The sequence below is a fragment of the Triticum urartu genome, chromosome 4A (genome assembly GCF_056163025.1).
Source record: "Triticum urartu cultivar PI428250 chromosome 4A, HENAU_Tu73, whole genome shotgun sequence".
Lineage (NCBI taxonomy): Eukaryota > Viridiplantae > Streptophyta > Magnoliopsida > Poales > Poaceae > Triticum > Triticum urartu.
This window is the reverse complement of record NC_141876.1, coordinates 28,579,480-28,651,568: the sequence shown is the minus strand read 5'-3', so window position 1 is coordinate 28,651,568 and position 72,089 is coordinate 28,579,480.

Here is a 72,089-nt window from a genome sequence, read left to right as displayed (position 1 = left end):
GCTGGCAACCGGCGCAGCGTTGGACCAAGTCCTGTGCATCTGCCCGGGCCGTTGGCCAATAGAATCCTGTACGAAAGGCCTTGCTTACAAGAGCCCGGGCTGCGGCGTGATGACCACCGAGTCAGGCATGAATTCCTGCCGAAAGATTCCGCCCTTCCTCTTCGGAGATGCACCTTTGAAGGACTCCGGTAGTGCTTTTTTTGTACAATTTCTCCCTCATGGACCCTGTAGGCCTTGGATCGCCGCACTATGCAGCGTGCCTCATTTTGGTCCTCCGGAAGTTCCTGTCTAGTTAGGTAGGCCAGGAATGGTTCTGTCCACGGGGCAATAATGGTCATTATCTCGTGGGCTGAAGGTGTTATTTCGGTGGCGGAGCCTCCGATTGTGTCTGAGAGTTCGGTATCGGGTATTGAAAGTGCGTTATATCGACTAGAGGGGGGTGAATAGGCGATTTTTATGAAAGTCTTCAAAACGTGAGAGTTATGAAGACAAACAGCGAAGATTATGCCTATTACTATGCAGCGGAAGTTAGATTACACTAGGCCAGCCATGGTCATGTATTCAATAGAGTGAAAGCACAATGACAAACAACTGCAGTGTAATAAGGATCAGGTAGGAAGAAGTTATGAAGCCAAACAGATCATACATTCACGTTGTGAAGACAAAAGATAAAGCAAGCATGCAATGGCTTCGCAATGTGTAACAGTAAGAAAAGGAAGTGAATATGAAACCAGTGACTCGTTGAAGACAATGATATGTTGGACCAGTTCCAGTTGCTGTGACAACTGTACGTCTGGTTGTAGCGGCTAGGTATTTAAACCTTAGGACACACAGTCCCGGACACCCAGTCCTGAACACACAGTTCAGGACACCAAGTCCTCACCGTATTCTCCTTGAGCTAAGGTCACTTAGTCCTCGCCCAATCACTCTGGTAAGTCTTCAAGGTAGACTCCCAAACCTTCACAGACTTCGTTCACTAGCAATCCACAATGTCTCTTGGATGCTCTGAACGCGACGCCTAACCGCCTGGAGGATTCACAGTCCTCAAGTGTAATAAGTCTTCAGATCACATAGACACGAAGACTTAAGTGATGCCCAATTTACTCTGGCTTTGGGTGGTTAGGGCTTTTCTCCTCACTAGGAATTTTTCTCTCAAAGGCTTCAAGGTGGGTTGCTCTCAAACGACAAAAGCCGTGCACTGAAATCTGAGCAGCCAACAGTTTATGGTTGTGGGGGTGGGCTATTTATAGCCACTTGGCAACCCGACCTGATTTGTCCGAAATGACCCTGGGTCACTAAGGAACTGACACGTGTCTCAACGGTCAGATTTCAAACTCTCATGGCAACTTTGCTTGGGCTACAAGCAAAGCTGACTTGTCCGGCTCTGGACAAGATTCGCTCTCAATGTTTTCGCTTGAAGACATAGGTTTTTGATTTAGGCATCACTTCAGTCATTCTGACTGGTTCTCCTGGACCCCACTTAACAGTACGGTGGTTCCTATGACTCAACACAAAATAAAAAGAACTACGAAAGATCTAAGTCTTCGAGCTCCATAGGCTTCATAACGTGTCTTCTTTTGTCATAGTCTTCAATGTGAATATCTTCATATACCACCTTTGTCTTCAATGTCTTCATACATTTTTAGGGGTCATCTCTGGTAGTAAAACCGAATCAATGAGGGACTTCTACCTGTGTTTTCCTGCAATTCTCACAAACACATTAGTCCCTCAACTAGGTTTGTCGTCAATACTCCAAAACCAACTAGGGGTGGCACTAGATGCACTTACAATCTCCCCCTTTTTGGTGATTGATGACAAACTAGTTGAAGTTTTCAACGGGGAATATAATGTGTGAAGTTTGTAAAGGATAGGGAATTGTCTTCATAAGTTGCAAGGGCTCCCCCTGAAGATGTGCATATAAGTTAATTTGCTTTTGGGATGCAAATGCACATGGCAGGTTGTACTTGTGGAGATCCACTTCAGCTTATGATGACAATCCACTATGCATGTGAAAGTATATGAAGACAATGACATGCATAATGGAAAATGGACGTCTGCAGAATGAGATAAGTGCGGAATTTATCGTCGCACATGCGGAATTTATCTTCGCAAACAGAGTGGCAAACAAGTAGCAGACGACCATCGAGTTTTAGTGTTTACAACTCAAAGAACCAAATGAAGCAAAAACAAGAGTTGTAAACACGAAGCAAAATATAACAAAACATAAGGCACCCGCCCATATTGACCCGCTTGAAGACTATAAACATCATATGCTTCTCCCCCTTTTGTCAGTAATGACCAAAAAGGTTTGAAGACATAGAGTTTTCTACGCGTTCCCAGGCGCAGCAGGGTCGGTGGAGTTGTTTGGCGGTGCAGAAGAGCTTGGAGGTGCTGAAGCAGGTGGCGGTGATGTAGCATCGTCTTCTTCATCAATGATTCTGGCAGTGACTGTGGCAGCAGATGAAGAAAACTCAGAGTCTTCAAGTGATGGTGTGTTGCGCATCACAGCCCTTCTAGGAGGTGTGGTATCAAACTTGAAGCGCTCTGTGAAGCCATCCTCTTCAAGTTCAGCTTCAGTGCATATCATTGAGAGCCCTTTCCATGTACGACGGCACGTTTCATGTGTAACGAAAGCATTCTTGGTGGCTAGGTTTCGAAGACGATTGACATCCACCAAGAGGCTCTTCATCTGACGCTTTAGCCAGTCGTGATGCCTATCTTGCTTTTGGTGAAGGGCCACAAGAAGCTCTCGGTCAGTGAGGACACGAGCACGCTTCTTGGGTCTTGGAGCATTTGTGCTGTCTGTGGCTTCAGTAGATGCTGGTGCACGTGTAGTGCCAGCCAACGGATATACCCTGGATATGGCTTCAACACCCTCAACATTCTGCGTGAAGCTTTGGTGTTCTGCATTCTGAAGACTTATCGGTTGCTTGGCAGGTTCAGGATATATGACTTCAGCAGAGGTATCCACATCTGGCAAGAAGATTCGATGGTTTCGGGCTGAGGGCTGATACAAGATCGCAGAGTGCAGTTTGATCAGCCTCATCACCCAAGGAGCATAGAACTTCAAACCAAATAATTTTGAGCCTGACGCTGCAAGTTGGCGTATGAAGAAATCCTGTGCGTTGAACCATTTGCCATGAAGGATACAGAATATCATAGTCTTCATTGCACCCTCGATCTTGGCATGTGGTGAGTGTCCCTTAATGGGCCAGAGAGTCCGCCGGATAATGTGATATATGGTCCTGGGCAGGTACTCTAGGTCTTCAACGAAGAACTCAGTTGGATAGGGTGCATCCTGAGGCAATGGCTTCATCATTGAGAGCATCTGACTCATATTTGGTTCAGGCCTCTGGAATATGCTCTCAATAGCTTCAGCATGTAGTTGATAGCCTTCCTCGTAGTATTCGCCAGGAGTGGGCAGGCCGGTGAGCTCAATGATATCAAATGCATTGGCTTCATGATGGACATTTCCGGTCATCCACTCCAGTACCCAAGTCTTCGGATCTCTGTTGTATCCTTTAATGTGGAGGGTGGCATAGAACTGAAGCAGAAGCTCTTCATTCCAGTGCTCTTCATCTGTGACAAACGGCAGCAGACCCACTTGCTTGAAGCAATCCAAGGCTTCCTCAAGACATGGCAGACCAGCAATGGCTTCAACCTCAAGGCGCTTGTGCGGGAAGATGCGACCTTGGTTGTATAGTATGCTTGAGTAGTAGCTGCGCTGAGGATAGCTCCAGAACCTATCTGATACAATCCTTTCCCGTGAATAGGGGTTCTTGGAGCTATTGAAAAATGTATTGTCTGCCTTGAAGCTATTTATGTCGAAGGAGCCAGGTGCTGATGCAGGACCTGGGAACCTTGGAAGCCTTGGGACTAGCTTTTGGACATGAGGCCTGTGCTCAATATGATAATCGAATTGAGGACCTGCAGCAGACTCAGGAACAGAAGTGTCTGGCTCAGTAGCTTCGCTGTCCGCTGAAGCATTTGGTGGGGCGGGCTCCACATTGGCTTCAGTGTTTGTGGTGGCAGCCGCAACATTTTCTTTCTCCGCTTGTGTAGTTGGAGGGACAACCTCAGGCACGTTCTCCTGGAGAACTACATCTTGATGGAGCGGGGGAGTGGGTTCTGGTGGTGCTTCTTCATTGTCTTCGGCTGATGCAGCCGGAATTTCTGCAGTATGGACTTGAGGCCGTGGACCTTTGCGAAGCCTACGGAATGCAGACGACGCTTGTGGGGTCGGAGTGGGCTGGACCTCAAAGTCTTCTTCCTCCTGAGGGCGATCCGCCCATGACTCATCTTGTGCCATTGGCGTGAGAGGACGGCCAATACTGATGAGTTTGCTTGTTTCAAGCTGAGGAAGGGCTACATCATCTTGTACATTGTCTTGATGATCAATGTCTTCAGCAGCTATGGGGTCGGCCGCTGGAATATCTTCAGCTTCAGGAGCCTCTGTGGGAGCAGGCTCATGAACTGTCAGTCTTCTTTCTACATTGGGGTGAATGACAGAGAGGGGTTCAACCATCAAGGGCTCTATGGGAGCAGCCCGAGATTTCTTGATCTTGCGCTTCTTTTTGCTGGGGGCAGTAGGAGAGGCTTCAGAGCTCTTCCTTTTTCTGGCTTCAGCCTCTGCAGTTCTTGTCTTCTTAAGCTCTGAAGCTGTTAACCGGCTCTTTGGCTTCGAGCCAGTCGTTGCAGTGGGGAAGACAATTTGAACCGCTTCTTGTCTAGGTGCCTCTGGTTCAGCCACAGCAGGCTTCTTCTTCTTCTTCGCGGCCATCTTGGGGTCGATGCCTGGACGCCCAAGTGCCTTGCGCTTTTCACCCTCGTTGTAGGCTTGTACACATATTTCTGCCAAAGACTTCATCCGCTCTCGTGAGCCCTGAGCTTCAGCACGCTTCTTCAGAAAATTTTCCTTTAGCTCATGCAGCATTGTTTTGAAGCTCTTCACTTCCTGCACGCTGAGCCTGGCCATGTGCTTCTTGAACTGAGCCTTTTCATGATCAATTTTCTGCTTCAGCTCAACAATGCGCTGAGCAATGGCCAGTTCTGAAGCAATTGCGCCTTGGAAGGCGACGCTGAGGCCAACGGGCAGCTGCAGATCTTCGAAGCTTATGTCTGGTGAGGCAAACCATTCATCAATGAAGTTGTGGATGATGGCAACATCAAAGAGAGGTAGGTTGTTGAAGATTTCTGCTTCTTCCTTGCTTTTGATGAGCTGCTCAAGAGCGTCATCTCCAAGATCTTCATCGCTTGATAGATCAATGGCTTCGTTGCACAGAATAGCAGCAACAGTGAGCTCTTTGCCGGTGTGTTGCTGGGGCTCCTTTTCCTTCTGGGGCTTGGAGACGCGGGATACGTCTTCAGACTGCACACTGACTTCAGGAGGTGCAGTTTTCAATGGCTTCGCCCTTGAGATTTTTGAGGCAGGGGCCGGCTTCGAAGCTTTTGGTTTCTTTGTCTGCTTTGGCTTCGGCACAGCAGGAGCTTCATCAGACTCAGAGTCAGCTGGAGGGTCATTCACGGCAGTCCCTTGGACTAAGATGTGGGTGATCAGGCCCTCAAGATTTGCAAACGGACCGATGATATTGGGTTCTGCGTAACGTGTGCCATCTGCCCTTGGTGCGGAGGGGCCAGGGTTGAAGTCTAACCCGAATTTCTTCTTGTTCAGCTTCGCAGATTGTTGAGCAAACTGGTAGTTGCGCTGGAACAGATTGTCGTCACGACACCAGAGGAGTGACGACGGATGCGCATCATCAGGCTATGGTCCTCGGACCATGCATGGGTAGAAGCCTTGAGCAATGGCTTCATCTCTGGTCCTGGGTAGGAGATTTTTGAAACGGATGTCCCCCCATGGTCTCCTGATGGCACTCTTTTCAGCCTACTCCTGAGTGACGAAGCGGTATTTGAACCACTGTTCTGCCCAATAGCGTCGAATCCATAGGATTCAGGTCTTGCGCTGCCCATAGCTTTCTTCTGGATCTGTTTTGTTCATTTCTGCCAAGTCTTCAGGCAGATCTTTGGAAGTTCCCTCACGTCTCTGTCTGCCCCCCTTCCTTGCTGCTGCTTCTGAAGCCATAAACTTTAACTTGAAAGGCTTCAAAACTTTCAAAGGCTTCAAAGGCTTTCTTTTTCTGGACCAACAGGAACTGGCTTCAGGAGAGTTTATGTGATGCTGTAGGAATTCTGCAAATGAATGCAGACTATGAGAACCGAAGGATTCTCCCACGGACATGTACCTGTGACAGCATTAAGGTGCGAGGGAAGGGGAAGAGGTCATATGCATTCTCAGAAGGTTTTGAAAATTAATCAGTTTAGAAGACATTGACCTCATCGTGCGAAGACATTCACTCATAGATAAGCAGTTGGTTCCAGATTTGTACGAACCCACAGATCAGTACAAGTGAGGAATCTAACTACTTTATGAAGCACAAGTGAATGTACTAGGCATGTTATGAGATGCAGATTGAGAGATCTAACTTGTGAAGATGAACTTCTTATGGTAGAAAGTGACAGAACCATGAGATCAAAAGAGGCTGTAAAAAGAAGTTTTATTTACCACACTGGAACTGCTAGACGGAAGGGAGTTGATGCCGAGCAGTTCAGTCCTCCGTGCCCTAACTTGGTGATCGAAAACACCTACGGCGATGGCGGAGAGGACGATGTCCGCGGTCGGCGTGAGGATGGCGTTGGAGAGGTTGCGGCAGCGAAGCGCTTCGTCTCCGGCGTCGTCGAGTGCTAGCGGTGGCGCTAGGGTTCGTGCGAGGGTGGAAGAAGGAGATAATGACCGCGGTAAGTGTGAATTTATAGGCTCAGGGGCGGCACTGTGCTATTACACAGGTGCCCCTGGTGGTTCGCATTTGAGGAACGCGTGGCCAGTTAGCGAAAGTTTGGGGTTTGTTCCACGTCCCACGCACGACTAAATTGTCGGGCGGTCGTTCCTGCTTCTCCGGATTTTATGTGGAGGAATGAGCATTAAAAACGGACTTTATGGTTGTCTCTATATCTTCAGCTGACAAAGACGCAGTGAAGACATTCGACAGTTTCAACAGAATGCATATGACTTAGAGAGATAGAGTTTGAGATAGAAAGCATGGAGAAGTTTGGGGTCCGATCACATTCACTTAGTCCAAAAGATTCAACACGAAGCCATAGCTATAAGTGAATGCTGTAGAGGACAGGGCACTAGTATATATATATGTCTATACAAGCAACGTAGTGAAGATAATCATGAAGACATGTTCGATGCCAAACCAAATGTGAAGACAATCAAATGTGAAGATATTGCAAGGTAACGCCATGAGTGAAACACTTCAAAATAGAACGTTTGGTGGTGGCGTTACCCACCGTATAGGAAGTATTAGACCCAGACACGGCGCACAATTATCGTGGCGCTCCGAAGTCAAATTCCACATTAATGTATTCACACTTAGAATGTATGTCTTCATTGATTGAAGATATACTTTACTTTGTGTGTTGCACATATAAGTCATCAATATGCATAAGTGTTAGGATGTGTGCCTGATCACAGGACATTTAAGGATTCCAAGATATTTAGCTCACACCGTAACTTGCAAAATCTCTTCTCATCCAAGGGCTTGGTGAAGATATCCGCCAATTGCTCTTCAGTGTTGACGTGTATGATATCAATGTCTTCCTTCACAACATGATCTCTGAGAAAGTGATGACGAATTTCAATGTGCTTTGTCTTCGAGTGCTGAACTAGGTTGTTGGCAATCTTGATGGCGCTTTCGTTGTCGCAGTAAAGTGGCACTTGCTTTAGATGAATGCCATAGTCCTTGAGTGTTTGCTTCATCCACATAAGCTGAGCGTAGCAAGATCCAGCAGCAATGTATTCAGATTCAGCAGTGGAGAGAGATACACAGTTCTGCTTCTTTGAAGACCAACATACAAGTGATCGTCCCAGAAAGTGACATGTGCCTGATGTAGACTTGCGATCAACCTTGTCACCAGCATAATCAGCATCCGAAAATCCAACCAAATCAAACTCTGAGCCCTTTGGATACCATAATCCTAGAGTTGGGGTGTGAGCCAAATATCGAAGAATTCGCTTCACAGCTAAGTGATGCGACTCCTTTGGTGCCGCTTGAAATCGAGCACACATGCAAACACTAAGCATGATATCTGGCCTAGATGCACATAAATAAAGCAAAGACCCAATCATGGAGCGGTATACCTTTTGATCGAACTCTTTACCATTGTCGTCAGGACCTAGATGATGTTTGGCTGGCATTGGTGTTGTGAAGCCTTTGCAGTCTTGCATACCGAACTTCTTCAGGCAATCTTTGAGATACTTCTCTTGAGATATGAAGATGCCATTGCGTTGCTGTCGTATTTGAAGACCAAGGAAGAACTTCAGCTCCCCCATCATGGACATCTGATATTGCTCTTGCATCATATATCCAAACTCTTCACTGTACTTCTGATTGCTGCAGCCGAAGATAATGTCATCCACATATGTTTGGCACACAAACAGTTCACCATCATATGTCTTCGTGAAGAGAGTGGGATCCAGGGAACCAGGTATGAAGCCTTTGCTCTTCAGGAAGTATTTGAGTGTGTCATACCAGGCCCTAGGGGCTTGTTTGAGGCCATACAATGCCTTGTTGAGCTTGTATACCATGTCAGGATGTTTTGGATTTTCAAAGCCAGGGGGTTGTGCAACATACACTTATTCTTCAATATTTCCATTGAGAAAGGCACTTTTCACATCCATTTGATATAGAAGTATGTTATGATGATTTGCATAGGCCAGCAGTATGCGTATGGCTTCAAGCCTAGCCACAGGAGCAAATGTTTCATCGAAGTCAATGCCCTCCACTTGAGTATATCCTTGAGCAACGAGACCAGCTTTGTTTATGACAACTTGACCATGCTCATCTTGCTTGTTGCGGTATATCCATTTGGTGCCTATTATGTTGTGCTTCCGTGGATCAGGACGCTTAACCAGTTCCCATACATTATTCAGCTCAAACTGTTGAAGCTCTTCTTGCATAGCTTGAATCCATTCAGGTTCCATGAAGGCTTCTCCAACTTTCTTGGGTTCTGATATTGAGACGAATGCGAAGTGCCCACAGAAGTTTGCTAGCTGAGTTGCCCTTGAACGAGTGAGTGGACCAGGTGCATTGATGCTATCAATTATTCTGTCAATCTGCACTTCATTGGCAACACGAGGATGTACAGGGCGAAGACTTTGCTCTTGCTGATCTGCGTTGTTGTTGGGAGGAATGTCTTCAGGCTGAGCATTGTCTTCATGTTGATCCGGTGCTGAGATGATAAGTTCTTCTTCAGGATGAGCTTCAGAAGGTATAATCTCTCCAGTTCCCATAAGCTTGATTGATTCACTAGCTGGAACTTCATCTAGCACATTTGGCAGTTGCTCTCTTTGTGAACCATTTGTCTCATCAAACCGCACATCCACTGTTTCAACCACTTTGTAATGGAAGAGATTGAAGACTCTGTAGGAGTGTGAATCCTTTCCATATCCTAGCATAAACCCCTCATGTGCTTTTGGTGCAAACTTTGAGGTGTGGTGTGGGTCCTTGATCCAGCACCTTGCTTCAAATACTCTGAAGTAACTGACATTTGGCTTCTTGCCAGTTAGGAGTTCATAAGATGTCTTGTTCAGAAGCTTGTGAAGATAAACACGATTAATTGTATGGCATGCAGTGTCAATGGCTTCAGTCCAGAATTTTCTTGGAGTCTTGTATTCATCTAGCATTGTTCTGGCCATTTCAATGAGTGTTCTGTTCTTGCGTTCAACGACGCCATTTTGCTGTGGTGTGTACGGAGCTGAGAATTCATGTGTGATGCCCAAGGTATCAAGATATGTATCAAGGCCAGTGTTCTTGAATTCAGTGCCATTGTCACTTCTGATGTGCTTTATCTTGGCGCCAAAATTGTTCATGGTTCGATTGGCGAAGCGTCTGAAGACATCCTGCACTTCAGTCTTGTAAAGGATTATATGCACCCACGTATATCTAGAGTAATCATCAACAATCACGAAGCCATAGAGGCAAGGAGTGGTAGTAAAAGTTGAGTAGTGAGTGGGACCGAAAAGATCCATGTGGAGCAGTTCGAAAGGTTGAGTAGTAGTCATGATTGTCTTCGAAGGATGTTTGCCCTTGTCATTTTCCCTGCTTCACAGGCACCGCATAAGTGATCTTTCTTGAACTTGACGCCCTTGATGCCTATGACATGCTTCTTCTTCGCAAGGGTGTGGAGGTTCCTCATGCCAGCATGCCCAAGCCTCCGATGCCAAAGCCAGCATTCTGAAGCTTTTGCAAGAAGACATACTGCCAGTTGTGGCCCTGCTGAGAAATCTACCACGTACAGATCATCTTTCCGATACCCTTCAAACACTAGAGACTTGTCAGATTCCATTAGTACCAGGCAACGATATTTTCCAAACATTACGATCATGTTCAAATCACAAAGCATTGAGACAGACATGAAGTTGAAGCCAAGGGATTCAACAAGCATGACTTTATCCATGTGTTGATCCTTTGAGATTGCAACTCTACCTAGACCCAATACCTTACTTTTACCAGTGTCAGCAAATGTGATGTGACTCTTGTCGGATGGACGTAAGGTTGAGTCCATAAGAAGGCTTCTTTTGCCAGTCATGTGATTTGTACACCCACTGTCAATAATCCATTCTGAAGACTTTGAAGTCGCTGGTGTCGTACCCTACAGTGCAGTTAGGGGGATAGGCTTCACGAAGAGAATTGTGAAGCAAAAACATTTGACGAACCAGTGGGTTATGAAAACTTAGATCCAGATTAGGACTAATAGGGAAAGTAGCATGCGATTCAGGAACGAAGTACATAATGATGCCATTTGGGCATTTTATCTTGCGCCCCACAAGATTTTTAAGGTCCCCAGCAATAGCATCAGAAGATTTTGTTTTTGTGCTGGAGACCTTTCCCTTGGCACCGCGTGCCATGAAGCAGTAGGTAGGGGTGGAGTCGTTCTTGTCATTTGCATCGGCGTCGGTGATGCAGTCATTGTCTTCAATGTTGAAGATGGACTTGGCGACGTATGCTGTAGCCAGACTCGCAATGCCAGAATCAGACTCCTCCTCAGACTCCACCTCCACCTCCTCAGAAGCGGACTCCTCCTCTGAATCCATTTCCTTGCCAACAAATGCACGTGCCTTGCCAGATGTGCTCTTCTTGTGTGATGAAGACTTTGAGGAAGACTTGGAAGAAGACTTTGAGTATTTCTTCTTCTTCTTGTCGTCAGAATCATATTCCTTGCTCTTCTTCTTCCTTCTGTTCTCATTGTCCCATTGTGGACACTCAGAGATGAAGTGTCCAGTTTTCTTGCACTTGTGACATGTTTTCTTCTTGTAGTCATGAGCAGAAGCTTCATCATTCCTTGAGCTTGATCGTGAAGATTTTCTGAAGCCTTTCTTCTTGGTGAATTTTTGGAACTTCTTCACTAGCATTGCAAGTTCTCTTCCAATGTCTTCAGGATCATCAGAACAGCTGTCAGATTCTTCTTCAGATGAGGAAACAGCTTTTGCCTTCAAGGCACGAGTTCGCCCATAGTTTGGACCGTAGATATCTCTTTTCTCAGAAAGCTGAAACTCATGTGTGTTGAGCCTCTCAAGTATGTCAGATGGATCGAGTGTCTTGAAATCAGGACGTTCTTGAATCATCAGGGCTAGGATGTCAAACGAACTATCAAGTGATCTCAGCAGCGTCTTGACGATTTCATGTTTGGTGATCTCAGTGGCGCCGAGGGCTTGAAGCTCATTTGTGATGTCAGTGAGCCGATCAAATGTGTGCTGGACATTCTCATTGTCATTTCGCTTGAAGCGGTTGAAGAGGTTGCGAAGAACACTGATTCTTTGATCTCTCTGGGTTGAGACGCCTTCATTGACCTTGGAGAGCCAGTCCCAGACCAGCTTGGATATCTTCAAAGCACTCACACGGCCATACTATCCTTTTGTCAGATGACCACAGATGATATTTTTGGCAGTAGAGTCCAGTTGAGTGAACTTCTTGACATCAGCAGCAGTGACACCTTCTCCAGCCTTGGGAATGCCGTTCTCGACGACATACCATAGGTCGACGTCAATGGCTTCAAGATGCATGCGCATCTTATTCTTCTAGTAGGGATATTCAGTTCCATCGAAGACGGGGCACGCAGCGGAGACTTTGATTATCCCTGCAGTCGACATAGCTAAAACTCCAGGTGGTTAAACCGAATCACACAGAACAAGGGAGCACCTTGCTCTGATACCAATTAAAAGTGCGTTATATCGACTAGAGGGGGGGTGAATAGGCGATTTTTATGAAAGTCTTCAAAACGTGAGAGTTATGAAGACAAACAGCGAAGATTATGCCTATTACTATGCAGCGGAAGTTAGATTACACTAGGCCAGCCATGGTCATGTATCCAATAGAGTGAAAGCACAATGACAAACAACTGCAATGTAATAAGGATCAGGTAGGAAGAAGTTATGAAGCCAAACAAATCATACATTCACGTTGTGAAGACAAAAGATAAAGCAAGCATGCAATGGCTTCGCAATGTGTAACCGTAAGAAAAGGAAGTGAAGATGAAACCAGTGACTCGTTGAAGACAATGATATGTTGGACCAGTTCCAGTTGCTGTGACAACTGTACGTCTGGTTGGAGCGGCTAGGTATTTAAACCTTAGGACACACAGTCCCGGACACCCAGTCCTGAACACATAGTTCAGGACACCAAGTCCTCACCGTATTCTCCTTGAGCTAAGGTCACTTAGTCCTTGCCCAATCACTCTGGTAAGTCTTCAAGGTAGACTCCCAAACCTTCACAGACTTCGTTCACTGGCAATCCACAATGTCTCTTGGATGCTCTGAACGCGACGCCTAACCGTCTGGAGGATTCACAGTCCTCAAGTGTAATAAGTCTTCAGATCACATAGACACGAAGACTTAAGTGATGCCCAATTTACTCTGGCTTTGGGTGGTTAGGGCTTTTCTCCTCACTAGGAATTTTTCTCTCAAAGGCTTCGAGGTGGGTTGCTCTCAAACGACAAAAGCCGTGCACTGAAATCTGAGCAGCCAACAGTTTATGGTTGTGGGGGTGGGCTATTTATAGCCACTTGGCAACCCGACCTGATTTGTCCGAAATGACCCTGGGTCACTAAGGAACTGAGACGTGTCTCAACGGTCAGATTTCAAACTCTCATGGCAACTTTGCTTGGGCTACAAGCAAAGCTGACTTGTCCGGCTCTGGACAAGATTCGCTCTCAATGTCTTCGCTCGAAGACATAGTTTTTGATTTAGGCATCACTTCAATCATTCTGACTGGTTCTCCTGGACCCCACTTAACAGTACGGTGGTTCCTATGACTCAACACAAAAGAAAAAGAACTACGAAAGATCTAAGTCTTCGAGCTCCATAGGCTTCATAACGTGTCTTCTTTTGTCATAGTCTTCAATGTGAATATCTTCATATACCACCTTTGTCTTCAATGTCTTCATACATTTTTAGGGGTCATCTCTGGTAGTAAAACCGAATCAATGAGGGACTTCTACCTGTGTTTTCCTGCAATTCTCACAAACACATTAGTCCCTCAACTAGGTTTGTCGTCAATACTCCAAAACCAACTAGGGGTGGCACTAGATGCACTTACAGGTATTTTGGCCGGGTCCGGACTGTTGTTACCGGTGTCCCCTTCCCATACTACGGATGGCTTGAACAGCCTTTCCAAAAATATGTTGGGGGGACCGCATCGCGTTTTGCACCGATGCAGGCGAGGATATCCGCCGCCTGATTGTTTTCCCGAGCCACATGGTGAAATTCGAGCCCCTCGAACCGAGCTGACATTTTTAGGACGGTGTTTCGATAGGCCGCCATTTTCGGATCCTTGGCATCAAAGTCTCCATTTATTTGGGATATTGCGAGGTTTGAATCCCCACGCACCTCCAGGCATTGAATGCCTATGGAGACTGCCATCCGAAGACCATGCAATAGAGCTTTGTATTCAGCTGCATTGTTGGAGTCTGTATACAATATTTGCAATACGTACTGAATGGTATCTCCGGTTGGGGACGTCAGGACAACGCCAGCCCCTAGACCAGCCAGCATTTTAGAACCGTCGAAGTGCATGATCCAATTGGAGTATGCGCCGTACTCTTTAGGGAGTCCGGCCTCCATCCATTCGGCGACAAAGTCGGCCAATACCTGTGACTTAATGGCTCGTCGAGGTTTGTATGTTATGTCGAACCGGAGGAGCTCAATGGCCCATTTGGCAATCCGGCCCGTAGCGTCACGGTTGTTTATAATATCATTAAGTGGCACTTCCGAGGCTACTGTAATCGAACACTCTTGAAAGTAGTGTCACAACTTCCGCGATGCCATGAATACCGCATATGCTATCTTTTGGTAGTGCGGGTACCGTGATTTGCATGGAGTGAGGACAGTGGATACATAGTATACCGACTTTTGAAGAGGGAATTTATGTCCGTCCGCTTCGCGTTCGACAACGAGCACCGCGCTTACAACTTGATTTGTTGCCGCGATGTACAACAACATTGGTTCGCCGATGTTTGGCGCGGCCAAGATTGGGTTGGTTGCCAAGACGGCCTTTATTTCTTCCAATCCGGCTGTGGCCGCGTCCGTCCACTCGAAGTGTTTGGTGCGCCGAAGGAGGCGATAAAGGGGTAAAGCCTTTTCTCCTAAGCGGGAGATAAAGCGGCTTAGAGCCACCACACATCCAGTTAACTTCTGGATTTGTTTGAGGTCTGTTGGGGTAGCCAACTGTGACAAAGCTCGGATTTTGGCCGGATTAGCTTCAATACCTCTACTGGAGACAATGAAACCCAGGAGCTTCCCGGCTAGTACACCAAAAATGCATTTTTCCGGATTGAGCTTGATGTCGTATGTTCGGAGGTTGTCGAATGTGAGCCTCAAGTCGTCTATCAAAGAGTCGACGTGTTTGGTTTTGACGACCACATCGTCTACGTATGCCTCTATTGTTTTGCCGATTTGTTTCTCCAGACATGTCTGAATCATGCGCTGATATGTTGCGCCGGCATTTTTGAGCCCAAAAGGCATTGTGTTAAAATAGAAGGGACCGTATGGTGTGATGAATGCCGTTGCGGCTTGGTCAGACTCCGCCATCTTGATTTGGTGGTAACCGGAGTATGCGTCGAGGAAACACAATGACTCGTGTCCTGCGGTAGCATCAACAATTTGATCGATGCGTAGGAGGGGGAAGGGATCCTTTGGGCAAGCTTTATTGAGGTCTTTGAAATCAACACAAAGACGCCAGGATTTGTCCTTATTTCGTGTTGGGGAACGTAGTAATTTCAAAAAATTTCCTATGCACACGCAAGATCATGGTGATGCATATCAACGAGAGGGGAGAGTGTGATCTACGTACCCTTGTAGACCGACAGCGGAAGCGTTAGCACAACGCGGTTGATGTAGTCGTACGTCTTCATGGCCCGACCGATCAAGCACCGAAACTACGGCACCTCCGAGTTTTAGCACACGTTCAGTTCGATGACGATCCCCAGACTCCGATCCAGCAAAGTGTTGGGGAAGAGTTCCGTCAACACGACGGCATGGTGACGATCTTGATGTTCTACCGTCGCAGGGCTTCGCCTAAGCACCGCTACAATATTATCGAGGATTATGGTGGAAGAGGGCACCGCACACGGCTAGGAATATGATCACGTGGATCAACTTGTGTCTCTAGGGGTGCCCCCTGACCCCGTATATAAAGGATCAAGGGGAGGAGGCCGGCCCTAGGAGGGGCGCGCCAGGGAGTAGGATTCCTACTCCTAGTTGGAGTAGGTTTCCTCCTTTCCTAGTCCAACTAGGAGAAGGGGGGAAAGGGGGGAAGAGGGGAAGGAAGGGAGAGAGGGGCCGCGCCCCAAACCCCTTGTCCAATTCGGACTGGGCTTGGGAGGGGCGCGCGCCACCTCCTGGTCCTTTCCACTAAGGCCCATTAAGGCCCATTGCTTCTTCCTCGTATTCCCGTAACTCCCCGGTACCTCCGAAAATACCCAAATCACTCGGAACCTTTCCGATGTCCGAATATAGTCGTCCAATATATCGATTTTTACGTCTCGACCATTTCGAGACTCCTTGTCATGTCCCCGGTCTCATCCGGGACTCCGAACTCCTTCGGTACATCAAAACTCATAAACTCATAATATAACTGTCATCCAAACCTTAAGCGTGCGGACCCTACGGGTTCGAGAATAATGTAGACATGACCGAGACACGTCTCCGGTCAATAACCAATAGCAGAACCTGGATGCTCATATTGGCTCCCACATATTCTACGAAGATCTTTATCGGTCAGACCGCATAACAACATATGTTGTTCCCTTTGTCATCGGTATGTTACTTGCCCGAGATTCGATCGTCGGTATCTTAATACCTAGTTCAATCTCGTTATCGGCAAGTCTCTTTACTCGTTTCATAATACATCATCTTGCAACTAACTTATTAGTTGTAATGCTTGCAAGGCTTATGTGATGTGCATTACCGAGAGGGCCCAGAGATACCTCTCCGACAACCGGAGTGACAAATCCTAATCTCGAAATACGCCAACCCAACATTCACCTTTGGAGACACCTATAGAGCTCCTTTATAATCACCCAGTTACGTTGTGACGTTTGGTAGCACACAAAGTGTTCCTCCGGTAAACGGGAGTTGCATAATCTCATAGTCATAGGAACATGTATAAGTCATGAAGAAAGCAATAGCAACATACTAAACGATCGAGTGCTAAGCTAACGGAATGGGTCAAGTCAATCACATCATTCTTCTAATGATGTGATCCTGTTAATCAAATAACAACTCTTTTGTTCATGGTTAGGAAACATAACCATCTTCGATTAACGAGCTAGTCTAGTAGAGGCATACTAGTGACACTCTGTTTGTCTATGTATTCACACATGTATTATGTTTCCGGTTAATACAATTCTAGCATGAATAATAAACATTTATCATGATATAAGGAAATAAATAATAACTTTATTATTGCCTCTAGGGCATATTTCCTTCAGTCTCCCACTTGCACTAGAGTCAATAATCTAGTTCACATCGCCATGTGATTCAACACTAATACTTCACATCACCATGTGATTAACACCCATAGTTCACATTGTCATGTGACCTATACCCAAAGGGTTTACTAGAGTCAGTAATCTAGTTCACATCGTTTATGTGATTAACACCCAAAGAGTACTAAGGTGTGATCATGTTTTGCTTGTGAGATAATTTTAGTCAATGGGTCTGTCACATACAGATCCGTAAGTATTTTGCGAATTCTATGTCTACAATGCTCTGCACGGAGCTACTCTAGCTAATTGCTCCCACTTTCAATATGTATCTAGATCGAGACTTAGAGTCATCCAGATCTGTGTCAAAACTTGCATCGACGTAACTTTTTACGACGAACCTTTTTGTCACCTCCATAATTGAGAAATATTTCCTTATTCCACTAAGGATAATTTTGACCGATGTCCAGTGATCTACTCTTAGATCACTATTGTACTCCCTTGCTTAACACAGTGTAGGGTATACAATAGATCTGGTACACAACATGGCATACTTTATAGAACCTCTGGTTGAGGCATAGGGAATGACTTTCATTCTCTTTCTATCTTCTGCTATGGTCGGGCTTTGAGTCTTACTCAATTTCACACCTTGTAACACAGCCAAGAACTCTTTCTTTGACTGTTCCAATTTTTGAACTACTTCAAAATATTGTCAAGGTATGTACTCATTGAAAAAAAACTTATCAAGCATTTTGATCTATCTCTATAGATCTTGATGCTTAATATGTAAGCAGCTTCACCGAGGTCTTTCTTTGAAAAACTTCTTTCAAAACACTCCTTTATGCTTTGCAGAATAATTCTACATTATTTCCGATCAACAATATGTCATTCACATATACTTATCAAAAATGTTGTAGTGCTCCCACTCACTTTCTTGTAAATACATGCTTCACCGCAAGTCTGTATAAAACTATATGCTTTGATCATCTCATCAAAGCGCATATTCCAACTCCGAGATGCTTGCACCAGTCCATAGATGGATCGCTGGAGCTTGCACATTTTGTTAGCACCTTTAGGATTGACAAAACCTTCTGGTTGTATCATATACAACTCTTCTTTAATAAATCCATTAAGGAATGCAGTTTTGTTTATCCATTTGCCAGATTTCATAAAAATGCGGCAATTGCTAACATGATTTGGACAGACTTAAGCATCGCTACGAGTGAGAAAATTTCATCGTAGTCAACACCTTGAACTTTGTCAAAAAACCTTTTTGACAAGTCTAGCTTTGTAGATAGTAACACTACTATCAGCGTCCGTCTTCCTCTTGAAGATCCATTTATTTTCTATGGCTTGCCGATCATCGGGCAAATCCATCAAAGTCCATACTTTGTTCTCATACATGGATCATATCTCAGATTTCATGGCCTCAAACCATTTCGCGGAATCTAGGCTCATCATCGCTTCCTCATAGTTCGCAAGTTCGTCATGGTCTAGTAACATGACTTCTAGAACAGGATTACCGTACCACTCTGGTGCGGATCTCACTCTGGTTTACCTACGAGATTCGGTAGTAACTTGATCTGAAGTTACATGATCATCATCATTAGCTTCCTCACTAATTGGTGTAGTAGTCACAAGAACAGATTTCTGTGATGAACTATTTTCCAATAAGGGAGATGGTACAATTACCTTATCAAGTTTTCTACTTTCCTACTACTTACTTCTTTCGAGAGAAACTCCTTCTCTAGAAAAACTCCGAATTTAGCAACAAAAGTCTTTCCTTCGGATCTGTGATAGAAGGTGTACCCAACTGTCTCCTTTGGGTATCCTATGAAGACATATTTCTCCGATTTGGGTTTGAGCTTATTAGGATGAAACTTTTTCATATAAGCATCACAACCCCAAACTTTAAGAAACGACAACTTTGGTTTCTTGCCAAACCACTTCAGATTGTGTCGTCTCAACGGACTTACATGGTGCCCTATTTAACGTGAATGCAGCTGTCTCTAGTGCATAACCCCAAAACGATAGTGGTAGATCGGTAAGAGACATCATAGATCGCACCATATCTAATAAAGTACGGATATGATATTCGGACACACCATTATGTTGTGGTGTTCCAGGTGGCATGAGTTTGTGAAACTATTCCACATTGTTTTAATTGAAGACCAAACTCGTAACTCAAATATTTTACTTCTGCGATCATATCGTAGAAATTTTTCATTTTTGTTACGATGATTTTCCACTTCACTCTGAAATTCTTTGAACTTTTCAAATGTTTCAGACCTTTGTTTCATCAAGTAGATATACTCATATCTGCTCAAATCATCTGTGAAGATCAGAAAATAATGATACCTATCGCGAGCCTCAATATTCATCGGACCACATACATCAGTATGTATGATTTCCAACAAATCTATTGCTCGCTCCATTGTTCTGAAGAACAGAGTCTTAGTCATCTTGCCCATGAGGCATGGTTCGCAAGCATCAACTGATTCATAATCAAATAATTCCAAAAGCCCATCAGCATGGAGTTTCTTCATGCGCTTTACACCAATATGACCTAAACGGCAGTGCTACAAATAAGTTGCACTATCATTATTAACTTTGCATCTTTTGGTTTCAATATTATGATTATGTGTATCACTACGATCGAGATCCAACGAACTATTTTCATTGGGTGTGTAACCATATAAGGTTTTACTCATGTAAATAGAACAACAATTTATTCTCTTACTTAAATGAATAACCGTATTACAATAAACATGATCAAATCATATTCATGCTCAACGCAAACACTAAATAACACTTATTTAGGTTCAACACTAATCCCAAAATTATAGGGAGTGTGCGATGATGATCATATCAATCTTGGAACCACTTCCAACACACATCGTCACTTCTCCCTTAACTAGTCTCTGTTTATTCTGCAACTCCCGTTTTGAGTTACTAATCTTAGCAACTGAACTAGTATGAAATACATAGGGGTTGCTATAAACACTAGTAAAGTACACATCAATAACATGTATATCAAATATACTTTTGTTCACTTTGCCATCCTTCTTATCCGCCAAATACTTGGGTCAGTTCCGCTTCCAGTGACCAGTCCCTTTGCAGTAGAAGCACTTAGTCTCAGGCTTAGGACCAGACTTGGGCTTCTTCACTTGAGCAGCAACTTGCTTGCCGTTCTTCTTGAAGTTCCCCTTCTTCCCTTTGCCCTTTTATTGAAACTAGTGGTCTTGTCTACCATCAACACTTGATACTCTTTCTTGATTTCTACCTTCATCGATTTCATCATCATGAAAAGCTCGGGATTCGTTTTCGTCATCCCTTGCATACTATAGATCATCACGAAGTTCTACTAACTTGGTGATGGTGACTAGAGAATTCTATCAATCACTATCTTATCTGGAAGATTAACTCCCACTTGATTCAAGTGATTGTAGTACCCAGACAATCTGAGCACATGCTCACTAGTTGAGCGATTCTCCTCCATCTTTTGGCTATAGAACTTGTTGGAGACTTCATATCTCTCAACTCGGGTATTTGCTTGAAATATTAACTTCAACTCCTGGAACATCTCATATGGTCCATGACGTTCAAAACGTCTTTGAAGTCCCGATTCTAAGCCGTTAAGCATGGTGCACTAAACTATCAAGTAGTCATCATATTGAGCTAGCCAAACGTTCATAACGTCTGCATCTGCTCCTGTAATAGGTCTGTCACCTAGCGGTGCATCAAGGACATAATTATTCTGTGCAGCAATGAGGATAAACCTCAGATCACGGATCCAATCCGCATCATTGCTACTAACATCTTTCAACACAATTTTTCTCTAGGAACATATCAAAATAAACATATGAAAGCAACAACGCGAGCTATTGATCTACAACATAGATATGCTAATACTACCAGGACTAAGTTCATGATAAATAAAAGTTCAATTAATCATATTACTTAAGAACTCCCACTTAGATAGACATCCCTCTAATCCTGTAAGTGATCACGTGATCCAAATCAACTAAACCATGTCCGATCATCACGTGAGATGGAGTAGTTTCATTGGTGAACATCACTATGTTGATCATATCTACTATATGATTCACGCTCGACCTTTCGGTCTCCGTGTTCCGAGGCCATATCTGTATATGCTTGGCTAGTCAAGTATAACCTGAGTATTCCGCGTGTGCAACTGTTTTGCACCTGTTGTATTTGAACGTAGAGCCTATCACACCCGATCATCACGTGGTGTCTCAGCACGAAGAACTTTCGCAACGGTGCATACTCAGGGAGAACACTTCTTGATAATTAATGAGAGATCATCTTAAAATGCTACCGACAATCAAAGCAAGATAAGATGCATAAAAGATAAACATCACATGCAATCAATATAAGTGATATGATATGGACATCATCATCTTGTGCTTGTGATCTCCATCTTTGAAGCACCGTCGTGATCACCATCGTCACCGGCGTGACACCTTGATCACCATCGTAGCATCATTGTCGTCTCGCCAATCTTATGCTTCCAGGACTATCTCTACCGCTTAGTGATAAAGTAAAGCATTACAGCGCAATTGCATTGCATACAATAAAGCGACAACCATATGGCTCCTGCCAGTTGCCGATAACTTGGTTACAAAACATGATCATCTCATACAGTAAAATTTAGCATCATGTCTTGACCATATCACATCACAATATGCCCTGCAAAAACAAGCTAGACGTCCTCTACTTTGTTGTTGCAAGTTTTACGTGGCTGCTACGGGCTTAAGCAAGAACCAATCTTACCTACGCATAAAAACCACAACGATAGTTTGTCAAGTTGGTGCTGTTTTAACCTTCGCAAGGATCGGGCGTAGCCACACTCGGTTCAACTAAAGTTGGAGAAACTGTCACCCGCTAGCCACCTTTGTGCAAAGCACGTCGGGAGAACCGGTCTCGCGTAAGCGTACGCGTAATGTCGGTCCGGGCCGCTTCGTCCAACAATACCGCCGAACCAAAGTATGACATGCTGGTAAGCAGTATGACTTATATCGCCCACAATTCACTTGTGTTCTACTCGTGTATATAACATCAACACATAAAACCTAGGCTCGGATGCCACTGTTGGGGAACGTAGTAATTTCAAAAAAATTCCTACGCACACGCAAGATCATGGTGATGCATAGCAACGAGAGGGGAGAGTGTGATCTACGTACCCTTGTAGACCGACAGCGGAAGCATTAGCACAACGCGGTTGATGTAGTCGTATTGAAGGAAATATGCCCTAGAGGCAATAATAAAGTTATTGTTTATTTCCTTATTTCATGATAAATGTTTATTATTCATGCTAGAATTGTATTAACCGGAAACATAATACATGTGTGAATACATAGACAAACAGAGTTTCACTAGTATGCCTCTACTTGACTAGCTCGTTAATCAAAGATGGTTATGTTTCCTAACCATGGACAAAGAGTTGTTATTTGATTAATGGGATCACCTCATTAGATGAATGATCTGATTGACATGACCCATTCCATTAGCTTAGCACCCGATCGTTTAGTATGTTGCTATTGTTTTCTTCATGACTTATACATGTTCCTATGACTATGAGATTATGCAACTCCCATTTGCCGGAGGAACACTTTGTGTGCTACCAAACGTCACAACGTAACTGGGTGATTATAAAGGAGCTCTACAGGTGTCTCCAAAGGTACATGTTGGGTTGGCGTATTTCGAGATTAGGATTTGTCACTCCGATTATCGGAGAGGTATCTCTGGGCCCTCTCGGTAATGCACATCACTTAAGCCTTGCAAGCATTGCAGCTAATGAGTTAGTTGCGAGATGATGTATTACGGAACGAGTAAAGAGACTTTCCAGTAACGAGATTGAACTAGGTATTGGATACCGACGATCTAATCTCGGGCAAGTAACATACCGATGACAAAGGGAACAACGTATGTTGTTATGCGGTCTGACCGATAAAGATCTTCGTAGAATATGTAGGAGCCAATATGAGCATCCAGGTTCCGCTATTGGTTATTGACCGGAGACATGTCTCGGTCATGTCTACATTGTTCTCAAACCGTAGGGTCCGCACGCTTAAGGTTTCGATAACAGTTATATTATGAGTTTATGAGTTTTGATGTACCGAAGGAGTTTGGAGTCCCGGATGAGATCGGGGACATGACGAGGAGTCTCGAAATGGTCGAGACGTAAAGATCGATATATTGGACGACTATATTCGGACATCGGAAAGGTTCCGAGTGATTCGGGTATTTTTCGGAGTACCGGGTAGTTACGGGAGAAGCAATGGGCCTTGATGGGCTTTAGTGGGAAGAGGAGAAAGGGCCAAGGGGCTGCTGCGCCCCCCTCCCCTCTGGTCCGAATTGGATTAGGGAAAAGGGGGCCGGCCACCTTTCCTTCTCCTCCACTTCCTTCTCCCTTCCTCCCCTCTTGGTGGACTCCTACTAGGACTTGGAGTCCTAGTAGGACTCCACATCCTGGCCGCACCAATTGCCTTGGCCGACCTCCTCCTCCTCCATCCTTTATATACTGAGGCAAGGGGCACCCCATGAACAGAAGTTGATCTTCGTGATCGTTCCTTAGCCGTGTGCGGTGCCCCCCTCCACCATATTCCACCTCGGTCATATTGTAGCGGTGCTTAGGCGAATCCCTGCGACGGTAGAACATCAAGATCATCACCACGCCGTCGTGCTGACGGAACTCCTCCCCGACGCTTTGCTGGATCAGAGCCCGGGGATCGTCATCGAGCTGAACGTGTGCCAAGAACTCGGAGGTGCCGGAGTAACTGTGCTTGGATCGGTCGGATCGTGAAGACGTACGACTACATCAACCGCGTTGTCACAATGCTTCCGCTGTCGATCTACAAGAGTACGTAGATCACACTCTCCCCTCTCGTTGCTATGCATCACCATGATCTTGCGTGTGCATAGGAAAATTTTGAAATTACTACGTTCCCCAACAGTGGCATCCGAGCCTAGGTTTTATGTGTTGATGTTATATGCACGATTAGAACACAAGTGAGTTGTGGGCGATATAAGTCATACTGCTTACCAGCATGTCATACTTTGGTTCGGCGGTATTGTTGGACGAAGCGGCCCGGACCGACATTACGCATACGCTTACGCGAGACCGGTTCTCCCGACGTGCTTTGCACATAGGTGGCTTGCGGGTGACAGTTTCTCCAACTTTAGTTGAACCGAGTGTGGCTACGCCCGGTCCTTGCGAAGCTTAAAACAGCACCAACTTGACAAACTATCGTTGTGGTTTTTATGCGTAGGTAAGATTGGTTCTTGCTTAAGCCCGTAGCAGCCACGTAAAACTTGCAACAACAAAGTAGAGGACGTCTAACTTGTTTTTGCAGGGCATGTTGCGATGTGATATGGTCAAAACGTGATGAGATATAAGTTGTTGTATGAGATGATCATGTTTTGTTAAAGTTATCGGCAACTGGCAAAAGCCTTATGGTTGTCTCTTTATTGCATAAGATGCAAGCGCCAAATAATTGCTTTACTTTATCGCTATGCGATAGCAATAGTTGCAAGAGCAATAGTTGGCGAGACGACCGTGTGACGACACATTGATATAGATCAAGATGATGGAGATCATGGTGTCATGCCAGTGACGATAGAGATCATGATAGTACTTTGGAGATGGAGATCAAAGGCACAAGATGATGATGGCCATATCATGTCACATATTTTGATTGCATATGATGTTTATCTTTTATACATCTTATTTTGCTTAGTTTGACGGTAGCATTTTAAGATGATCTCTCACTAATTATCAAGAAGTGTTCTCCCTGAGTATGCACCATTGCGAAAGTTCTTCGTGCTGAGACACCACGTGATGATCGGGTGTGATAGGCTCTACGTTCAAATACAACGGGTGCAAAACAGTTGCACATGCGGAATACTCAGGTTATACTTGACGAGCCAAGCATATACAGATATGGCCTCGGAACACGGAGACCAAAAGGTCGAGCATGAATCATATAGTAGATATGATCAACATAGTGATGTTCACCAATGAAACTACTCCATCTCACGTGATGATCGGACATGGTTTAGTTGATTTGGATCACGTGATCACTTACAGGATTAGAGGGATGTCTATCTAAGTGGGAGTTCTTAAGTAATATGATTAATTGAACTTTTATTTATCATGAACTTAGTCCTGGTAGTATTAGCATATCTATGTTGTAGATCAATAGCTCGCGTTGTTGCTTTCATATGTTTATTTTGATATGTTCCTAGAGAAAAATTGTGTTGAAAGATGTTAGTAGCAATGATGCGGATTGGATCCGTGATCTGAGGTTTATCCTCATTGCTGCACAGAATAATTATGTCCTTGATGCACCGCTAGGTGACAGACCTATTACAGGAGCAGATGCAGACGTTATGAACGTTTGGCTAGCTCAATATGATGACTACTTGATAGTTTAGTGCACCATGCTTAACGGCTTAGAATCGGGACTTCAAAGACGTTTTGAACGTCATGGACCATATGAGATGTTCCAGGAGTTGAAGTTAATATTTCAAGCAAATACCCGAGTTGAGAGATATGAAGTCTCCAACAAGTTCTATAGCCAAAAGATGGAGGAGAATCGCTCAACTAGTGAGCATGTGCTCAGATTGTCTGGGTACTACAATCACTTGAATCAAGTGGGAGTTAATCTTCCAGATAAGATAGTGATTGATAGAATTCTCTAGTCACCATCACCAAGTTAGTAGAACTTCGTGATGATCTATAGTATGCAAGGGATGACGAAAACGAATCCCGAGCTTTTCATGATGATGAAATCGATGAAGGTAGAAATCAAGAAAGAGTATCAAGTGTTGATGGTAGACAAGACCACTAGTTTCAATAAAAGGGCAAAGGGAAGAAGGGGAACTTCAAGAAGAACGGCAAGCAAGTTGCTGCTCAAGTGAAGAAGCCCAAGTCTGGTCCTAAGCCTGAGACTAAGTGCTTCTACTGCAAAGGGACTGGTCACTGGAAGCGGAACTGACCCAAGTATTTGGCGGATAAGAAGGATGGCAAAGTGAACAAAAGTATATTTGATATACATGTTATTGATGTGTACTTTACTAGTGTTTATAGCAACCCCTATGTATTTCATACTAGTTCAGTTGCTAAGATTAGTAACTCAAAACGGGAGTTGCAGAATAAACAGAGACTAGTTAAGGGAGAAGTGACGATGTGTGTTGGAAGTGGTTCCAAGATTGATATGATCATCATCGCACACTCCCTATAATTTTGGGATTAGTGTTGAACCTAAATAAGTGTTATTTAGTGTTTGCGTTGAGCATGAATATGATTTGATCATGTTTATTGTAATACGGTTATTCATTTAAGTAAGAGAATAAATTGTTGTTCTATTTACATGAGTAAAACCTTATATGGTTACACACCCAATGAAAATAGTTCGTTGGATCTCGATCGTAGTGATACACATAATCATAATATTGAAACCAAAAGATGCAAAGTTAATAATGATAGTGCAACTTATTTGTAGCACTGCCGTTTAGGTCATATTGGTGTAAAGCGCATGAAGAAACTCCATGCTGATGGGCTTTTGGAATTATTTGATTATGAATCAGTTGATGCTTGCGAACCATGCCTCATGGGCAAGATGACTAAGACTCTGTTCTTCAGAACAATGGAGCGAGCAATAGATTTGTTGGAAATCATACATACTGATGTATGTGGTCCGATGAATATTGAGGCTCGCGATAGGTATCATTATTTTCTGATCTTCACAGATGATTTGAGCAGATATGAGTATATCTACTTGATGAAACAAAGGTCTGAAACATTTGAAAAGTTCAAAGAATTTCAGAGTGAAGTGGAAAATCATCGTAACAAAAATGAAAAATTTCTACGATATGATCGCAGAAGTAAAATATTTGAGTTACGAGTTTGGTCTTCAATTAAAACAATGTGGAATAGTTTCACAAACTCATGCCACCTGGAACACCACAACATAATGGTGTGTCCGAATATCATATCCGTACTTTATTAGATATGGTGCGATCTATGATGTCTCTTACCGATCTACCACTATCGTTTTGGGGTTATGCACTAGAGACAGCTGCATTCACGTTAAATAGGGCACCATGTAAGTCCGTTGAGACGACACAATCTGAAGTGGTTTGGCAAGAAACCAAAGTTGTCGTTTCTTAAAGTTTGGGGTTGTGATGCTTATATGAAAAAGTTTCATCCTAATAAGCTCAAACCCAAATCGGAGAAATATGTCTTCATAGGATACCCAAAGGAGACTGTTGGGTACACCTTCTATCACAAATCCGAAGGAAAGACTTTTGTTGCTAAATTCGGAGTTTTTCTAGAGAAGGAGTTTCTCTCGAAAGAAGTGAGTGGGAGGAAAGTAGAACTTGATGAGGTAACTGTACCTGCTCCCTTATTGGAAAGTAGTTCATCACAGAAATCTGTTCCTGTGACTACTACTCCGATTAGTGAGGAAGCTAATGATGATGATCATGTAACTTCAGATCAAGTTACTACCAAATCTCGTAGGTAAACCAGAGTAAGATTCGCACCAGAGTGGTACGGTAATCCTATTCTAGAAGTCATGTTACGAGACCATGACGAACTTGTGAACTATGAGGAAGCGATGATGAGCCCAGATTCCGCGAAATGGTTTGAGGCCATGAAATCTGAGATATGATCCATGTATGAGAACAAAGTATGGACTTTGGTTGACTTGCCCACTGATCGGCAAGCAATTGAGAATAAATGGATCTTCAAGAGGAAGACGGACGCTGATAGTAGTGTTACTATCTACAAAGCTAGAATTGTCGCAAAAGGTTTTCAACAAGTTCAAGGTGTTGATTACGATGAGATTTTCTCACTCGTATCTATGCTTAAGTATGTCCGAATCATGTTAGCAATTGCCGCATTTTATGAAATCTGGCAAATGGATAAACAAAACTGCATTCCTTAATGGATTTACTAAAGAAGAGTTGTATACGATGCAGCTAGAAGGTTTTGTCGATCCTAAAGGTGTTAACTAAATATGCAAGCTCCAGCGATCCATCTATGGACTGGTGCAAGAATCTCGGAGCTGGAATATATGCTTTGATAAGTTGATCAAAGCATATAGTTTTATACAGACTTGCGGTGAAGCCTGTATTTACAAGAAAGTGAGTGGGAGCACTACATCATTTCTGATAAGTATATGTGTATGACATATTGTTGATCGGAAATAATGTAGAATTATTCTGCAAAGCATAAAGGAGTGTTTGAAAGGAGTTTTTCAAAGAAAGACTTCGGTAAAGCTGCTTACATATTGAGCTTCAAGATCTATAGAGATAGATCAAGACGCTTGATAAGTTTTTTCAATGAGTACATACCTTGACAAGATTTTGAAGTAGTTCAAAATGGAGCAGTCAAAGAAAGAGTTCTTGCCTGTATTACAAGGTGTGAAGTTGAGTAAGACTCAAAGCCCGACCACGGCAGAAGATAGAAAGAGAATGAAAGTCATTCCCTATGCCTTGGCCATAGGTTCTATAAAGTATGTCGTGCTGTGTACCAGATCTATTGTATACCCTGCACTGATTTGGCAAGGGAGTACAATAGTGATCTAGGAGTAGATCACTGGACAGCGGTCAGAATTATTGATATGTTTCTCGATTATGGACGTGACAAAAAGGTTCGTCATAAAGGGTTACATCGATGCAAGTTTTTGACACTGATCCAGATGATTCTAAATCTCAATCTGGATACATATTGAAAGTGGGAGCAATTAGCTAGAGTAGCTCCGTGCAGAGCATTGTAGACATAGAATTTTGCAAAATACATACGGATCTGAATATGGCAGGCCCGTTGACTAAATTTCTCTCACAAGCAAAACATGATCACTCTTTGGGTGTTAATCACATAGCGATGTGAACTAGATTATTGAATCTAGTAAACCCTTTGGGTGTTAGTCACATGGAGATGTGAACCAATCACATAAAGATGTGAACTATTGGTGTTAATCACATAGCGATGTGAACTAGATTATTGACTCTAGTGCAAGTGGGAGACTGAAGGAAATATGCCCTAGAGGCAATAATAAAGTTATTGTTTATTTCCTTATTTCATGATAAATGTTTATTATTCATGCTAGAATTGTATTAACCGGAAACATAATACATGTGTGAATACATAGACAAACAGAGTGTCACTAGTATGCCTCTACTTGACTAGCTCGTTAATCAAAGATGGTTATGTTTCCTAACCATGGACAAAGAGTTGTTATTTGATTAACGGGATCACATCATTAGATGAATGATCTGATTGACATGACCCATTCCATTAGCTTAGCACCCGATCGTTTAGTATGTTGCTATTGATTTCTTCATGACTTATACATGTTCCTATGACTATGAGATTATGCAACTCCCGTTTGCCGGAGGAACACTTTGTGTGCTACCAAACGTCACAACGTAACTGGGTGATTATAAAGGAGCTCTACAGGTGTCTCCAAATGTACATGTTGGGTTGGCGTATTTCGAGATTAGGATTTGTCACTCCGATTGTCGGAGAGGTATCTCTGGGCCCTCTCGGTAATGCACATCACTTAAGCCTTGCAAGCATTGCAGCTAATGAGTTAGTTGCGAGATGATGTATTACGGAACGAGTAAAGAGACTTGCCGGTAACGAGATTGAACTAGGTATTGGATACCGACGATCGAATCTCGGGCAAGTAACATACCGATGACAAAGGGAACAACGTATGTTGTTATGCGGTCTGACCGATAAAGATCTTCGTAGAATATGTAGGAGCCAATATGAGCATCCAGGTTCCGCTATTGGTTATTGACCGGAGACATGTCTCGGTCATGTCTACATTGTTCTCAAACCGTAGGGTCCGCACGCTTAAGGTTTCGATGACAGTTATATTATGAGTTTATGAGTTTTGATGTACCGAAGGAGTTCGGAGTCCCGGATGAGATCGGGGACATGACGAGGAGTCTCAAAATGGTCGAGACGTAAAGATCGATATATTGGATGACTATATTCGGACATCGGAAAGGTTCCGAGTGATTCGGGTATTTTTCGGAGTACCGGGTAGTTACGGGAGAAGCAATGGGCCTTGATGGGCTTTAGTGGGAAGAGGAGAAAGGGCCAAGGGGCTGCTGCGCCCCCCCTCCCCTCTGGTCCGAATTGGACTAGGGAAAAGGGGGCCGGCCACCTTTCCTTCTCCTCCACTTCCTTCTCCCTTCCTCCCCTCTTGGTGGACTCCTACTAGGACTTGGAGTCCTAGTAGGACTCCACATCCTGGCCGCACCAATTGCCTTGGCCGGCCTCCTCCTCCTCCATCCTTTATATACTGAGGCAAGGGGCACCCCATGAACAGAAGTTGATCTTCGTGATCATTCCTTAGCCGTGTGCGGTGCCCCCCTCCACCATATTCCACCTCGGTCATATTGTAGCGGTGCTTAGGCGAAGCCCTGCGACGGTAGAACATCAAGATCGTCACCACGCCGTCGTGCTGACGGAACTCCTCCCCGACGCTTTGCTCAATCGGAGCCCGGGGATCGTCATCGAGCTGAACGTGTGCCAAGAACTCGGAGGTGCCGGAGTAACGGTGCTTGGATCGGTTGGATCGTGAAGACGTACGACTACATCAACCGCGTTGTCACAACGCTTTCGCTGTCGATCTACAAGAGTACGTAGATCACACTCTCCCCTCTCGTTGCTATGCATCACCATGATCTTGCGTGTGCGTAGGAAAATTTTGAAATTACTACATTCCCCAACACGTATGTCTTCACGGCCCGACCGATCAAGCACCGAAACTACGGCACCTCCGAGTTTTAGCACACGTTCAGCTCGATGACGATACCCGGACATCGATCCAGCAAAGTGTCGGGGAAGAGTTCCGTCAGCACGATGGCGTGGTGACGATCTTGATGTTCTACCGTCGCAGGGCTTCGCCTAAGCACCGCTACAATATTATCGAGGATTATGGTGGAAGGGGGCACCGCACACGGCTAAGAATATGATCACGTGGATCAACTTGTGTCTCTAGGGGTGCCCCCTGACCCCGTATATAAAGGATCAAGGGGAGGAGGCCGGCCCTAGGAGGGGCGCGCCAGGGAGTAGGATTCCTACTCCTAGTTGGAGTAGGTTTCCTCCTTTCCTAGTCCAACTAGGAGAAGGGGGGAAAGGGGGGAAGAGGGGAAGGAAGGGAGAGAGGGGCCGCGCCCCAAACCCCTTGTCCAATTCGGACTGGGCTTGGGAGGGGCGCGCGCCACCTCCTGGTCCTTTCCACTAAGGCCCATTAAGGCCCATTGCTTCTTCCTCGTATTCCCGTAACTCCCCGGTACCTCCGAAAATACCCAAATCACTCGGAACCTTTCCGATGTCCGAATATAGTCGTCCAATATATCGATTTTTACGTCTCGACCATTTCGAGACTCCTCGTCATGTCCTCGATATCATTCGGGACTCCGAACTCCTTCGGTACATCAAAACTCATAAACTCATAATATAACTGTCATCCAAACCTTAAGCGTGCGGACCCTACGGGTTCGAGAACAATGTAGACATGACCGAGACACCTCTCCGGTCAATAACCAATAGCGGAACCTGGATGCTCATATTGGCTCCCACATATTCTACGACGATCTTTATCGGTCAGACCGCATAACAACATATGTTGTTCCCTTTGTCATCGGTATGTTACTTGCCCGAGATTCGATCGTCGGTATCTTAATACCTAGTTCAATCTCGTTATCGGCAAGTCTCTTTACTCGTTTCATAATACATCATCTTGCAACTAACTTATTAGTTGTAATGCTTGCAAGGCTTATGTGATGTGCATTACCGAGAGGGCCTAGAGATACCTCTCCGACAATCGGAGTGACAAATCCTAATTTCGAAATACGCCAACCCAACATTCACCTTTGAAGACACCTGTAGAGCTCCTTTATAATCACCCAGTTACGTTGTGACGTTTGGTAGCACACAAAGTGTTCCTCCGGTAAACGGGAGTTGCATAATCTCATAGTCATAGGAACATGTATAAGTCATGAAGAAAGCAATAGCAACATACTAAATGATCGAGTGCTAAGCTAACGGAATGGGTCAAGTCAATCACATCATTCTTCTAATGATGTGATCCCGTTAATCAAATAACAACTCTTTTGTTCATGGTTAGGAAACATAACCATCTTCGATTAATGAGCTAGTCTAGTAGAGGCATACTAGTGACACTCTGTTTGTCTATGTATTCACACATGTATTATGTTTCCGGTTAATACAATTCTAGCATGAATAATAAACATTTATCATGATATAAGGAAATAAATAATAACTTTATTATTGCCTCTAGGGCATATTTCCTTCATTTCGTACCATCACCAGGTTTGCTAGCCAGTCCGGGTGTTTTATTTCTCTGATGAATCCGGCCTCCAATAGCTTGGCTAGTTCCTCTCCCATGGCCTGTCTCTTAGGTTCGGAGAAACGCCGAAGAGCTTGCTTGACCGGCTTGAATCCCTTTAGGATATTGAGGCTATGCTCGACCAGCCTGCGTGGGATTCCTGGCATGTCTGAGGGATGTCAGGCGAATATGTCCAGTTCTCGCGCAGGAATTCTCGTAGTGCGGCGTCTACAGCGGGGTTTAACTGTGCCCCGATGGAGGCTGTTTTTGTAGGGTCCGTTGGGTGGACTTGGAATTTGACTATTTCATCCGCTGGTTTAAAAGAGGTGGACTTGGATCTCTTGTCGAGTATCACGTCGTCCCTGTCCACTATGGAGCGTAGCGTGGTTAATTCCTCGGCCGAGAGGGCTTCGGATAATGCCTCGAGGGCCAGTGCGGCTGTTTTGTTTTCGGCGCGGAGTGCCGTGTCTGGATCGCTGGCGAGAGTGATGATTCCGTTGGGCCCGGGCATTTTGAGCTTCATGTACCCGTAAATGGGTACAGCTTGGAAGATTGTGAACGCCTCCCGTCCTAAAAGAGTGTGATAACCACTGCTGAACGGGGCAACTTGGAATGTAATTTCTTCGGACCTGTAATTATTCGGCGTGCCAAATACCACATCTAGTGTGATTTTCCCAGCACAGCGTGCTTCCCGGCTGGGGATGATTCCTCTAAAGGTTGTGCTACTTTGCTCGATGCGGTTCTAGTCTATTTCCATCTTTTGAAGAGTTTCCTCATGGATGAGGTTTAATCCACTGCCGCCGTCCATGAGTACTTTGGTGAGTCGAAAGCCGTCCACGATTGGACTGAGGACCAGTGCGGCTGGTGCTCGGGCTGTTCGGAATTTAGGTTCGTCACTGGCATTGAAGGTAATAGCCGTGTCACTCCATGGATTTATTGCTGCTACATGGCAGATTTCGGCCATGCTGCGGACTGTTCGCTTGCGCCTACTATTTGACGCGAAGGTCTCAAAGACTGTTAACACCGTATTGTTATCCATGGGATGGTGCTCTGTGGTATTTGGGATAAGAAGATCCTCACCACTTTTGGCCATCTGCCGGAGTATCCAACATGCTTTAAGGCTGTGCGTTGGTATTGTATCCGTTGTACTATGAATTTTGCAGGGTCCGTTGAGCCATCCCTCCAGTACAGTTCCGTGCCCTGTAGAGGGTTTTTGCTTTTTGGTAGTTGACCCGGGTGTGTTGTGATAATGCACCCTTTTATTTCGGACTAGGTCTATATTCAGGGCCGGATTATCCCAAAAGTTTGTTTCGGTGTTTCCAGGCACTTTCCATCGCACAGTACTTTCGTACTATGGATGCAAAGTCAGCGAAGCGTGTTATCTCACGGCCATTTATGGCGTTAAGGATTCCCTTGTCCGTGCAATTATTGCAGAAAAATAGGATTGCGTCTTCCTCGCGACAGTCCTTAACCTTGTTCATCGCAAGGAGGAATCTGGCCCAATACTGATGTACTATTTGCTGGGGCTCTTGCCTGATGTGGGAAAGATCGCTTATGTTTGGGTGGGTGGGTGGAATTGAATCCGAACCCTTACTTGATCTGGGATCCAGGGGCCGAGGAGTTTCCAATTTTGGAAGTTCCGGTTCCAGAGTGTTACCCGATAATCCTGGCCCGCTGCCTGACTCTAAGTTCAGGGATTGGATGTTGTCCTCCCGCGAACGGGCGTCCGACTCGGAGAGCTCGGGAATCCGGACATAGTTGGTCCTCAAGATAGAGGAAAGGTCACCGCATTGTTCCTCCACCACTGCAATATGATGGGTGACCGGTGGAGAGTTAATCTCCCTTTGATCGGGTTAAATCCCAATCCGTTCATAGTTTGTAGCGACTCCCAAGGCGGCAATGCGATCCAAGAGCTCGTTTAAGGAGGTGAGCTCCATTGGATCCATCTGTTCGGCGAGTGCCGATTTGACGTGGAGGCTGTTTTCGATGACCCGAGAAGTCATCGTCGGCGCGGCGGCCGAACGGGCGGTCATGATGAAACCACCTAGACGGAGGGTTTGGCCGACAGCCAAAGCTCCCCCAATAGTAGTACCGTCTTTAAAGACGAGACGAGACATCCTTCCTTCTGGCGACGGCACAGAGGAACTCTCAATGAAAGCACCAATGTCGGTGTCAAAACCGGCGGATCTCGGGTAGGGGGTCCCGAACTGTGCGTCTAAGGCGGATGCTAACAGGAGGCAGGGAACACGATGTTTTACCCAGGTTCGGGCCCTCCTGATGGAGGTAAAACCCTACGTCCTGCTTGATTAATATTGATGATATGAGTATTACAAGAGTTGATCTACCACGAGATCGGAGAGGCTAAACCCTAGAAGCTAGCCTATGGTATGATTGTATGTTGTCCTAAGGACTAAAACCCTCCGCTTTATATAGACACCGGAGGGGGCTAGGGTTACACAAGGTCGGTTACAAAGGAAGAGATATACATATCCGTATTGCCTAGCTTGCCTTCCACGCCAAGTAGAGTCCCATTCGGACACGAGACGAAGTCTTCAATCTTGTATCTTCGTAGTATAACAGTCCGTCCAATGGAGATAGTCCGGCTGTCCGGAGACCCCCTAATCCAGGACTCCCTCAGTAGCCCCTGAACCAGGCTTCAATGACGATGAGTCCGGCGCGCAGTTGTCTTCAGCATTGCAAGGCGGGTTCCTTCTCCGAATACATCACAGAAGAATTTGAATACAAGGATAGTGTCCGACCCTGCAAAATAAGTTCCACATTCCACCGTAGAGAGAATAATGTTTTTGCAGATCTAATCCGCTAGCTTGTTTTGGCAACATGACGTTACGTCATGGCCCGGCGATCATTCGAACCGTTTCTCTTAACCAGCTCCACACATAACGCGAGGCGGTTTCTTGACACGTCTTGCCAAAGCGGAGATCGTGTTCCCCTGATTACGGGATTCTCATTAATGCGGTTCGTGGGTAACCCAACCGTGTCTAGGACTCCTAGATTATAGCTAAGTCCAAAACGGCTACGGAGAGGACGCTTGATATTCACCCTCTTTATAAGGGGACAATGCCGGGGTTGCTGATCCATGGGCACCTATGGGACCGGCGGCGGGCCGGGTCCCTTTCGGTTCGGCGGGGGGCGGAGGTCGCGCAAAGAGCAGATCGAGGCGAAGCACGCGGGCGATTTACCCAGGTTCGGGCCGCACGGATGCGTAAAACCCTACTCCTGCTTTGTGGATTGTATTGATTTCTAGCTCGGGAGCGAGACCGAGCGCCAGTGTTCGAGGTGGCTTCCTCTCGAAGGGTTCTCAAATTGGCTAACCCCCCCTTCCGTTGCACTCGGGCCTCCTTTTATATGCTCAAGGGGTTACCGACATAGAGCAACGGGAGTCAAGGGCAAAAATGGAAAGGCGCCGCAGTAGGGGCAGCTAGGTGCTGTAGCAGGCACAGCTACCTGCTACAGTGCTATCATACCTAACCCTGACGGCAGGGGACAAGGGCATTAAATGCCCGTCTATGTCGCCTAAACAGTGCCGAAAGGGGCTTGCTAGGGAAGCCACCGTTAGCCACGGTGGTTATCTTGCCAGCGCCTGCTTTCCACCTCGCACTCCTTGCTGCACAGCCTCCTGCCACGTGTGCTTGGGCGGGCCCTAGAGCGACACGTGGCGGGTGGGCTGGAGCGCGGGCACGAAGTGGGGGCTTTCCGCGGCAAGCTCTTTGCCGCGGTCGTCGCGGTCATCGTCTTGTCGTGTCTGTCCGGGAGCTTGTCGCTCACCGGGCCTTGCCGGGGCGCGTGGGGCGCCGCGGCAAGTTTTCTTGGTACGCCTTGGTTGGCCTTCCCGGCAAGCGCCTCTTGCCGGGGCCTTGGGACGCTTCTGATGGCCTTCCCGGCAAGCTCCTCTTGCCAGGGTCTTGTCTTCTTCCCGGCAAGCTCCTCTTGCCGGGGTCTTGTCTTGAGTACTTTGTTCTTGATGGTCTTCAGAGGAACCTCGGAGGGTCTTGGCGGCCACCCGGCAAGCCTTGCCGCAAGATGCTGCGACTGCCCGTGCACAAGTTTGGGGTACTAAGGGCACCCCTACTTTAGTACACCGACAGGAGCCCCCGGGCCTGGGCCAGACACGGTGCCGAGCGCTGTTGGGCCAGGCCCAAAACAGTGCACGGGCACGCGCGGCCTGGGTCACGCCGTATATCTCTCCGCTTCCATCGCGCACGCCCGGAACGGCACACGTCAAATGCGGCGTCGTGGGTGACGTGGGCGGCGTGCGCGGGGCTAAGCCCCGCGAGCATGCGTCAAGCCATGATGAAGGGGAACGGCCCACGCCCTCTTCTCCAAACGGAGGTAGGCGTGGGGGCGTGGCGCATTTACTGGACGGGGCCGGTGCGCGGTTTTCTAAGCGCCCACTCCCCGAGATCACGGGGTAGGGCGAGGCCGCCCCATCCGTCGCCTCAGTTCTGCATCCCCGCCACGCGGTTCCCATGCACTTGGGATCGCGGACAGTGGGAGCGGGAATCTGGGCCGTTGCGAGCAGAGGTGGCGGGTCGGCCCGCCTCCCTGCTCTTCCCGTGCCTTGATTCGCTAAGCGGGGCGGCTGGGCTCCCACTTCGCTCCTTTATAAGGAGCGGGAAGGGAGCACCGAAGCCCGCACTCTCTCGTCTCCTCCTTTCTTCAGCTTCTGCTCCCCTTTCCCTCATTCGCCATGGAGAAAGGGAACCCTGGGCCTTCATCGGTGGCGGCGAGGGTCGCCACCAGGCAGCGTACACGAGACGAAGTCTTCAATCTTGTATCTTCATAGTCCAACAGTCCGGCCAAAGGATATAATCCGGCTGTCCGGATACCCCCTAATCCAGGACTCCCTCACTCTTTCCACTCCTTGTTCCATAACCCATCAAGTCTTTACCCAAAACTTGAAACTTCACAACACAAAACTTAAAGTAGAAAATCTCATGAGCTCCGTTAGCGAAAGAAAACAAAAGACCACTTCAAGGTACTGTAATGAACTCATTCTTTATTTATATTGGTGTTAAACCTACTGTATTCCAACTACTCTATGGTTTATAAACTATTTTACTAGCCATAGATTCATCAAAATAAGCAAACAACACAGGAAAAACAGAATCTGTCAAAAACAGAACAGTCTTTAGTAATCTGTAGCTAGCACAAGATCTGGAGCCCCAAAAATTCTAAAATAAATTTCTGGACGCGAGGAATTTATCTATTAATCATCTGCAAAAAAATAACTAAATAGCACTTTCCAAATAAAAATGGCAGCAGTTCTCGTGAGCGCTAAAGTTTCTGTTTTTTACAGCTAGATATCAAGACTTTCCCCAAGTTTTCCCAACGGTTCTACTTGGCACAAACACTAATTAAACACAAAAAACACAACCAAAATATAGGCTAGATAAATTATTTATTACTAAACAGGAGCAAAAAGCAAGGAATAAAAATAAAATTGGGTTGCCTCCCAACAAGCGCTTTCGTTTAACGCCCTTAGCTAGGCATACAAACAAGGATAGATCTAGGTATTACCATCTTGATTCTTAATTCTTTTAGCGGAGTTATGCTCGAACCCGGGAGGTTCTTTATGTTTCCCTTCATATTCTGAAATCTTGAGATATAAAGAGTCCAACTGCTTATTGCAAAGGGTAATCAACATATTCATGCGGTGGAGATTCCCGCTAACGCTTTTAAGAGGTTCAAGAGACTTTTGTAAAATCTTGGTTACTTTGCAAATTTTCTCAAAAACTTGCGTTTCCTCTTGGGTGTGATGAGGCCCCTTTTGTTGAGGTATAGTTCCTACTATACCTTCTATAATTTCATGCGCAATACTGGGATCAATTTCAATAAAATTGCCTTTGGCAACGCAATCCAAAAGTTGACTATGAGACAAATTTAGTCCAAAATAAAAGTTGCGAAGCAAAATTCTAAAATTCACCTCTAGGGTACAATTATGATAAGATTCCATCATTCTAAACCAAGCATCTTTTAAATTTTCTCCTTGACTTTGTTTGAAGTGAAGAACCTCAAACTCGGGAGACAAAGGAGCAGATAAGGGACTAGCCATAACGACAAGCAAACGGAAAAGAGGCGAACGGGAAAGAGAGGGAGGATAGAGAGAGAGGGTGAATAAAACGGCAAGGGTGAAGTGGGGGAGAGGAAAACGAGAGGCAAATGGCAAATAATATAATGCGGGAGATAAGGGTATGTGATGGGTACTTGGTATATTGACTTTTGCGTAGACTCCCCGGCAACGGCGCCAGAAATCCTTCTTGCTACCTCTTGAGCACTTGAGTTGGTTTTCCCTTGAAGAGGAAAGGGTGGTGCAGCAAAGTAGCGTAAGTATTTCCCTCAGTTTTTGAGAACCAAGGTATCAATCCAGTAGGAGGCTACGCGCAAGTCCCTCGTACCTGCACAAAACAAATAACTCCTCGCAACCAACACGATAAGGGGTTGTCAATCCCTTCACGGTCACTTACGAGAGTGAGATCTGATAGATATGATAAGATAATATTTTTGGTATTTTTATGATAAAGATGCAAAGTAAAATAAAAGCAGAGGAAATAACTAAGTATTGGAAGATTAATATGATGAAGATAGACCCGGGGGGCATAGGTTTCACTAGTGGCTTCTCTCAAGAGCATAAGTATTTTACGGTGGGTGAATGAATTACTGTTGAGCAATTGACAGAATTGAGCATAGTTATGAGAATATCTAGGTATGATCATGTATATAGGCATCACGTCCGAGACAAGTAGACCGAATCCTGCCAGCATCTACTACTATTACTCCACTCATCGACCGCTATCCAGCATGCATCTAGAGTATTAAGTTCATGAAAACAGAGTAACACCTTAAGCAAGATGACATGATGTAGAGGGTTTAATTCATGCAATATGATAAAAACCCCATCTTGTTATCCTCGATGGCAACAATACAATACGTGCCTTGCTGCCCCTACTGTCACTGGGAAAGGACACCGCAAGATTGAACCCAAAGCTAAGCACTTCTCCCATTGCAAGAAAGATCAATCTAGCTAGTAGACCAAACCAAACTGATAATTCGAAGAGACTTGCAAAGATAACCAGTCATACATAAAAGAATTCAGAGAAGATTCAAATATTGTTCATAGATAATCTTGATCATAAACCCACAATTCATCGGTCTCAACAAACACACCGCAAAAAGAAGATTACATCGAATAGATCTCCACAAGAGAGGGGGAGGACATTGTATTGAGATCCAAAAGGAGAGAAGAAGCCATCTAGCTAATAACTATGGACCGGAAGGTCTAAGGTAAACTACTCACACTTCATCGGAGAGGCTATGGTGTTGATGTAGAAGCCCTCCGTGATGGATGCCCCCTCCGGCGGAGCTCCGGAACAGGCCCCAAGATGGGATCTCGTGGATACAGAAAGTTGCGGCGGTGGAATTAGGGTTTTGGCTCCATATCTGATCGTTTGGGGGTACGTAGGTATATATAGGAGGAAGGAGTACGTCGGTGGAGCAACAGGGGGCCCACGAGGGTGGAGGGCGCGCCTGGGGGGTAGGCACGCCCCCTACTGTTGGAAATATGCCCTAGAGGCAATAATAAATTAGTTATTATTATATTTCCTTGTTCATGATAATCGTTTATTATCCATGCTATAATTGTATTGATAGGAAACTCAGATACATGTGTGGATACATAGACAACACCATGTCCCTAGTAAGCCTCTAGTTGACTAGCTCGTTGATCAATAGATGGTTACGGTTTCCTGGCCATGGGCATTGGATCTACAAGATGACATAGAGATTTGCGAAGTACATACGGATCTGAAAGATTCAGACCCGTTGACTATAACATCTCTCACAAGCATAACATGTTCAAACCCAGAACTCATCGAGTGTTAATCACATGGTAATGTGAACTAGATTATTGACTCTAGTAAACTCTTTGGGTGTTAGTCACATGGGGATGTGACCTTGAGTGTTAGTCACATAGCGATGTGAACTGGATTATTGACTCTAGTGCAAGTGGGAGACTGTTGGAAATATGCCCTAGTGGAAATAATAAATTAGTTATTATTATTATATTTCCTTGTTCATGATAATCCTTTATTATCCATGCTATAATTGTATTGATAGGAAACTCAGATACATGTGTGGATACATAGACAACACCATGTCCCTAGTAAGCCTCTAGTTGACTAGCTCGTTGATCAATAGATGGTTACGGTTTCCTGGCCATGGGCATTGGATGTCGTTGATAACGGGATCACATCATTAGGAGAATGATGTGATGGATAAGACCCAATCCTAAGCCTAGCACAAGATCGTGTAGTTCGTATGCTGAAGCTTTTCTAATGTCAAGTATCGTTTCCTTAGACCATGAGATTGTGCAACTCCCGGATACCGTAGGAGTGCTTTGGGTGTGCCAAATGTCACAACGTAACTGGGTGACTATAAAGGTGCACTACGGGTATCTCCGAAAGTGTCTGTTGGGTTGGCTCGAATCGAGACTGGGATTTGTCACTCCGTGTGACGGAGAGGTATCTCTGGGCCCACTCGGTAGGACATCATCATAATGTGCACAATGTGATCAAGGAGTTGATCATGGGATGATGTGTTACGGAACTAGTAAAGAGACTTGCCGGTAACGAGATTGAACAAGGTATCGGGATACCGACGATCGAATCTCGGGCAAGTATCGTACCGATAGACAAAGGGAATTGTATACGGGATTGATTAAGTCCTTGACATCGTGGTTCATCCGATGAGATCATCGTGGAACATGTGGGAGCCAACATGGGTATCCAGATCCCGCTGTTGGTTATTGACCGGAGAGTCATCTCGGTCATGTCTGCATGTCTCCCGAACCCGTAGGGTCTACACACTTAAGGTTCGGTGACGCTAGGGTTATAGAGATATTAGTATGCGGTAACCCGAAAGTTGTTCGGAGTCCCGGATGAGATCCCGGACGTCACGAGGAGTTCTGGAATGGTCCGGAGGTAAAGAATTATATATAGGAAGTGCTATTTCGGCTATCGGGACAAGTTTCGGGGTCACCGGTATTGTACCGGGACCACCGGAAGGGTCCCGGGGGTCCACCGGGTGGGGCCACCTACCCCGGGGGGCCACATGGGCTGTAGGGGGTGCGCCTTGGCCTATATGGGCCAAGGGCACCAGCCCCAAGAGGCCCATGCGCCAAGAGATGAGGGAAAGGAAGAGTCCTAAAGGGGGAAGGCACCTCCTAGGTGCCTTGGGGAGGTGGGACTCCTCCCTGGCCGCACCCTTCCTTGGAGGAAGGGCCAAGGCTGCGCCCCCCTCTCCCTTGGCCCTATATATAGTGGGGGGAAGGGAGGGCAACAAAACCCAAGCCCTGGCGCCTCCCTCTCCCTCCCATGACACATCTCCCTCCTCCCACAGCGCTTGGCGAAGCCCTGTTGGAATCCCGCTACTTCCACCACCACGCCGTCGTGCTGCTGGATCTCCATCAACCTCTCCTCCCCCCCTTGCTGGATCAAGAAGGAGGAGACGTCGCTACTCCGTACGTGTGTTGAACGCGGAGGTGCCGTCCGTTCGGCGCTAGGATCATCGGTGATTTGGATCACGACGAGTATGACTCCATCAACCCCGTTCTCTTGAACGCTTCCGCGCGCGATCTACAAGGGTATGTAGATCCACTCCTCCCTCGTTGCTAGATGACTCCATAGATAGATCTTGGTGAGACGTAGGAATTTTTTTGAATTTATGCTACCTTCCCCAACAGTGGCATCATGAGCTAGGTTTATGCGTAGTTTCTATGCACGAGTAGAACACAAAGTAGTTGTGGGCATTGATTTTGTTCAATATGCTTACCGTTACTAGCCCAATCTTGATTCGGCGGCATTGTGGGATGAAGCGGCCCGGACCAACCTTACACGTACGCTTACGTGAGACCGGTTCCACCGACTGACATGCACTAGTTGCATAAGGTGGCTGGCGGGTGTCTGTCTCTCCCACTTTAATCGGATCGGATTCGATGAAAAGGGTCCTTATGAAGGGTAAATAGCAATTGGCATATCACGTTGTGGTTCTTACGTAGGTAAGAAACGTTCTTGCTAGAAACCCATAGCAGCCACGTAAAACATGCAAACAACAATTAGAGAACGTCTAACTTGTTTTTGCAGGGTATGCTATGTGATGTGATATGGCCAAAGGATGTGATGAATGATATATGTGATGTATGAGATGATCATGTTCTTGTAATAGGAATCACGACTTGCATGTCGATGAGTATGACAACCGGCAGGAGCCATAGGAGTTGTCTTAATTTATTTATGACCTGTGTGTCAACATAAACGTCATGTAATTACTTTACTTTATTGCTAACTGTTAGCCATAGTAGTAGAAGTAATAGTTGGCGAGACAACTTCATGAAGACACGATGATGGAGATCATGGTGTCATGCCGGTGACAAGATGATCATGGAGCCCCAAGATGGAGATCAAAGGAGCTATATGATATTGGCCATATCATGTCACTATTATTTGATTGCATGTGATGTTTATCATGTTTTTGCATCTTGTTTACTTAGAACGACGGTAGTAAATAAGATGATCCCTCACTAAAATTTCAAGAAGGTGTTCCCCCTAACTGTGCACCGTTGCGAAAGTTCGTCGTTTCGAAGCACCACGTGATGATCGGGTGTGATAGATTCTTACGTTCACATACAACGGGTGTAAGCCAAATTTACACATGCGAAACACTTAGGTTGACTTGACGAGCCTAGCATGTACAGACATGGCCTCGGAAAACAAGAGACCGAAAGGTCGAGCATGAGTCCTATGGTAGATACGATCAACATGAAGATGTTCACCGATGATGACTAGTCCGTCTCACGTGATGATCGGACACGGCCTAGTTGACTCGGATCATGTAATCACTTAGATGACTAGAGGGATGTCTATCTGAGTGGGAGTTCATAAGATGAACTTAATTATCCTGAACATAGTCAAAAGGTCTTCGCAAATTATGTCGTAGCTCGCGCTTTAGTTCTACTATTTAGATATGTTCCTAGAGAAAATTTAGTTGAAAGTTGATAGTAGCAATTATGCGGACTAGGTCCGTAAACTGAGGATTGTCCTCATTGCTTCGTAGAAGGCTTATGTCCTTAATGCACCGTTCAGTGTGCTGAACCTCGAACATTGTCTATGGATGTTGCGAACATCTGACACACACATTTTGATAACTACGTGATAGTTCAGTTAAACGGCTTAGAGTTGAGGCACCGAAGACGTTTTGAAACGTCGCGAAACATATGAGATGTTTCGAGGGCTGAAATTGGGATTTCAGGCTTGTGCCCACGTCAAGAGGTATGAGACCTCTGACAAGTTTCTTAAGCCTGCAAACTAAGGGAGAAAAGCTCAATTGTTGAGCATGTGCTCAGATTGTCTGAGTACTACAATCGCTTGAATCGAGTGGGAGTTAATCTTCCAGATGAGATAGTGATGGTTCTCCATGGTCATTACCACCAAGCTGCTAGAGCTTTGTGATGAACTATAATATATCAGGGACATATATGATGATCCTTGAGATATTCGCGATGTTTGACACCACAAAAGTAGAAATCAAGAAGGAGCATCAATTGTTGATGGTTGGTGAAACCACTAGTTTCAAGAAGGGCAAGGGCACGAAGGGATACTTCATGAAATGGCAATTCAGCTGCTGCTCTAGTGAAGAAACCCAAGGTTGAACCCAAACCCGAGACTAAGTGCTTCTGTAATAAGGGGAACAGCCACTGGAGCAGAATTACCCTAGATACTTGGTAGATGAGAAGGCTGTCGATAGAAGTATTTTGGATATACATTATGTTAATGTGTACTTTACTAGTACTCCTAGTAGCACCAGGGTATTAGATACCGGTTCGGTTGCTAAGTGTTAGTAACTCGAAATAAAAGCTACGGAATAAATAGAGACTAGCTAAAGGTGAGCTGACGATATGTGTTGGAAGTGTTTCCAATGTTGATATGATCAAGCATTGCACGCTCCCTCTACCATCGAGATTGGTGTTTGCGTTGAGCATAGACATAATTGGATTATGTCTATCGCAATACAGTTATTCATTTAAAGAGAATAATGGTTACTCTGTTTATTTGAATAATACCTTCAATGGTCTTACACCTGAAATGAATGGTTTATTGAATCTCGATTGTAGTGATACACATGTTGATGCCAAAAGATAGTAATGATAGTACCACCTACTTGTGGCACTGCCACGTAAGTCATATCGGTATAAAACGCATGAAGAAGCTCCATGTTGATGGATCTTTGGGCTCACTCGTTTTTGAAAAGTTTGAGACATGCGAACCATGTCTATTGGTGTATATGCATGAAGAAACTCCATGCAAATGGACCGTTTGGACTCACTTGATTTTGAATCACTTGAGACATGCAAATCATACCACATGGGCAAGATGACTGAAAGCCTCGTTTTCAGTAAAATGGAACTAGAAAGTAACTTGCTGGAAGTAATACATTTTGATGTGTGCAGTCCAATGAGTGCTGAGGCATGTAGTGGATATCGTTATGTTCTTACTTCACAGATGATTTGAGTAGATGTTGAGTACATTTACTTGATGAATCACGAGTATGAATTATTGAAAGGTTCAAGTAATTTCAGGGTGAAGTTGAAAGATCATCGTGACAAGAGGATAAAATATCTATGATATGATCATAGAGATGAATATCCGAATTACGAGTTTGGCACAGAATTAAGACATTGTGGAAATTGTTTCACAACTAATACAGCCTGGAACACCATAGTGTGATGGTGTGTCCGAACATCATAACTGCACCTTATTGGATATGATGCATACCATGATGTCTCTTATCGAATTACCATGATAGTTTATGGGTTAGGCATTAAAGACAACCACATTCACTTTAAATAGGGCACCACGTAATTCCGATGAGATGACACCATATGAACTATGGTTTAGAGAAACCTAAGCTGTCATTTCTTAGAAGTTTGGGGCTGCGACGCTTATGTGAAAAAGTTTCAGGCTAATAAGCTCGAACCCAAAGCGGATAAATGCATCTTCATAGGACACCCAAAATAGTTGGGTATACCTCCTGTCTCAGATTCGAAAGCAATAAGGGTTTGTTTCTAGAACCGGGTCCTTTCTCGAGGAAAAGTTTCTCTCGAAAGAATTGAGTGGGAGGATGGTGGAGACTTGATGAGGTTATTGAACCGTCTCTTCAACTAGTGTGTGGCAGGGCACAGGAAGTTGTTCCTGTGGCACCTACACCAATTGAAGTGGAAGCTTATGATAGTGATCATGAAACTTCAGATCAAGTCACTACCAAACCTCGTGGGATGACAAGGATGCATACTACTTCAGAGTGGTACGTAATCCTGTCTTGGAAGTCATGTTGCTAGACAACAATGAACCTACGAGCTATGGAGAAGCGATGGTGGGCCCGGATTCTGATAAATGGCTCGAGGCCATAAAATCCGAGAGAGGGTCCATGTATGGAAACAAAGTGTAGACTTTGACAGAACAACTTGATGGTCGTAAGGCTGTTAGGTACATATGGATTTTAAAAGGAAGACGGACAATGATGGTAAGTATCACCATTAAGAAAGCTCGACTTGTCGTTAAGATGTTTTCCGACAAGTTCAAGGAGTTGACTACGATGAGACTTTCTCACTCGTAGCGATGCTAAGAGTCTGTTGGAATTATATTAGCGATTACTGCATTATTTATGAAATCTTGCAGATAGGATGTCAAAACATTGTTTCCTCGACGATTTTCTTGAGGAAAGGTTGTATGTGATACAACCGGAAGGTTTTGTCAATCCTGAAAGATGCTAATAAGTATGCAAAGCTCCATCAATCCTTCTAAGGACTGGAGTAAGCATCTCGGAGTTGGAATGTATACTTTGATGAGATGATCAAAGATTTTGGGTGTATGCAAAGTTTATGAGAAACTTGTATTTCCAAAGAAGTGAGTGGGAGCACTATAGAATTTCTGATAAATATATGTTGACATATTGTTGATCAGAAATGACGTAGAATTTCTGGAAAGCATATAGGGTTATTTGGAAAGTGTTTTTCAATGGAAAGCTTGGATTAAGCTACTTAAACATTGAGCATCAAGATCTATAAGGATAGATCAAAACGCTTAATGGTACTTTCAAATGAGCACATACCTTGACATGATCTTGAAGGTGTTCAAGATGGACCAGTCAAAGAAGGAGTTCTTGCCTGAGTTGTAAGGTATGAAGTTAAGACTTAAAGCTCGACCACAGCAAAAGAAAGAGGAAGGACGAAGGTCGTCCCCTATGCTTAAGACATAGGCTCTACGGTATGCCATGCTATGTACCGCACCTGAAATGTGCCTTGCCATGAGTCAGTCAAGGGGTACAAGAGTGATCCAAGAATGGATCACAAGACAGCGGTCAAAGTTATCCTTCGTAACTAGTGGACTAAGGAATTTTCTCGATTATGGAGGTGGTAAAAGAGTTCGTCGTAAAGGGTTACGCCGATGCAAACTTTGACACTAATCCAGATTATTCTGAGTAGTAAACTGGATTCGTATAGTAGAACAGTTATTTGGAATAGCTCCAAATGTAGCGTAGTAGCTGCATCTACAAGATGACATAGAGATTTGCGAAGTACATACGGATCTGAAAGATTCAGACCCGTTGACTATAACATCTCTCACAAGCATAACATGTTCAAACCCAGAACTCATCGAGTGTTAATCACATGGTAATGTGAACTAGATTATTGACTCTAGTAAACTCTTTGGGTGTTAGTCACATGGGGATGTGACCTTGAGTGTTAGTCACATAGCGATGTGAACTGGATTATTGACTCTAGTGCAAGTGGGAGACTGTTGGAAATATGCCCTAGTGGAAATAATAAATTAGTTATTATTATTATATTTCCTTGTTCATGATAATCCTTTATTATCCATGCTATAATTGTATTGATAGGAAACTCAGATACATGTGTGGATACATAGACAACACCATGTCCCTAGTAAGCCTCTAGTTGACTAGCTCGTTGATCAATAGATGGTTACGGTTTCCTGGCCATGGGCATTGGATGTCGTTGATAACGGGATCACATCATTAGGAGAATGATGTGATGGACAAGACCCAATCCTAAGCCTAGCACAAGATCGTGTAGTTCGTATGCTGAAGCTTTTCTAATGTCAAGTATCGTTTCCTTAGACCATGAGATTGTGCAACTCCCGGATACCGTAGGAGTGCTTTGGGTGTGCCAAATGTCACAACGTAACTGGGTGACTATAAAGGTGCACTACGGGTATCTCCGAAAGTGTCTGTTGGGTTGGCTCGAATCGAGACTGGGATTTGTCACTCCGTGTGACGGAGAGGTATCTCTGGGCCCACTCGGTAGGACATCATCATAATGTGCACAATGTGATCAAGGAGTTGATCATGGGATGATGTGTTACAGAACTAGTAAAGAGACTTGCCGGTAACGAGATTGAACAAGGTATCGGGATACCGACGATCGAATCTCGGGCAAGTATCGTACCGATAGACAAAGGGAATTGTATACGGGATTGATTAAGTCCTTGACATCGTGGTTCATCCGATGAGATCATCGTGGAACATGTGGGAGCCAACATGGGTATCCAGATCCCGCTGTTGGTTATTGACCGGAGAGTCATCTCGGTCATGTCTGCATGTCTCCCGAACCCGTAGGGTCTACACACTTAAGGTTCGGTGACGCTAGGGTTATAGAGATATTAGTATGCGGTAACCCGAAAGTTGTTCGGAGTCCCGGATGAGATCCCGGACGTCACGAGGAGTTCTGGAATGGTCCGGAGGTAAAGAATTATATATAGGAAGTGCTATTTCGGCTATCGGGACAAGTTTCGGGGTCACCGGTATTGTACCGGGACCACCGGAAGGGTCCCGGGGGTCCACCGGGTGGGGCCACCTACCCCGGGGGGCCACATGGGCTGTAGGGGGTGCGCCTTGGCCTATATGGGCCAAGGGCACCAGCCCCAAGAGGCCCATGCGCCAAGAGATGAGGGAAAGGAAGAGTCCTAAAGGGGGAAGGCACCTCCTAGGTGCCTTGGGGAGGTGGGACTCCTCCCTGGCCGCACCCTTCCTTGGAGGAAGGGCCAAGGCTGCGCCCCCCCTCTCCCTTGGCCCTATATATAGTGGGGGGAAGGGAGGGCAACAAAACCCAAGCCCTGGCGCCTCCCTCTCCCTCCCATGACACATCTCCCTCCTCCCACAGCGCTTGGCGAAGCCCTGTTGGAATCCCGCTACTTCCACCACCACGCCGTCGTGCTGCTGGATCTCCATCAACCTCTCCTCCCCCCCTTGCTGGATCAAGAAGGAGGAGACGTCGCTACTCCGTACGTGTGTTGAACGCGGAGGTGCCGTCCGTTCGGCGCTAGGATCATCGGTGATTTGGATCACGACGAGTATGACTCCATCAACCCCGTTCTCTTGAACGCTTCCGCGCGCGATCTACAAGGGTATGTAGATCCACTCCTCCCTCGTTGCTAGATGACTCCATAGATAGATCTTGGTGAGACGTAGGAAATTTTTTGAATTTATGCTACATTCCCCAACACCTACCTCGTGGCCTCCTCCTTTATTTCTTAACGTAGGGTCCAAGTCTCCTGGATCATGTTCGGTGAGAAAATCACGTTCCCGAAGGTTTCATTCCGTTTGGACTCCGTTTGATATTCCTTTTCTTCGAAACCCTAAAATAGGCAAAAAAAATAGCAATTCTGGGCTGGGCCTCTGGTTAATAGGTTAGTCCCAAAAATAATATAAAAGTGGATAATAAACCCCAATAATGTCTAGAACAGTAGATAATATAGCATGGAGCAATCAATAATTATAGATACATTGGAGACGTATCAGCTGCCAGCGCCTCGCTTTCCTGGGCAGGACACAAACCCTAACAAAACTTGAAAACGCATCTAAAAATGGAGTCCTCCCACCGGCAAAGGTCGGGATCCGCCGCGTCCCCATGGCCCTAAGACCACCGGAGACGAGGCGGATCGGCGTCGATGCCGACGGGAGACGGAGGAGCCCTAATTTTTTAGTTAATCATATCATTCGAATGATTTGGAGATTGCTCACCACGCCGCCTGCCACGTGGTGAATTGCCCTTTAATATGTTAGCTTAGTATCTTGTCGGGTTTAACTTTGACATGTGTGTTCCATTTGGGCTTCACAAATTACTCCATCACTACCATTAATGAGCATTTCAATTCATCTCACATTCATATTTCCCATTATGGGCATTTTTTATTTGCATGGTTTTTTAAACATAGGAATAGGAAAAATGAAGGAGGATGGAGTGTCGTGTGCTCTTGTATCCAATAGAATTGCAAAACTACAAGGATTCGGATGAAAGTGTGTTTGATAGCAGAGGAAAAACAAAATGACTCTGTCAAGAGATTTGAGCTGATGGAAACTTTCGTTCAAAGTGAAGTACAAATGAATCCTATTGAAAAAATCTCCAATCCTACGAATCAGACGACCACCCTAGGAAAAAATTCTCGGGGTTCAATTTCTCTGGATCCTATAAAGTTCCTTTGAATTGAAGGAGCCTAAAGACGTGACTCATTCCAGGCGTTCCACATGATATACACGAGGTTGTTGCAATGTTTTTGTTGTTGCCAACATCTCAAAATTCATCCCACAAAGCATGGATTGTTAAAAAAAAGTGATCGTATATCCTGTTGGGAGTTGACTGTCCACCTACGAAGGCATGGAAAGCTTAAATGAAGAATTAGTTATTCAGTTCTATGCTACTCTCTTTGTGTCTCGAGGATACTAGCACATGTAAGCTTCACTAGATGACACAACATACTTAGTGTGAAGCTACTGTAGATGAACTCAACATTGCATTCAGTACTCTATGTCATATTCGGGTTCCAAGCACTGAAGAACAAAGACTGCATATTCTAGATCTAGTGAAGACCGAGCTTCTAAATATGCTCCGCAAGTCGAGGCCTAGCAATGCCCAAGAGGAGAGTGCTAAAATTCTTCGTATCAATGAATTTCCTTGCCAAGACCTTGTATCGCATCATGGTAAGAACACTTGCTCCTAAGCATTGTTGAGGAAATCGTTAACTGGTAGCTGCTCGGTTGGCTAGCGAGTAGGGGATTAATCGGCAAGTTAATCGACCATTTAACCAATTAATCGGACGATTTTTCGGGTTATCGGCTACTCGGTGCCCCTATGAGTAGGGATTAATCGGCAAGTTAACTAGTTAATCGGATGAATTCTTGAACAGGGCTCCTAAGTAATGTTGGGGAAATCGCTTCTCGGGAACTTATCGGTCGACCCAAGATAAGCGTAAATCGACAGGTTTATCGTCATATGGGTCAATTTATCGGCATATCGGCCGATTTATCTTATTGGTCAGACACCGGTAGGCGATAAATTGGCTGATTTATCAAAATATCGCGTGATATCTTAAATAGTGCTCCTAAGAAAGGATCGCATGAAGCGGTTGATCAAGATTTTATGAGGAATTTGTTAGGGAAAATTTTCTACTTTCTATGCTTCGATCTCGAAGACTTCTTTCTGAGGACAGCGATGATGCTTCTCATGTTACTCTGGTGTTGAAGCCTTATGCTCCCTAGATCATGCCTTTAATCATCAAGCATACTCAATGAGGGTATCTTCCTAATCTGAGCATCTTACACATGTTCCTGATATTGAAGCACCAGCTCATCCTCCTTTGATGATTTCCAATGATATAGGGAAGAATTTTTCAACTGATCCAAGCCTGGGCATCGTTCCCTCCTTTGACCGTTGGACAATTTTATGATCCCATGGATAGTGCCCGAGGTTATTATGCTTATTACACTGAAGGCATTGATCCATCCATCAGTCGCATCATGTTCCTCCAAGGCCTCTGACTGATAGAGAAATCATGGTCGAGATGAAGCAAAAGATGGCTAAATTCATCAAGTTGCAGAAACAAACATACTTCCTATATGCTTCAGGACGTCAATCATTTGAGGAATCATGCTAGACTAAATCGCCACTATGTTGATGAGCAAATGCATCGCCCATGCATAACCTGATATGTCTCCAACATATCTATAATTTTTTATTATTCCACGTTGTTATATTATCAATCTTGGATGTTTTCTATGCAATTATATAATATTTTATATCATTTTTCGGACTAACCTATTAACCTAGTGCCATTTCCTATTTTTTTGTTTTTGGCTTCTCAGAAAATCAATATCAAATGAAGTCCAAACAACAAAAATCTTTGGATTATTTTTTTCTGGACCAAAAGGGACCCTAGAAGCTTCGGAAGGAGACTAGATGAGATACGAGAGAGCCACAAGCTCGAGGGGCGCCCCAGGGGGTAGGCGTGCCCCCTGAGCTTGTGTGACCCACACAACTCCGTTTGCCTAATACCAAGCCTATAAATTCATATATATTCCCAAACTAACAGAGAGCCATCTGAAGCACTTTTACCACCGCCGCAAGCTTCCTTCCGCGATCCCATCTGGAGGCCTTTCCCGGTACTCTGATGGAGGGGGAATCGATCACGGAGGGCTTCTACATCATCTTTGATGCCTTCCGATGATGCATGAGTAGTTTACCATGGATATATGGGTCCATAGCTAGTAGCTAGATGGCTTCTTCTCTCTCTTTGATCTTCAATTTAATGTTATCCTCGGTGTTCTTGGAGTTCTATGCGATGTAATCTTATTTTGTAGTTTGTTTGTTGGGATCCGATGAATTGTGGACTTATGATCTGAATATTCATGAGAAGTAGTTGAGTCTTCTCCAAACTTTATTATGTATGATTTTTATAGCTTTGTATTTCTCTTCGATCTATCCGTTTGGTTTGACCAACTAGATTGATTTATCTTTAGTGAGAGAGGTGCCTTGTGATACGTCTCCAACGTATCTATAATTTTTGATTGCTCCATGCTATATTATCTACTGTATTGGACATTATTGGGCTTTATTATCCACTTTTATATTATTTTTGGGACTAACCTATTAACCGAAGGCCCAGCCCAGAATTGCTGTTTTTTGCCTATTTTAGGGTTTTGAAGAAAAGGAATATCAAATGGAGTCCAAACGGAATGAAACCTCCGGGAACGTGATTTTCTCACAGAACAAGATCCAGGAGACTTGGACCCTACGTCAAGAAATAAAGGAGGAGGCCACGAGGTAGGGGGCGCGCCTACCCCCAAGCGCGCCCTCCACCCTCGTGGGCCCCCTGTTGCTCCACCGACGTACTCCTTCCTCCTATATATACCTACGTACCCCCAAACGATCAGATATGGAGCCAAAACCCTAATTCCACCTCCGCAACTTTCTGTATCCACGAGATCCCATCTTGGGGCCTGTTCCGGAGCTCTGCCGGAAGGGGCATCCATCACGGAGGGCTTCTACATCAACACCATAGCCTCTCCGATGAAGTGTGAGTAGTTTACCTTAGACCTTCGGGTCCATAGTTATTAGCTAGATGGCTTCTTCTCTCTTTTTGGATCTCAATACAATGTCCTCCCCCTCTCTTGTGGAGATCTATTCGATGTAATCTTCTTTTTGCGGTGTGTTTGTTGAGACCGATGAATTGTGGGTTTATGATCAAGATTATCTATGAACAATATTTGAATCTTCTCTGAATTCTTTTATGTATGATTGGTTATCTTTGCAAGTCTCTTCAAATTATCAGTTTGGTTTGGCCTACTAGCTAGATTGATCTTTCTTGCAATGGGAGAAGTGCTTAGCTTTGGGTTCAATCTTGCGGTGTCCTTTCCCAGTGACGGTAGGGGCAGCAAGGCACGTATTGTAGTGTTGCCATCGAGGATAACAAGATGTTTTTTTATCATATTGCATGAATTTATCCCTCTACATCATGTCATCTTGCTTAAGGCGTTACTCTGTTTTCATGAACTTAATACTCTAGATGCATGCTGGATAGCGGTCGATGAGTGGAGTAATAGTAGTAGATGTAGGCAGGAGTCGGTCTACTTGTCTCGGACGTGATGCCTATATACATGATCATACCTAGATATTCTCATAACTATGCTCAATTCTATCAATTGCTCAACAATAATTCGTTCACCCACCGTAAAATACTTATGCTCTTGAGAGAAGCTACTAGTGAAACCTATGGCCCCCGGGTCTGTCTTCATCATATTAATCTTCCAATACTTAGTTATTTCCTTTGCTTTTATTTTACTTTGCATCTTTATCATAAAAATACCAACAATATTATCTTATCATATCTATCAGATCTCACTCTCGTAAGTGACCGTGAAGGGACTGACAACCCCTTATCGTGTTGGTTGCGAGGATTTATTTGTTAAATTGCTTCGTTGATTTGTGTGATATGCAAAAGAATAAAGATGTGGATAATGATATTGTTAAATTGAAGCTATTTCCTTTTTCGCTTAGAGATCGTGCTAAAGCTTGGTTTTCGTCTTTGCCTAAAAATAGTATTGATTCTTGGAACAAGTGCAAAGATGCTTTTATCTCTAATTATTTTCCTCCCGCTAAAATCATCTCCCTTAGAAACGATATTATGAATTTTAAGCAACTTGATCATGAACATGTTGCACAAACTTGGGAGAGGATGAAATTAATGATACGTAATTGCCCTACTCATGGTTTGAACTTGTGGATGATTATACAAAAAATTTATGCCGGATTGAATTTTGCTTCTAGAAATCTTTTAGATTCGGCCGTGGGAGGCACTTTTATGGAAATCACTTTAGTAGAAGCTACTAAACTCCTAGATGATATTATGGTTAATTATTCTTAATGGCATACTGAAAGATCTACTAATAAAAAGGTGCATGCGATAGAAGAAATTAATGTTTTGAGTGGAAAGATGGATGAACTTATGAAATTATTTGCTAATAAGAGTGTTTCTTCTGATCCTAATGATATGCCCTTGTCTACTTTGATTGAGAATAGTAATGAATCTATGGATGTGAATTTTGTTGGTAGGAACAATTTTGGTAACAATGCGTATAGAGGAAATTTCAATCCTAGGCCTTATCCTAGTAATTACTCTAATAATTATGGTAATTCCTACAACAATTCTTATGGAAATTATAATAAGATGCCCTCTGATTTTGAATCTAATATTAAAGAATTTATTACTTCGCAAAAGAATTTTAATGCTATGATTGAAGAAAATTTGCTTAAGATTGATGATTTGGCTAGGAACGTTGATAGAATTGCTCTTTTTGTTAATTCTTTGAAACTTAGATCTATTCCACCTAAGCATGATATCAATGAGTCTCTCAAAGCCATGAGAATTTCCATTGATGAGTGCAAAGAAAGAACCGCTAGGATGCGTGCTAAGAAAGATGCCTTTATAAGAGCGTGTTCTTCTAGTTCCTATGAAAATAAAGATGAAGATCTAAAAGTTATTGATGTGTCCCCTATTAAATCTTTGTTTTGAAATATGAATCTTGATAATGATGGGACTGAATATGATCCACCTTTACCTAGAAGGCGTTCCAAGAATTCGGAATTTGTTGATCTTGATGCTAAAATTGATAAAAGTGGGATTGAAGAAATTAAAACCCTAGATGTTGCTAAACCCGCTATTATGGATTTCAAGGAATTTAACTATGAAAATTGCTCTTTGATTGATTGTATTTCCTTGTTGCAATCCATGCTAAATTCTCCTCATGCTTATAGTCAAAATAAAGCGTTTACTAAACATGTCGTTGATGCCTTGATGCAATCTTATGAAGAAAAACTTGAATTGGAAGTTTCTATCCCTAGAAAACTTTATGATGAGTGGGAACCAACTATTAAAATTAAAATTAAATATCATGAATGTTATGCGTTATGTGATTTGGGTGCTAGTGTTTCCACAATTCCAAAGACTTTGTGTGATTTGTTAGGTTTCTGTGATTTTGATGATTGCTCTCTAAGCTTGCACCTTGCGGATGACACTATTAAGAAACCTATGGGAAGAATTAATGATGTTCTTATTGTTGCAAATGGGAATTATGTGCCCATAGATTTTATTGTTCTTGAGATAGATTGCAATCCTTCATGTCCTATTATTCTTGGTAGACCTTTCCTTAGAACGATTGGTGCAATTATTGATATGAAGGAAGGAAATATTAGATTCTAATTTCCGTTAAGGAAAGGCATGGAACACTTTCCTAGGAAGAAAATTAAATTACCTTATGAATCTATTATGAGAGCGACTTATGGATTGCCTACCAAAGATGGCAATACCTAGATCTATCCTTGCTTTTCATGCCTAGCTAGGGGCGTTAAACGATAGCGCTTGTTGGGAGGAAACCCAATTTTATTTTTATTCCTTGCTTTTTGCTCCTGTTTAGTAATAAGTAATTTACCTAGCCTCTGTTTTGGTAGTGTCTTTTGTGTTTAATTAGTGTTGGTGCCAAGTAGAACCGTTGGGAAGACTTGGGGAAAGTCTTGTTGAACTTGCTGTAAAAAACAGAAACTTTAGCGCTCACGAGAACTGCTGCCATTTTTATTTGGAAAGTACTATTTAGTTAATTCTTTTTGTAGATGATTAATGGATACATTCCTCACGTCCAGAAATTTATTTTAGAATTTTTGGGGTTCTAGATCTTGCGCTAGCTACAGATTACTACAGACTGTTCTGTTTTTGACAGATTCTGTTTTTCGTGTGTTGTTTGCTTATTTTGATGAATCTATGGCTAATAAAATAGTTTATAAACCATAGAGAAGTTGGAATACAGTAGGTTTAACACCAATATAAATAAAGAATGACTTCATTACAGTACCTTAAAGTGGTCTTTTGTTTTCTTTCGCTAACGGAGCTCATGAGATTTTCTACTTTAAGTTTTGTATTGTGAAGTTTTCAAGTTTTGGGTAAAGATTTGATGGATTATGGAACAAGGAGTGGCAAGAGCCTAAGCTTGGGGATGCCAATTGTAAGGGCATATTTATCCCTAAGGTGTTTTGGTGATTGATGACAATGCTTTTGCGGACTAACCGTGTGCCTTGAGTTTCCCAGACGTTTCATCGCTAGGCACAAGACGGTTTGGTGCCCCTCAAAGACTATTGAAGACAACGTTTTTCTACGTTTCTTTTTGGTGGATTTGAGTCGTAGGAAAGCCGTACTATTAAGAGGGGGTCCGTGTCGGAAAGGTTCGGGTGGAATCATCACGTACACGTTTTCTTCCTTGTCTCCTCCATTCCCATTCGCATTGGAGCATCCTCCGTTTATCCTCTTTGCCTTGTCCTGGTTGCTGATGATGGGCTTGCGGCAGTACTGCTCCCTGGAGCGGTAGTACCGCAGGCACCTGAGGTAGTACCGTACTTCGGCGCGGTAGTACCGCAGGAGCCCCGGGTAGTACCGCTCCCCCGGAGCCGTAGTACCGTGGCCCCCAGGCCAATTGCCGCTTCATCGCGGTAGTAGGAGCGGATGTAATTTTTTACATCCGCGCCTTCGCGGTAGTACCGTGCGCGGCCTGGCTCAGCTGCCAGGCGGTAGTACTGTGTCAGATTTTTGCATCGTCTGTTTTCCAACAGAAGTATGCACAGATGTATTTTTATTCATCCGCGCTCTTCCCAGGCTAGGAGTTTCCTGCCTTGCGGTAGTACCGCAAGGGGGAGCGGTAGTACCGCGCCTGCGACAGTACCGCCCTCAGCCCTTGTGCTGCAGGTCTACCCTAGCTCCTGCTGCGGCTGCGGTAGTACCACAGTCCCTCACGGTAGTGCCGCATGGCCTTGCGGTAGTACCGCTGGTCAGGGGCGATAGTACCGCATGGCCTTACGGTAGTACCGCTGGTCAGGGGCGGTAGTACCACATGTCGCGGGCTCGTTAGGTGGATAACGGTTGGATTTTGTCCACAGCTATATAAGGGGTGTATTCTTCCTCTAGTTGACTACCTCTTCCAACCCTAAGCTCCATTGTTGCTCCAAGCTCCATTTTCGCCCGATCTCACTCCCTCGCCAATCAAACTTGTTGATTTGCTTGGGAGTGGTTGAGAAGGCCCCGATCTACACTTCCACCAAGAGAAATTTGATTCCCCCCACTAATCCCTTGCGGATCTTGTTACTCTTAGGTGTTTGAGCACCCTAGACGGTTGAGGTCACCGCGGAGCCATAGTCCATTGTGGTGAAGCTTCGTGGTGTAATTGGGAGCCTCCAATTAAGTTGTGGAGATTGCCCCAACCTTGTTTGTAAAGGTTCGGTCACCGCCTCCAAGTGCACCAATAGTGGAATCACGGCATCTCGCATTGTGTGAGGGCGTGAGGAGAATACAGTGGCCCTAGTGGCTTCTTGGGGAGCATTGTACCTCCACACCGCTCCAACGGAGACGTACTTCCCTTTAAAGGGAAGGAACTTCGGTAACACATCCTCGTCTCCACCGGCTCCACTCTTGGTTATCTCGTGCCTTTACTTGTGCAAGCTTATTTGCGATATATCTCTTGCTTGCTTGTGTACTTATCATTGTTGCATCATATAGGTTGCTCACTTAGTTGCACATCTAGACAACCTACTTTGATGCAAAGTTTAAATTGTTAAAGAAAAACTAAAAATTGTTAGTTGCCTATTCACCCCCCCTCAAGTCAACTATATCGATCCTTTCAATTGGTATCAGAGCCTCGTCTCTTTATTAAGGACTTTACCATCCGAAGAGTATGGTTGACGTCGTAGAAGGTGAGGAGGAGCACTCCGGTGCAAATCCGGTATCTTCTACGGGAGATGGGGGAACCGCAGTCTCTCGTGAGGAGTTCAATGTGGCGTTGGACACATTGAAAACCTCCATGACGACCAAGGTCAAAAGCATGTTTAATGAATTCTTAGAAGGGCTTAAACTTTCCACCGCATCGTTGAAAGTGGGTGATCCCGCCAACAAGGTGACGGATGCTACCTCTGACAAGGGAGAAGCTACTAGCGAGAAAGCCCTTCCTTCTAGTGGTAAAAGTGGCACCGGCATCTTTGCCCATGTGGAACCTCCACTTGTCTATGGTGGACCTCTCCCTTCCATGTTGGAAATATGCCCTAGAGGCAATAATAAATTGGTTATTATTATATATTTCCTTGTTCATGATAATCGTTTATTATCCATGCTATAATTGTATTGATAGGAAACTCAGATACATGTGTGGATACATAGACAACACCATGTCCCTAGTAAGCCTCTAGTTGACTAGCTCGTTGATCAATAGATGGTTACGGTTTCCTGACCATGGACATTGGATGTCATTGATAACGGGATCACGTCATTAGGAGAATGATGTGATGGACAAAGACCCAATCCTAAGCCTAGCACAAAGATCGTGTAGTTCGTATGCTAAAGCTTTTCTAATGTCAAGTATCATTTCCTTAGACCATGAGATTGTGCAACTCCCGGATACCGTAGGAGTGCTTTGGGTGTGCCAAACGTCACAACGTAACTGGGTGGCTATAAAGGTACATTACAGGTATCTTCGAAAGTGTCTGTTGGGTTGGCACGAATCGAGACTGGGATTTGTCACTCCGTGTAAGCGGAGAGGTATCTCTGGGCCCACTCGGTAGGACATCATCATATGCGCAATGTGACCAAAGAGTTGATCACGGGATGATGTGTTACGGAACGAGTAAAGAGACTTGCCGGTAATGAGATTGAACTAGGTATTGGATTCCGACGATCGAATCTCGGGCAAGTAGCATACCGATAGACAAAGGGAATTGTATACGGGATTGATTGAGTCCTTGACATCGTGGTTCATCCGATGAGATCATCGTGGAACATGTGGGAGCCAACATGGGTATCCAGATCCCGCTGTTGGTTATTGACCGGAGAACGTCTCGGTCATGTCTGCATGTCTCCCGAACCCGTAGGGTCTACACACTTAAGGTTCGATGACGCTAGGGTTATAAAGGAAGCTTGTATGTGGTTACCGAATGTTGTTCGGAGTCCCGGATGAGATCCCGGACGTCACGAGGAGTTCCGGAATGGTCCGGAGGTAAAGATTTATATATAGGAAGTCCTGTTTCGGCCATCGGGACAAGTTTCGGGGTCATCGGTATTGTACCGGGACCACCGGAAGGGTCCCGGGGGCCCACCGGGTGGGGCCACCTATCCCGGAGGGTCCCATGGGCTGAAGTGAGAAGGGATCCAGCCCAAAGTGGGCTGGGGCGCCACTTCCCCTAGGGCCCATGCGCCTAGGGTGAAAGGGGAACCCTAAGGAAGAGTCCCAAGGAGGGAAGGCATCTCCTAGGTGCCTTGGGGGGGAGGGAAACCTCCCCTGGCCGCCGCCCCCTAGGAGATTGGATCTCCTAGGGCTGGCGCACCCCCCCCCCCTTGGGCTCCCTATATATAGTGGGGGTAGGAGGGCCTCTTGAGACACCCCTTATGCCTTTGGTGCAGCCCCTCCCTCTCTCCCAAGTTCTTCTCCTCTCCCGTGGTGCTTGGCGAAGCCCTGCAGGATTGCCACGCTCCTCCACCACCACCACGCCGTTGTGCTGCTGCTGGATGGAGTCTTCCTCAACCTCTCCCTCTCTCCTTGCTGGAGCAAGGCATGGGAGACGTCACCGGGCTGTACGTGCGTTGAACACGGAGGTGCCGTGCGTTCGGCACTTGATCATCGGTGATTTGGATCACGACGAGTACGACTCCATCAACCCCGTTCACTTGAACGCTTCCGCTTAGCGATCTACAAGGGTATGTAGATGCACTCTCCTTCCCCTCGTTGCTGGTTTCTCCATAGATAGATCTTGGTGACACGTAGGAAAATTTTGAATTTCTGCTACGTTCCCCAAACAGTGGCATCATGAGCTAGGTCTATTGCGTAGATTCTATGCACGAGTAGAACACAAAGTAGTTGTGGGCGTTGATTTTGTTCAATATGCTTGTCGTTACTAGTCTTATCTTGATTCGGCGGCATCATGGGATGAAGCGGCCCGGACCGACCTTACACGTATTCTTACGTGAGACTGGTTCCACCGACTGACATGCGCTAGTTGCATAAGGTGGCTAGCGGGTGTCTGTCTCTCCTACTTTAGTCGGATCGGATTCGATGAAAAGGGTCCTTATGAAGGGTAAATAGCAATTGGCATATCACGTTGTGGTTTTGCGTAGGTAAGAAACGTTCTTGCTAGAAACCCATAGCAGCCACGTAAAACATGCAAACAACAATTAGAGGACGTCTAACTTGTTTTTGCAGGGTATGCTATGTGATGTGATATGGCCCAAAGGATGTGATGAATGATATATGTGATGTATAAGATTGATCATGCTCTTGTAATAGATAATCATGGAGCCCCAAGATGGAGATCAAAGGAGCTATATGATATTGGACATATCATGTCACTATTATTTGATTGCATATGATGTTTATCATATTTATACATCTTATTTGCTTAGAACGACGGTAGTAAATAAGATGATCCCTTACAACAATTTCAAGAAGTGTTCTCCCCTAACTGTGCATCGTTGCTACAGTTCGTCGTTTCTAAGCACCACGTGTTAATCGGGTGTGATGGATCCTTACGTTCACATACAACGGGTGTAAGACAGTTTTACACATGCAAAAACACTTAGGGTTAACTTGACGAGCCTAGCATGTACAGACATGGCCTCGGAACACAGAAGACCGAAAGGTCGAGCATGAGTCGTATAGAAGATACGATCAACATGAAGATGTTCACCGACGTTGACTAGTCCGTCTCACGCACAGATCGGACACGGCCTAGTTGACTCGGATCATGTAATCACTTAGATGACTAGAGGGATGTCTATCTGAGTGGGAGTTCATAAGATGAAATTAATTATCCTGAACATAGTCAAAAGGATTTTGCAAATTATGTCGTAGCTCATGCTATAGTTCTACTGTTTAGATATGTTCCTAGAGAAAAATTAGTTGAAAGTTGATAGTAGCAATTATGCGGACTAGGTCCGTAAACTGAGGATTGTCCTCATTGCTTCTTAGAAGGCTTATGTCCTTAATGCACCGCTCAGTGTGCTAAACCTCGAACGTTGTCTATGGATGTTGCGAACATCTGACATACACGTTTTTGATAACTACATGATAGTTCAGTTAAACGGTTTAGAGTTGAGGCACCAAAAACGTTTTTGAAACGTCACGAAACATATGAGATGTTTTGAGGGCTGAAATTGGGATTTCAGGCTCGTGCCCACGTCAAAAGGTATAAGACCTCTGACGATTTTCTTAACCTGCAAACTAAGGGAGAAAAGCTCAATTGTTGAAATTGTGCTCGGATTGTCTGAGTACAACAATCATTTGAATCAAGTGGGAGTTGATCTTCCAGATAAGATAGTGATGTTTCTCCGAAGTCATTACCACCAAGCTGCTAGAGCTTCGTGATGAACTATAATATATCGGGGACATGTATGATGATCCTTGAGATGTTCGTGATGTTTGACACCACAAAAGTAGAAATCAAGAAGGAGCATCAATTGTTGATGGTTGGTGAAACCACTAGTTTCAAGAAGGGCAAGGGCACGAAGGGATACTTCATAAAACGGCAATTCAGCTGCTGCTCTAGTGAAGAGACCCAAGGTTGAACCCAAACCCGAGACTGAGTGCTTCTGTAATAAGGGGAACAGCCACTGGAGCAGAATTACCCTAGATACTTGGTAGATTAGAAGGCTGGCAAGGTCGATAGAAGTATATTGGATATACATTGTGTTGATGTGTACTTTACTAGTACTCCTAGTAGCATCAGGGTATTAGATACCGGTTCGATTGCTAAGTGTTAGTAACTCGAAATAAAAGCTACGGAATAAACGGAGACTAGCTAAAGGTGAGCTGATGATATGTGTTGGAAGTGTTTTCAATATTGATATGATCAAGCATCGCACGCTCCCTCGACCATCGAGTTTGGTGTTTGCGTTGAGCATAGACATGACTAGATTATGTCTATCGCAATACGGTTATTCATTTCAGGAGAATAATGGTTACTCTGTTTATTTGAATAATACCTTCAATGGTCTTGCACCTAAAATGAATGGTTCATTGAATCTCGATCGTAGTGATACACATGTTCATGCCAAAAGATATAGGATAGTAATGATAGTACCACCTACTTGTGGCACTGCCACATAAGTCATATCAGTATAAAACGCATGAAGAAGCTCCATGTTGATGGATCTTTGGGCTCACTCGTTTAGAAAAGTTTGAGACATGCGAACCATGTTTGTTGGTAGATATGCATGAAGAAACTCCATACGAATGGACCATTTGGACTCACTTGATTTTGAATCACTTGAGACATGCAAATCATACCACATGGGCAAGATGACTGAAAGCCTCGGTTTCAGTAAAATGGAACTGGAAAGCAACTTGTTGGAAGTAATACATTTTGATGTGTGCAGTCCAATGAGTGATGAGGCATGTGGTGGATATCGTTATGTTCTTACTTCACAGATGATTTTAGTAAATGTTGAGTATATTTACTTGATGAATCACGAGTCTGAATTATTGAAAGGTTCAAGTAATTTCAGGGTGAAGTTGAAAGATCATCGTGACAAGAGGATAAAATGTCTATGATATGACCATAGAGATGAATATCTGAATTACGAATTTGGCACAGAATTAAGACATTGTGGAAATTGTTTCACAACTGATACAACCTGGAACACCATGGTGTGATGGTGTGTCCGAACATCATAACTGCACCCTATTGGATATGATGCATACCATGATGTCTCTTATCGAATTACCACAATAATTTATGGGTTAGGCATTAGAGACAACCACATTCACTTTAAATAGGGCACCACGTAATTCCGATGAGATGACATCGTATGGTTTAGAGAAACCTAAGCTGTCATTTCTTAAAAGTTTGGGGCTGCGACGCTTATGTGAAAAAGTTTTAGGTTGATAAGCTCGAACCCAAAGCGGACAAATGCATCTTCATAGGACACCCAAAACAGTTGGGTATACCTCCTATCTCAGATCCGAAAGCAATAAGGGATTGTTTCTAGAATCGGGTCCTTTCTCGAGGAAAAGTTTCTCTCGAAAGAATTGAGTGGGAGGATGGTGGAGACTTGATGAGGTTATTGAACCGTTACTTCAACTAGTGTATAGCAGGGCACAAAGAGTTGTTCCTGTGGCACCTACACCAATTGAAGTGGAAGCTTATGATATTGATCATGAGACTTCAGATCAAGTCACTACCAAACATCGTAGGATGACAACGATGCGTACTACTTCATAGTGGTACGTAACCCTGTCTTGGAAGTCATGTTGCTAGACAACAATGAACCTACGAGCTATGGAGAAGCGATGGTGGGCCCGGATTCCGATAAATGGCTCGAGGCCATATAATCCGAGAGAGGATCCATATATGAAAACAAAGTGTAGACTTTGGAAGAACTACTTGATGGTCGTAAGGCTGTTAGGTACATATGGATTTTAAAAGGAAGACGGACAATGATGGTAAGTATCACCGTTAAGAAAGCTCGACTTGTCATTAAGATGTTTTCCGACAAGTTCAAGGAGTTGACTACGGTGAGACTTTCTCACTCGTAGCGATGCTAAGAGTCTGTTGGAATTATATTAGCGATTACTGCATTATTTATGAAATCTTGCAGATAGGATGTCAAAACATTGTTTCCTCGACGATTTTCTTGAGGAAAGGTTGTATGTGATACAACCGGAAGGTTTTGTCAATCCTGAAAGATGCTAATAAGTATGCAAAGCTCCAGCAATCCTTCTGAGGACTGGAGTAAGCATCTCGGAGTTGGAATGTATGCTTTGATGAGATGATCAAAGATTTTGGGTGTATACAAAGTTTATGAGAAACTGGTATTTCCAAAGAAGTGAGTGGGAGCACTATAGAATTTCTGATGAATATATGTTGTTGATCGGAAATGACGTAGAATTTCTGGAAAGCATATAGGGTTATTTGGAAAGTGTTTTTCAATGGAAAGCCTGGATTAAGCTACTTGAGCATTGAGCATCAAGATCTATAAGGATAGATCAAAACGCTTAATAGTACTTTCAAATGAGCACATGCCTTGACGTGATCTTGAAGGTGTTCAAGATGGATCAGTCAAAGAAGGAGTTCTTGCCTGAGTTGTAAGGTATGAAGTTAAGACTTAAAGCTCGACCGCGGCAGAATAGAGAGAAAGGACGAAGGTCGTCCCCTATGCTTAAGACATAGGCTCTACAGTATGCTATGCTGTGTACCGCACCTGAAGTGTGCCTTGCCATGAGTCAGTCAAGGGGTACCAGAGTGATCCAAGAATGGATCGCAGGACAGCGGTCAAAGTTATCCTTAGTAACTAGTGGACTAAGGAATTTTTCTCGATTATGGAGGTGGTAAAAGAGTTCGTCGTAAAGGGTTACGTCGATGCAAGCTTAACACCTATCCGGATTATTGACTCTAGTAAACTCTTGGGAGTTAGTCACATGGGGATGTGACCTTGAGTGTTAATCACATATCGATGTGAACTAGATTATTGACTCTAGTGCAAGTGGGAGACTGTTGGAAATATGCCCTAGAGGCAATAATAAATTGGTTATTATTATATATTTCCTTGTTCATGATAATCGTTTATTATCCATGCTATAATTGTATTGATAGGAAACTCAGATACATGTGTGGATACATAGACAACACCATGTCCCTAGTAAGCCTCTAGTTGACTAGCTCGTTGATCAATAGATGGTTACGGTTTCCTGACCATGGACATTGGATGTCATTGATAACGGGATCACGTCATTAGGAGAGTGATGTGATGGACAAAGACCCAATCCTAAGCCTAGCACAAAGATCGTGTAGTTCGTATGCTAAAGCTTTTCTAATGTCAAGTATCATTTCCTTAGACCATGAGATTGTGCAACTCCCGGATACCGTAGGAGTGCTTTGGGTGTGCCAAACGTCACAACGTAACTGGGTGGCTATAAAGGTACATTACAGGTATCTCCGAAAGTGTCTGTTGGGTTGGCACGAATCGAGACTAGGATTTGTCACTCCGTGTAAGCGGAGAGGTATCTCTGGGCCCACTCGGTAGGACATCATCATATGCGCAATGTGACCAAGGAGTTGATCATGGGATGATGTGTTACGGAACGAGTAAAGAGACTTGCCGGTAACGAGATTGAACTAGGTATTGGATTCCGACGATCGAATCTCGGGCAAGTAGCATACCGATAGACAAAGGGAATTGTATACGGGATTGATTGAGTCCTTGACATCGTGGTTCATCCGATGAGATCATCGTGGAACATGTGGGAGCCAACATGGGTATCCAGATCCCGCTGTTGGTTATTGACTGGAGAACGTCTCGGTCATGTCTGCATGTCTCCCGAACCCGTAGGGTCTACACACTTAAGGTTCGATGACGCTAGGGTTATAAAGGAAGCTTGTATGTGGTTACCGAATGTTGTTCGGAGTCCCGGATGAGATGCCGGACGTCACGAGGAGTTCCGGAATGGTCCGAAGGTAAAGATTTATATATAGGAAGTCCTGTTTCGGCCATCGGGACAAGTTTCGGGGTCATCGGTATTGTACCGGGACCACCGGAAGGGTCCCGGGGGCCCACCGGGTGGGGCCACCTATCCCGGAGGGTCCCATGGGCTGAAGTGAAAAGGGATCGATCCCAAAGTGGGCTGGGGCGCCACTTCCCCTAGGGCCCATGCGCCTAGGGTGAAAGGGGAACCCTAAGGAAGAGTCCCAAGGAGGGAAGGCATCTCCTAGGTGCCTTGGGGGGGAGGGAAACCTCCCCTGGCCGCCGCCACCTAGGAGATTGGATCTCCTAGGGCTGGCGCACCCCCCCCCTCTTGGCTCCCTATATATAGTGGGGGTAGGAGGGCCTCTTGAGACACCCCTTATGCCTTTGGTGCAGCCCCTCCCTCTCTCCCAAGTTCTTCTCCTCTCCCGTGGTGCTTGGCAAAGCCCTGCAGGATTGCCACGCTCCTCCACCACCACCACGCCGTTGTGCTTCTGCTGGATGGGTTCTTCCTCAACCTCTCCCTCTCTCCTTGCTGGATCAAGGCATGGGAGACGTCACCGGGCTGTACGTGTGTTGAACGCGGAGGTGCCGTGCGTTCGGCACTTGATCATCGGTGATTTGGATCACGACGAGTACGACTCCATCAACCCCGTTCACTTGAACGCTTCCGCTTAGCGATCTACTAGGGTATGTAGATGCACTCTCCTTCCCCTCGTTGCTGGTTTCTCCATAGATAGATCTTGGTGACACGTAGGAAAATTTTGAATTTCTGCTACGTTCCCCAACATTCCACTCATTTGAATCATGCCGGCCCGGCCCCTAAGATTGAGAAGAATGTTGAACTTGATTCTTGGGTCTATCGTTTTAAGCGTCATTTAAATCATGTGAACACTAACCTTTGGAGAATCATTGAAGAAGGTTTATATCCGCATGACCGAAGCAACTTCACTCCTAGAGAAGCCGTGGATAATCAATTCAATGAGAATGCTCTCTTCATCATTCAAGAAGCTATCCCACCCAAAGACCTTCCTCATCTCCGGCCCTACTCCGTGGACAAAGATGCTTGGCGCCAAGTGGTTTCCCTCTACCGGGGAGGCGCAAGCATTCAAAGCTCCAACTATGAAGTGGTGCAAGATGAAGCCGATGAGTTTGCAATGAAAGAAGATGAAGAACCTCGTGAGCTCTATCGGAGGGTAACCAAACTCGCGGTCTCGCTCCGAGATCATGGAAGCAAGGACACGGATGACAATTGGATCAAGCGCAAATTCCTCAAGGCAATGATGCCCTACCACAAAGCCATGTACTCCGTCATTCGTCAAAGGCCGGACTTCCACACCTTGTCCTCAAGTGATGTGTTGGATGAGTTAGTTGCTATGAGCATCTTGGACAAGACCGCCGACAATGCGGTACTTCGCTCTCAAAGAGTAAAGAAAACCAACCTTGCTCTAAAGGCCAAGGTTAGTATGGAGGAAGAGGATGAAGAGGAAGAAGAGGAGAGCAACCTCGAAGATACGAAGTATGCCTATCATGAACACATGGCCCTTGCTTCAAGGCAATTTTGGAGCAAGAAGAACTCAAGGCCCAACTTCAACAAGAACAATTCAAGTGGCGCAAAGGGAAAGCAACGAGTGAGGATTTGTTTCAATTGTGGCAATGTAAGCCACTTTGTTGCGGAGTGCCCTTATGAGAAGAGGGAAGACAATAGTGGCAAGCTCATCCGAAAGGACAAGGCCAAGTCGTTCCCCAACAAGAGCAACTTCACCAAGAAGACTCCTCCCAAGGCATTGGTGGTACAAGAAGAGTACAATGAGGATGATGACGATGATGAAGATGGTGAGTCAGTTGCCATGTGGAGCGTGGGCTCTTAACCTTGTGGTCGTGGGTTCAGGCCCCAATTTGGAGCGCCTGTTAAATCAGCCCTGTCCAAATCATGGATCAAAGGAAAAGCCAGCATCGCATCTTTGGAAGGACTATTATATCATGCGGGATTTCAAGAATTCCAATATGTTCCAGTATGATAATGGCCCGCCCGACGGTTCAGGAGGTGGTTTCCATGGGCCGGGTTATGGAGGTGGTGGTTCCGGTTTAGGGTTTCAAGGCAACCAAACCGGACACCTCAATCAAGGGCACCAAGGCAACCAGGGAGGTTACAACCATCAGGGGAATCATCAGCAGCAGCAGCAGCAGTCGGGTTATCAGAGCAATCCCAAACAGCTAAACAACGGGCAATATCATGTCTTCACTACTAGTTTGTGTAAACATGATCAGAAGCTTCACAAAAGGGCAGTAAACTCTGTTGAACCGGCAGTACCTCAGTATTTACGCTGGTCTGAGCAACCTATTCTATGGAGTAGAGAGGATCACCCACCCCGGGTTGATAATCCAGGTCACTTGGCCCTGGTGGTAGCCCCTCAAGTTGGGGGATACAAGTTTACCAAAGTACTCATGGATGGGGGAAGTAGTATCAACATTTTATATTATGATACATTCCGCCGTATGGGGTTGACAGATAAGAATCTTAAACCGTCGAATACGGTCTTTCATGGCGTGGTGCGTGGTAAGTCTGCATATCCTGTTGGCAAGATAGCTTTGGAGGTAGCTTTTGGATATGACTATGATTCAAGGTCAAAAACATTGACATTTGAGGTGGTAAAGATCAAAAGTCCGTATCACGCCTTGTTTGGGCGGCCGGCCTACGCTAAATTCATGGCGAGGTCGTGTTATGTTTATCTACAGCTTAAAATGCCAGGTCATAAGGGGACTATCACAGTACATGGAAGTAGAAAGATTGCTTTGGAGTGTGAGGAAGGTGATGCGGCTTATGCTGAGTCGGTTTGTGCCACGGAAGAGTTGAAATTCTATAAGGAGCAAGTTGATCTGGCAGACATGATCTTTTTGAAAAAGCCAACTACAGAACATGATCCGGCGTTGAAGTTCAAATTGGCTACAGATACTAAGATGGTTGACTTTGTTCCTGGCAATTCATCCAAACAGTTCAGCATCAGCGCTAACCTGGATCCCAAATAGGAAAGCACGCTCATCGAGTTCATCCGTGAGAATCGGGACATCTTTGCATGGAAACCTTCTGACATGCCAGGTGTACCGAGGGAACTCACTGAGCACACACTCAATATTGATCCTAAGTTTAAACCGGTCCGGCAGTTCCTCCGCCGCTTCAATGAAGAGAGACGGAAGGCTATCGGTGAAGAGGTAGCCCGTCTGTTGGCTGCAGGGTTTATTGTCGAGGTTTTTCATCCAGAGTGGTTAGCTAATCTGGTGCTGGTTCTTAAGAAAAACAACACTTGGCGCATGTGTGTGGATTACACAGATTTAAACAAGGCTTGCCCTGCAGACCCTTTGCTCTCCCTCGCATTGATCAGATAATTGATGCTACGGCAGGTTGTGACCGTTTGTGTTTTCTGGATGCTTACTCTGGTTATCATCAGATCAAAATGGCGGTTAAGGGCCAGGAGAAAACAGCTTTCATAACTCCCGTTGGAGCCTTCTGCTATGTCTCCATGCCTTTTGGACTCAAGAGTGCCCAGGCAAGTTACCAGCGATGTGTTCAAAATTGCCTTCATAGACAAGTTGGGCGCAATGTTCATGCATATGTGGATGATATTGTGGTAAAATTCAGAAAGGAGGAGACATTGATAGATGATTTAAGAGAAACCTTTGACAATTTCTGGATTTATAAGATGATGCTCAATCCGGAGAAGTGTGTCTTTGGTGTCCCGGCAGGCAAGCTCTTAGGTTTTCTGGTGTCAAACAGAGGCATTGAGGCTAATCCGGAAAAAATTGCAGCAATTAAGTCCTTGTCTAAACCGGCGTGTATCAACGATGTTCAACGTTTGGCCGGCCGAATTACAGCTTTGAGCCGGTTTATCAGTCGCCTTGGAGAGAAAGCCATCCCCTTATATCAGATGCTCAAGAAAACAGATAACTTTGTCTAGAGTGAGGCAGCTGATAAAGCGTTTGAGGATCTGAAGAGGCAGCTAGCTGAACCGCCCGTGCTCGCAGCACCAATCGATAAAGAGCCATTATTATTATATGTGGCTGCTAATGCCCGGGCTGTTAGCATAGCCATTGTAGTAGAGCGCAAGGAGCTTGGCAAGGAATATCCGGTTCAACGGCCGGTTTATTATATCAGCGAGGTGCTCATTGAGTCAAAGCAGAGGTATTCGCATTGGCAAAAGCTGGTGTATGGAGTGTTTATGGCAAGCCGGAAGCTTAAACATTATTTTCAGGGCCATCCCATCATAGTGGTCAATTCAGCTCCTCTGGGCGACATCATTCAAAACAGAGAAGCAACTGGCCGGGTTGCCAAGTGGGCTATTGAACTTGGACCTCACGGGCTCAAATATATACCCCGCACAGCGATCAAATCCCAGGCACTCGTGGACTTCATCAATGATTGGACGGAGTTACAGGCACTTGAAGAGAAACCAGATAATACATATTGGACTATTCAACTCGGCGATGCGGGCTGGTAACATGGCCAATTTCTCAAGCATTTCTTTAATCAAAGTTGGGGCCGGTTTGTTATAAGCTGCCGTGCTAATAGCCCACTGAGACCCAGAGTATAGCTTCTCAACCAATGTGTATGCCGCTTTGAGCTTCATCCGCATATCTGTACCAAGATGAGCGATCCGAGTGTCTGCCAAAGATTTTATTAACATTTTGGTCAGTTGTAAGGTTCATCGACTTACGCAACACACATAAGCAGGCACTTACCAAAGATAGCAGAGGTCATAGCATTGATTTGGTGTTTCAAACCGGCTAGTTCATCAACCACTGGCTTCAGGGCTGCCTCGGCGTCTACAGCTCTTTTGGTTAAACCGGATTTCTCGGTTTCCCAGTCAGCACGATCTTTATTGAAAGATTCTTTCAACTTTTCCATCACGGCCAGGGCCTGGGTCAACTCCTCTTTGGCTTTTTTAGCCTCGGCTTGTTGTGACTTCACATTCTCTTGCAAGTCAGAATTTCGGGCATCTTTGCTTCTCAGTTCAGCCTTCCACATTGAAGGTATATTAAACAAACAACATATATATGTGCTAAGTACAAAGTGTATAACAAGTTATGCACTTCATACTTGGGGGCTAATGCCTATTTGCTCTAAAGTACTACACTTTATACAAGTCTCCAGAATAATGCAAGCTTTATACTTGACACTTGGGGGCTAATGTACGTCTGTTCTAAAACGGATGTGTTGATTAAAAACCGGATTAACTTTCCAAGTAAAACCGGCCTTTGGGGGCTATGCTGCAGAAAGTTGTCTAATTATTTCAAGATGAGTCTTATCTATTATTAGAGACCTGCCATTGCAAGGATCAATGATGAGAAGCGTAAAGTGTTACAAAGACCCGGTTTATGATTAATAATCATACAACGGCCCTTGGGGGCTACTTGGGATAGTAGTTCAGCTATAAATCAATAAACAAAGGGAGAGGAATTTACCTCATATCGCTCTTTCATCAAATTCAACAAACCTGCTTCATAATCCCGGTTTGAGTGCAGACGGTTCAAGAAGCCAGAATAGAGCTCATCAGCGTTAAGATGAGCATAGTTGGATAAATCGCTGCTCCATTTACCTTTCTCCCTGGCAGCTTGCTCTTCTTTGGCACTGTGTTGAGCCAAAATGACAGGATGGCCAGGAGAGCTGTGGACCATTCCAATAATAATAACGTCATCACCTTGGCCTTCAGGGTTTTTGGTTGATGATATTGGAATTTCAGCATCTTTCACCGGACTAGCCCGGTTTGGTTCTGCCGGTTCAGCATCAGGCGTGGCAGGATCAACATCTGCTGGTTCATCAGTATTTTGGCCTTCAAGGGGCGGGTTATCAAAAGCAGCTTCAGGATGAGGGCTTTCCGGTGCACGAGTTTGTTCTGGTTCACCTCTTGGTTCTTCTTCTTCGGCGACCGGATCTTCGAGCGGATTGGTGGTCCGAGCTTTCTTGCTGGGTCTGGCTTTGGCCCTGCAAACAGAATAAAAGAGGATTAACATCCTATTCAAAGGATTTATGACGCATTGAAAGGAAAGGTTTTTACAACTCACCCGGCCACAGTTTTCAAAGGGGGAGTTGAGTTGTTGTCAATTCACCAGAAGATGAAGGAGGTGTCACCTGATAATTTGAATCGGACAGATTAAGAGGCTGTCTGAAATAACCTGCCTTGGGGTAAGAATGGTCAGAAGTAGGAGAGACCTCAGACCGGCGCTTTCGAACCGGAGTATCAGGTAAACCGGC